This window comes from Mustela putorius, unplaced genomic scaffold (genome assembly GCF_011764305.1).
Source record: "Mustela putorius furo isolate JIRA1106 unplaced genomic scaffold, ASM1176430v1.1 tig00537350_pilon_pilon_pilon, whole genome shotgun sequence".
Classification (NCBI taxonomy): Eukaryota; Metazoa; Chordata; class Mammalia; order Carnivora; family Mustelidae; genus Mustela; species Mustela putorius.
Genome location: NW_025422471.1, coordinates 17266087 through 17338175, shown reverse-complemented (window position 1 = coordinate 17338175; position 72089 = coordinate 17266087). Strand labels below are relative to the sequence as shown.

Genomic DNA, 72089 nt, shown 5'->3' with positions numbered 1-72089 from the left:
ATTTTTAGAGCCTTTAATTTAGAAAACAGCAGTCTAGGAAAGAAATAACAAAGAAACTAGAATCTTCCAATGATAAGTTTTGGAACTTAGAGACATTAAAAAAAAAAACCCCACAATAGGCAATATATTATCCATGAAGTACCCATGATAAGAAAGAAGACAAAACAGAGTCACTACTCATTTATCCTAATAGAACAAGCATTCACCATGGAATCTGTCCCTACAAAGTAAACAACATCTTTCTGGTTCACGTAATTTAGTAGATTATTTTTCTTATACATATATCTCCTTGTTTACTTTAACTTCAGCTGAATGCAAAGATATAAATAGTTACTATTAAAGCATACTGTACAAATAAGAGAACATTTTCATAAACAATCACAATTTTACCATAATCTGACTATATAATAAAACACAATGAAAAATATTTTTTAGGGGCACCTGGGAGGCTCAGTGGGTTAAAGCCTCTTTCTTCGGCTCAGGTCGTGATCCCAGGATCCTGGGATCAAGCCCCACTTCGGGATCTCTGCTCAGCAGGGAGCCTGCTTCCTCCCTTCTCTTTGCCTGCCTCTCTGCCTACTTGTGATCTCTGTCAAATAAATAAATAAATTAAATATATTTTTTTAGAATTTTATTTATATGTTTGAGAGAAAAAGAGATAGTGAGAGAGAGCATGAATGGGAAGGAGGAGAAAAAGCAGATTCCCTGATGTGGGGTTCAATCCCAGGACCCTGGGATCATGATCCAAGCTGAAGGCAGACCTTATCCAACTGAACCACCCACGTGCCTTAAAACATTTTTTTAAAAAGTAAAAACACCCAGGGAAATTTAGAAATAATCAGTAGCTTGTAATTAACTTGAATATTAAATAAGAGTAGAAAATGTGTAATGATGTCCACTAATATATATTTGGCATACTGTGTATTAAGTATAAAGTTAATTGCTTTTTAATACATACTGAATCAAGATATATTTAATGATCCAAGAACAAGGCTTCTCAAGTTAATACTTAATATATAGTTAACCTTAATATATAGTTAACCTTTGGCATGTAATTTGTACATGTCAATGTCAAGAGTTATTGAGGAAGAATGTTGATAGAGTATAAGATTTATTAATAAGGTTAAGAATGACTACTTTCATAAAAATATGAATGTTTTCTGCAGAAAACTCATAAATATATGAACTCATAAATATATGAAAATGATTTTTTCCAAACACACTATTTATGCAGAACTCATGCAATTTTTTTAAAGAAAAAAGGGGAAAACTGTTTAAAATAAAGCTCTTCTCTTCAAACATAATTTCATTTATTTTTATAAGTTTTGTTTTTAGTGTATAGAAATACTAATGATTTCTGTATATACTGACTTTATATCCTACAATTTTTGTGAATTTGTTGATTAGTTCAACAGATCTTTTGTTGTCATTTGTTGATTCTTTAGGATTTTTTATATATAAGGTCATATCATCTGCAAATAATGACAATTTTACTTCCTCCTTTTCAATTTGGATGCTTTTTAGTTTTTGTCTTGACTAATTTCTCTACCGAAGAATTCTACTACTATGTTGAATAGGAATGGTGGGAGTTGGCACTCTATCATGTCTCTGCTCTTAAAGAAAAAACTTGCAGTCTTTCACTGTTGTGTATGAGATTAGCTATGGACATGTCATAAATGGTCTTTGTGAACTGATGGTAGTAATGTAAATTGGTTCAGCCACTATGAAAATCATTATGAAGATTCGCTAAAAAATTAAAAATAGAACTGTCATATAATCCAGCAATAATTCTTTTTTTAAAAAAAAAAAAAAGGAAAAGAAAAAGAAAACAGAATTTCAAAGTGATATTTGCACTCCCATGTTCATTGCAGTATTATTAACAATAACCAAGAAATAAAAACAACCTGTGTTGTTGAATGGGTAAATTAGATGTGCTCTACATATAGAGTGGAATAAAATTCAGCCATAAGAAAGAAGGAAATCTTGTCATTTGCAACGATAGGGAAAGGACCTTAATAAATTATGCTAAATGAGATAAGTCAGACAGAGAAAGACAAATACTGCTGATATCATTTAAATTTGATATCTAAAAAAGCCAAATCTGTAAAAACAAAGAGGAGAACGGTAGTTACCAAGGCTGGGGAATGGAGAAATTGGGGAGTTGCTGTTTAAGGTTCTAGTCCACAAATTGCAGTCAAATAAATCCCTGAGATCTAATGTACAGCACAGTGATTATAGTGATTATAATAATGCTGTATTATAAATTTCAAAGTTGCTAAGAGACAAAATCTTACTTTGTATCAATGAACAAAGAAAATAATAATTATGTGACCTGATATATGTGTTAGCTAACGCTATTGTGGTAATCATATTGCATTGTGTAAATATATCAAATATAATGTACACTTTATTTTTCAAAGATTTTCAAAGATTTATTTATTTGAGAGAGAGAGAGGAGGAGAGAGAGTGCATGTTGGGGGGGGGCAGGGAAGAGGAAGAGAGAGTCCTAAGCAGACTCTCAGCTGAGCATGGAGCCTGACATGGGACATGATCCCACAACCCTGAGATCATGACCTAAGCCAACTCCAAGATTACCATGCTTTGCCAACTTTGCCACCCAGGCACCCCACATGTCATACACTGTAAACTTACACAAAATTGCATGTCAATTCTATCTCAAAAATTATAATTTTAGTTTATCAATAATACTTAACAATAGCAAGTATGTCTTTTGACAAGCACAAAAAATAGCTGTAATAATCAGAGTAAAATATAACCACTGATCTTTTCATTCTTAGTTCAGAAAAATTATTTTAATAATCAGTTTTAATTGGAAGAAAAATACATCTCAGATCCTTATTTTTCAGTATAATTTTTTTTCCATTTTTTTTGTGTCTTCAATTTCTTTCATATGTGTTCTGTAGTTTCTAAAGTATAGATCCTTCACCTCTTTGGGGTTTATTCCAAAGTATCTATGGTTTTTGGTGCTATTGTAAATGGAATCAATTTCTTAATTTCTCTTTCTACAGTTACATTGTTAGTGTATAGGAAAGCAACTGATCTCTGTGCATTGATTTTATATCCTGCCACATTACTGAATTCCTGTATGAGTTCTAGTAATTTAGGGGTGGAGTCTTTTGGGTTTCCCACATACGGTATCATGTCAAATGCAAAGAGAGAGAGTTTGACTTCTTTACCAATTTGGATGCCTTTTATTTCCTTTTGTTGTCTGAATGCTGTTGCTAGGACTTCTAGGACTATGTTGAAAAAAAGTGGTGAGAGTGGGCATCCCTGTCATGTTCCTGACCTTAAGGGAAAAGCTCTCCATTTTTCCCCAATGAGAATGATATTCACTGTGGGCTTTTCATAGATGGCTTTTATGATGTTGAGGTGTGTTTCCTGTATCCCTATATTCTGAAGAGTTTTAATCAGGAAAGGCTGCTGTATTTTGTCAAACTTTTTTTTCTGTATCAATTAAGAGGATCCTATGGTTTCTGTCTCTTCTTTTGTTAATGTGATCTATCATGTTGAATGATTTGAGAATGTTGAACCACCCTTGCATCCCAGGAATAAATCCCACCTGGTCATGATGAATAATCTTTTTAATGTACTGTTGGATCCTGCTGGCTAGGATATTGTTGAGTATTTTGGCATCCATGTTTATCAGGGATATTGGTCTGTAATTCTACTTTTTGATGCAATCCTTATCAAAATACTATCAACATTTTTCACAGAGCTGGTACAAACAAATCCTAAAATTTGTATGGAATCAGAAAAGACCCCAAATAGCCAGGGGACTGTTCAAAAAGAAAAGCAAAGCTGGGACATCAAAATGCCTGCTTTCAAGCTGTATTACAAAGCTGTGATCATAAAGACAGCATCGTATTGGCACAAAAACAGACACATAGATCAATGGAACCAAACAGACCACAGAAATGGACCCTCAACTCCATGGGCAACTAATCTTCGACAAAGCAGGAAAGAATATCCAATGAAAAAAAGACAGTCTCTTCAATAAATGGTGCTGGAAAAATCTGCCACATGCAGAAGAATGAAACTGGACCATTCTCTTACACCATACATAAAAATAAACTCAAAATGGATGAAAGACCTAAATGTGAGATCTAAATCTATCAAAATCTTAGATCAGAACATAGGCAGTAACCTCTTCGACATCGGCCACAGGGACCTCTATCAAGACACGTCTCTAAAGGCAAGGGAAATGAAAGATAAAATGAACTACTGGGCCTTCATGAAGATAAAAAGGTTTTGCACAGGGAAGGTAACAGTCAACAAAAGTAAGAGGCAACCCATGGAATGGGAGAAGATATTTGCAAATGACACTATAGATAAAGGACTGGTATCCAAGATCTATAAAGAACTTCTCAAACTCAATACCCCAAAAAAACAAATAATCCAGTAAATAAATGGGTAGAAGACATGAACAGACACTTCTCCCAAGAAGACAAACAAATGGCTAACAGACAAATGAAAAAATTTTCAACATCACTAACCATCAGGGAAAGAGAAATCAAAACCACAGTGAGGGACGCCTGGGTGGCTCAGTGGGTTAAGCTGCTGCCTTCAGCTCAGGTCATGATCTCAGGGTCCTGGGATCGAGTCCCGCATCGGGCTCTCTGCTCAGCAGGGGGCCTGTTTCCCTTTCTCTCTCTCTGCCTGCCTCTCTGCCTACTTGTGATCTCTCTCTGTCAAATAAATAAATAAAATCTTTAAAAAAAAAAAAAACCACAGTGAGACACCACCTTATACCAGTTAGAATGGCAAAAATTAATAAGGCAGGAAACAATGAATATTGGTGAGTTTTTCTAGAAAGGGGGACCCTCTTACACTGTTGATGGGAATGCAAGCTGGTATAGCCACTCTGGAAAACAGTATGGAGGTCCCTCAAGATGTAAAAAATAGAGCTACCCTATGACCCGGCAATAGCACTACTAGGTATTTACCCCAAAGATACAGATGTAGTGAAAAGAAGGGGCACATGTACCCCAATGTTCATAGCAGCAATGTCCACAACAGCCAAACTGTGGAAGGAGCCAAGATGTCCTTCAACAGGTGAATTGATAAAGAAGATGTGGTTCATATATACAATGGAATATTATTCAGCCATCAGAATGGATGAATACCTACAATTTGTATCAATATGGATGGAACTGGAGGGGATTAAACTAAGTGAAAGAATTCGAAGCAGAGAAAGACAATTATCAAATGGTTTCACTCATAAGTGTAACATAGGAATAGTGTGGAGGACCTCAGGGGAAGGGAAGAAAAAGTGAATGAGAAGAAATCAGAGAGGAAGACAAACCATGAGAGACTCTGGACTCCGGGAATCAAATGGAGGGTTACAGAAGGGAGGGAGGTAGGGGATGGGGTAACCATGATGGGTATTAAAGAGGGTACATGTTGTGATGAGCTCTGGGTGTTATATGCAACTAATGAATCACTGAACATCGCCCTCGGCCCGCAAGAACGGCAATCAGCCTGGTATGGTGTTAATGCTTCATTTGTTTATTTCGTCAACTTCCTTAGCTTATACGCGGCAGGGTGACCAATAAGGGGCCAAGCAATGGGGAGAGCCAATGAGAGTCCTGTTACTATGCTGGTTAAATTTGAAATAGCCAATGACTATGTCCTCCTTTAGGTGAGCTTCACCAGAATGTTCGTTGTTTACTAGCAGCGAGCCAAGCGCCATCTTGTAATGGTGGGGACTTTCCCAGCCGGAGGCAGTCCCCGACAACTGAACACCACATCAAAACTAATGATGTATTATATGCTGGCTAATTGAACATAATACTTTTTTAAAAATAATAAATAAATTGAAAAAAGAAAATAAGAATGGCATTAAAATGTACAGTGCTGAAGAATAAATAAAAAACACTAAAACTTTATTAAGGAGATAAAGAAGAGCTAAATAAATGAAGAGACATACAGTTCCATGAATTGTAAGACTCAATATTGTCATCTTGTCAATTCTCTTCAATTTTTGCTATAGACTAAAAGCATTCTAAGATATATACATATATATTCTCCATCATGGTTAATATCCAAATTTCCATTGTCTCAGGCATCCACAATATTAAATATTGTAAATATTAAATAATTGATAAAATATTTCAACGAATGCCCTGGAGTTGGGACTTTTCCCACTGAGTATGTTCTGAGTGAGAAAATAACTCAGGTAGCCCTGAAAAAGAATATTTCTGGAGACTGTCAGACAAAATAATAATAATACTTAAAATAAAAATGAAAATAAAATAAAAATACTTAAAAAATCAGATGATGAGACTTTTGGAATATGTCAAATCTATTTTGGCCCCTTCAGTGACTATTAAGCCTCTGATTTTCACAGCTGCCTGGTTTCAAGGATGTTTCTCAAGGACATGATTGAGCTCAGAAGAGGAAGGAACAGGGCAAGTTAGAACAGTACTAAGTTGGTTGTTCTTCCCAATATTAAGCTGTTTTCCTCAAATTGTTGCAAGCCTTTGGTTAGTTCCAAGAAAAGTCAAGTTTGACAAAAATTTTTATTTATTTATTTTTTTGCTGATATTTTTGAGAAGTGGATTTTTATGGTTCCTTAGCACACTACCTGAAAACAAAGTGTTTCACCATGAAACACTTATGAGTATGTATATGTTTCCATGCGTGTGTGTGTGTGTATAATGTATATATATAAATATATATATATATATTAAAATTCATGTATATCTATATATGTAAGCCTATGTATATATATGCTAATATATAAAGAGTTGATTTCAAAAGTATATTTCTCATAACTTCATATTGCTATGCATAACTTCATAAGCATATTAAAGTTAACAAAGATTGGCAAGCTTTTCATAATACTATCACTAATTGGTGGGATTACTAATGATCTTTCTTTTCCTCTATCAATTTTCTGTATTATCTTATTTTCTTATTTTTTTCTAAGTAATTATTTCTATAAAATAAGATCAATACAAATTTTTAATCTGAAAGTAAATTTTTTTCTCCTTATTAATTTAATTTTATTTAAATTTAATTAATTAACATATAGTGTATTATTAGTTTCAAAGGTATAGTTCAGTGATTCATCACTTGTATATAACCCAATGCTTATTACATCGTGTCCCCATTAATGTCCATCACCCAGTTATGTCATCCCCCACTCCTTTACAATTTTTCCTTTTTTTTAATTTTAAAAAATTTTCCAGTTTTTCTTCATCTAACAGATAGTTATAACTACTAAATATATAAGGCTAAGAAAAGATTGGTACTATACTTTGGCTGTAATTTTCAAATTAGGAAATGATCATATCATTTAGGTATTAGAGACAAATATATATGTATGTATGAATACATGTCCATTAGAGCATATATATAAACACATTCATATATGTATGTATATGTTCATAATATGACACTTTTGACATTATAAATTTGGTAAGATATGGCCAAAGAAGTCTCTGAATCCAATAATGTTGGCAGCTTAGATATTCTCTCTTTTGCTTAATTGCTAGAGGTTAATTTCCTGACTTCTTCAAGAGAGTATCTCAAAATCCTTAAACAGAATACCTTTCTTCAGTCAAGAAATTTTTAACTGTCCCCAGACTATTGTGTTATATATGGAATATGTAAATTGCAAAGCCTCTGATTTAAGTGTTTAAAATGTAACTGCTTTAAATGCCAACATTTGCTCCCAGAGAAGAAGCAGTTCCATGGAAGGAATGAAATAAAGATCAGTTCTTGGTCCCCCTCTCACCCTTAAAAATCATATACAATGGTCTTTATTATTCACTTCCTGAAACAGAGTTTTACAAGTTTTCACTTTTAAGATACACAGCAAGGTGGGGAGGAGTCAAGATGCTGGAGAAGTAGAGGCTGAGATGATATCAGGTAGGAGGAGATCAGCTTGATAGCTTATCAAACCATTGCAAACACCTACAAATCCAACAGGAGATCGAAGAGAAGAAGAACAGCAATTCTAGAAACAGAAAATCGACCACTTTCTGAAAGGTAGGACCGGTGGAGAAGTGAATCCAAAGCAACGGGAAGATAGACCTCGGGGGAGAGGCCAGCTCCCGGCAAGTGGTGGAGCAACGGAGCACTAAATCAGGACTTTTAAAAGTCTGCTCCACTGAGGGACATTGCTCCAGAAGCTAAACCAGGGGGGAAGCCCATGCAGGGTCAGCATAACCCCAGGTCCTGTGGGGTCACAGAAGGACTGGGGGTATCTGAGTGTCGCAGAGCTCACAGGTATTAGAGTGGGGAAGCTGGCTACAGTGAAAAGCCAAGGAGTGAGTTCTCAGCTCGGGGTTACCTTGAACTTGTCACAGGCTGGGTGAGCTCAGAGTGTGGCAGGAGGCCACGGAGATGGAAGCGACCAGGCGCTTTTCTCCAAGTGCAAGAAGTTGACTGCTTTCCTACAAGTGCAACCAGAGGCCAGGGAGATGGGGGCGGTTGGGCGCTTTTCTCTGAAGGCGCACTGAGGAGCAGGACCCCGAGCTCTCCGCTCCTCCAGGCCGGAGATTGGGAGGCCGCCATTTTCATTCCCGTCCTCTGAACTCTACAGAAAGTGCTCAGGGAACAAAAGCTCCTGAAAGCAAACCGGAGTGGTTACTTAGCCCGGCCCCTGGTAAGGGTGGTGTAATTCCACCTCGGACAAAGCACCTGAGAATCACTACAACAGGCCTCTCTCCCAGAAGATCAACAAGAAACTCAGCCAAGACCGACTTCACTCACCAAGGAGAACAGTGGAATTCCAGCGGAAGAGAAAGCAAATCTTATCTGGCAAAAATGACAAGGATAAAACTCACCACAAAAAAAAAAAAAAAGAACAAGAGGCAGTGCCGAAGGCTGGGGACCTAATCAATACGGACATTGGTAATATGGCAGATCTAGAGTTCAGAATGACGATTCTCAAGGTTCTAGATGGGCTCGAAAAAGGCATAGAAGATATTGGAGACACCCTCTCCAGATATATAAAAGCCCTTTCTGAAGAAATAAAAGAACTAAAATCTAACCAAGTTGATATCAAAAAAAGCTATGAATGAGGTGCAATAAAAATTGGAGCCCTTACTGCTAGGATAAATGAGACAGAGGAAAGAATTAGTGACATAGAAGACCAAATGACAGAGAATAAAGAAGCTGAGCAAAAGAGAGACAAATAAATACTGGATCACAAGGACAGAATTTGAGAGATAAGTGACACCATAAGATGACACAACATTAGAATAATTGGGATTCTAGAAGAAGAAGAAAGAGAGAGAGGAGTAGAAGGTATATCAGAAGGAATTATTGTAGAGAATTTCCCTAATATGGCAAAGGGAACAAACATCAAAATCCAGGAGAGGCTAAGAACGCCCCTCAAAATCAATAAAAATCGGTTCACACCTCGTCACCTGATAGTAAAATTTACAAGTCTTAGCGACAAAGAGAAAATCCTGAAAGCATCCCAGGTAAAGAAGTCTGTAACATAAAAGGGTAAAAACATTAGATTGGCAGCAGATCTATCCACAGAGACCTGGCAGGCCAGAAAGAACTGATATGATATATTCAGAGCACTAAACGAGAAAAACATGCAGACAAGAATGCTATATCCAGCTAGGCTATCATTGAAAATGGAGAGATAAAAGGCTTCCAGGACAAACAAAAACTGAAAGAATTTGCAAACACCAAACCAGCTCTACAGGAAATATTGAAAGGGGTCCTCTAAGCAGAGAGACCCTAAAAGTAGTAGATCATAAAGAAACAGAGACAATATACAGTAACAGTCACCTTACAGGCAATACAATGGCACTAAATTCATATCTCTCAATACTTACCCTGAACGTTAATGGGCTAACGATGCACAGTATCAGAATGGATAAAAATACAAAACCCAACAATATAACAAGAAATTCATTATAGACCCAAAGACACCTCCAGATTTAAAGTGAGGGGATGGAAAACAATTTACAATGCTAATGGACATCAGAAGAAAGCTGGGTGGCAATCCTTATATTAGATCAATTAGATTTTAAGCCAAAGACTATAATAAGATATGAGGAAGGACACTATATCATACTCAAAGGGTCTGTCCAACAAGAAGACCTAACAATTTTAAATATCCCTAATGCCCCTAAGATGGGAGAAGCCAACTATATAAACCAATAAATAACAATCAAAGAAATACATAGACAATAATACAATAATATTAGGGGACATTAACACTCTCCTCACTGAAATGGACAGATTATCTAAGCAAGAGATCAACAAGGAAATAAAGGACTTAAATGACACACTGGACCAGATAGACATCACAGATATATTCAGAACATTCCACCCAAAGCAACAGAATATACATTCTTCTTTAGTTCACATGGAACTTCTCCAGAATAGATCACATCTTGGGTCATAAATCAGGTCTCAATAGGTATCAAAAGATTAGGATCATTCCCTGCATATTTTCAGACCATAGTGCTCTGAAGCTAGAACTCAATCACAAGAGGTAATTTGGAAAGAACCCAAATACATGGAGACTAAACATCGTCCTTCTAAAAAATGAATGGGTCAACCAGGAAATTAAAGAAGAATTGAAAAAATTCATGGAAACAAATGAGATGAAAACACAACGGTTCAAAATCTGTGGGACACAGCAAAGACAGTTCTGAGAGGAAAATATATACTGGTACAAGCCTTTCTGAAGAAACAAGAAAGGTCTCAGGTACACAACCTAACCCTACACCTAAAGGATCTGGAGAAAGAACAACAAAGAAAGCCTAAACCCAGCAGTAGAAGAGAAATCATAAATATCAGAGCAGAAATCAATGAAATAGAAACAAAAAATACAATAGAACAAATCAACAAAACCAGGAGCTGGTTCTTTGAAAGAATTATAAGATTGAAAAACCCTGGCCAGACTTCTCAAAAAAAGAGAAAGGACCCAAATAAATAAAATCATGAATGAAAGAGGAGAGAGCACAACAAACACCAAAGAAATACGAACAATTATAAGAACATAAGCAACTCTACAGCAACAAATTTGATAATCTGGAAGAAATGGATGCATTCCTAGAGACATATAAACTACCACAATTGAACCAGGAGGAAATAGAAAACCTGAACAGATCCAACCAGTAAGGAGATTGAAACAGTCATTAAAAATCTCCAAACAAACAAAAGCCCAGGGCCAGACGGCTTCCCGGGGGAATTCTACCAAATATTTAAAGAAGAATTAATTCCTATTCTCCTGAAACTGTTCCAAAAAATAGAAATGGATGGAAAACTTCCAAACTCATTATATGAGGCCAGCATCACCTTGATCCCAAAACCAGACAAGGATCCCATCAAAAAAAGAGAGCTATAGACCAATATCCTTGATGAACACAGATGTGAAAATTCTCACCAAAATACTAGCCAACAGGATTCAACAGTACATTAAAAGGATTATTCACCATGACCAAGTGGGATTTATTCCAGGGCTGCAAGGTTGGTTCAACATCCCCAAAATCAATCAATGTGATACAACACATCAATAAAAGACAGAACAAGAACCATATGATACTCTCAATAGATGCTGAAAAAGCATTTGACAAAGTACAGCATCCCTTCCAGATCAAAACTCTTCAAAGTGTAGGGATAGAGGGCACATACCTCAATATCATCAAAGCCATCTATGAAAAACCCACCACAAATATCATTCTCAATGGATAAAAACTGAAAACTTTTCTGCTAAGTTCAGGAACATGGCAAGGATGTCCATTATCACCACTGCTATTCAACATAGTACTAGAAGTCCTAGCTTCAGCAATCAGACAACAAAAGGAAATTAAAGGCATCCAAATCGGCAAAGAAGAAGTCAAACCATCACTCTTCATAGATGATATGATACTATATGTGGAAATCCCAAAAGACTCCACTCCAAAACTGCCAGAACTTGTATAGGAATTTAGTAAAGTGTCAGGATATAAAATCAATTCACAGAAATCAGTTGCATTTCTCTACACCAACAACAAGACAGAAGAAAGAGAAATTAAGGAGTCAATCCGATTTACAGTTGCAGCCAAAACTATAAGATACCTAGGAATAAACCTAACCAAAGAGGCTAAGAATCTATACTCAGAAAACTATAAAGTACTCATGAAAGAAATTGAGGAAGACACAGAGAAATGGAAAAATGTTCCGTGCTCCTGGATTGGAAGAATAAATATTGTGAAAATGTGTATGATACCTAAAGCAATCTATACATTTAATGCAATTCCTATCAAAATAACATCCATTTTTTTTTCAAAGAAATGGAACAAATAATCCTAAAATTTATATGGAACCAGAAAAGACCTCAAATAGCCAAAGGGATATTGAAAAAGAAAGCCAAAGTTTGTGGCATCACAATTCCGGACTTCAAGCTCTATTACAAAGCTGTCATCATCAAGACAGCATGGTACTGGCACAAAAACAGACCCATAGATCAATGGAACAGAATAGAGAGCCCAGAAACAGAACCTCAACTCTATGGTCAACTAATCTTCGACAAAGCAGGAAAAAATGTCCAATGGAAAAAAGACAGCCTCTTCAATAAGTGGTGCTGGGAAAATTGGACAGCCACATGCAGAAAAATGAAATTGGACCATTTCCTTACACCACACATGAAAATAGACTCAAAATGGATGAAAGACCTCAATGTGAGAAAGGAATCCATCCAAATCCTTGAGAAGAACACAGGCAGCAACCTTTTCGATCTCAGCCACAGCAACATCTTCCTAGGAACATCGCCAAAGGCAAGGGAAGCAAGGGCAAAAATGAACTATTGGGATTTTATCAAGATCAAAAGCTTTTGCACAGTAAAGGAAACAGTTAACAAAACCAAAAGACAACTGACAGAATGGGAGAAAATATTTGCAAAGGACATATCAGATAAAGGACTAGTGTCCAAAATCTATAAAGAACTTAGCAAACTCAACACCCAAAGAACAAATAATCCAATCAAGAAATGGGCAGAGGACATGAACAGACATTTCTGCAAAGAAGACATCCAGATGGCCAACAGACACATGAAAAAGTGCTCCACATCACTCGACATCAGGGCAGTACAATTCAAAACCACAATGAGATACCTCCTCACGCCAGTCAGAATGGCTAAAATTAACAAGTCAGGAAATGACAGATGCTGGTGAGGATGCAGAGAAAAGGGAATCCTCCTGCACTGTTGGTGGGAATGCAAGCTGGTGCAACCACTCTGGAAAACAGCATGGAGGTTCCTCAAAATGCTGAAAATAGAACTACCTTATGAACTGGCAATTGCACTACTGGTTATTTACCTTAAATATACAAACGTGGTGATCTGAAGGGGAACGTGCACCCGAATGTTTATAGCAGCAATGTCCACAATAGCCAAACTATGGAAAGAACCTGATGTCCATCAACAGATGAATGGATATAGAAGAATTGGTATATATACACAATGGAATACTATGCAGCCATCAAAAGAAACGAAATCTTGCCATTTGCAACGATGTGGATGGAACTAGAGGATATCATGCTTAGCGAAATAAGTCAAGCAGAGAAAGACAACTATCCTATGATCTCCCTGATATGAGGAAATGGAGATGCAACATGAGGGTTAAGGGGATAGTAGAAGAATAACTGAAACAAGATGGGATTGGGAGGGAGACAAACCATAAGTGACTCTTAATCTCACAAAACATACTGAGGGTTGTTGGGGGGGAGGGGGGTTGGTAGAAGGGGAGTGAGGTTATGGACATTGGGGAGGGTATGTGCTACGGTGAGTGCTCTGAAGTGTGTAAACCTGGCAATTCACAGACCTGTACCCCTGGGTATAAAAATATATGTTTATAAAAATAATAACAAAAATTAAAAATTAAAAAATACAGAAAATAAAAAACAAAAAATAACTCCTGTCCTGTCTCTATTCTTTCTTGTTGGAAAAATGAAAAGTCCCTTTGTAGATGTTATCTTACTCAGTAAAAACTATCTTTTGCTTCAGAAATTAGATACATGAAGAATTTAATGACTTTATTATTTTTCCATCTGTTTTCAGTGTTTATCTCAATTTTACATATGTAAAGTTGACCCCAAGTCAACTTTCACTGCAATAGCTCATGTTTTTAAAAAAACTTTGACAAATTACAAATCAAATGTGACAGGAAACAAGTAATTAGATGGGCACCAAAAGAAAATTGAATGATCTGCACCAAATGAAAATGAAAGATCTGCAGTGTTATAACTTGTAAATTTGTTTTTTTAATTAGAAAATTTAAATGTTTGATTTTTAATCAACTTTTAAATAAGCTATCATTAAATCCTTTAGAGATTTTTAACATTTTTTAAAAAATATTTTATTTATTTATTTGAGAGAGAGAGCACAAGTAGGGGAAAAGCTGGGGAAGGAACAGAGGGAGAAGCAGGCTCCTGGCTGAGCAGTGAGCCTAATGTGGGGCTTGATCCCAGGATCCTGAGACCATGACCCGAGCTGAAGACAGATACTTAACTGACTGAGCCATTCAGGCACTTCCAGGGATTTTTAACTAATATTAGTAAATAGGTCATAGTTCTATATAATAGAACTGGGTCATAGAACTGGGTCATAGTTCTATATAACTGAAGTGCTCTACACAGTTGTATGGTTCATAGAACTTTTATAAAATAAAAGTTGGAATTCTCTAATACTGTTTAATAGAAGAAGAGACTACTGTGGTCTGAAATTATCAAGCCTAGAGCCCAAAGAACTATATTAAAAATCCTGACAGCACCAGTTAAAATCAACAAGGTTTAATTTTCTCATTTGTAAAGTACAGATTGTAGTTCTTATTTTTTTAGCACATTGGAGATGAGTATGCCATAATTCATAGGAATGCTATGAATCTCAAATGAGATACAGATGGTGAAGGTGTATTATAAATTATAAAGGTCTATGAAAATGTAAAGCAAGAGTGGCCAAGTTCTTCTGTAAAGGGTCAGATAGTAAATGTTTTTGGCTTTGCCAGTGTTCAAGTCTTTGTCACAATGGTCCAACTCTACTGTTAATAGTCTCCAAGCAGCTACTGACAGTAAGTAAAAGATTAAATGTGCTATGTTCTGTAAACTTTATTTGTGGATGCTGAAATTTAAATTCCACGTAATTTTTATGTTACAAAATATTTTCTTCCTTTTTATGCTTCCCCCATCATTCAAAATTGTAAAAACATTCTTAACTTACAAATTAATGAAAATAAAAATAGCAACTATTTGTTTTTAGCCCACAGGCTATAGTTTTGCTGATCCCTGATGTAAAGCACTATAAATGATGATCTACTAACTTTCCATTATCTCTTCATACCTTTAGAATACACAAAAATGAAATATTCCAATTAAATTATTTGGTCCCCAATATGTACCACACACTCCTTTATAACAATGGAGGGCACAAAAACAAATAAAATGACTCCAACTCTCCAACTTTAAAAAAGGTTATATCAAGGTAGTTGAGAAAACAGCAGTGCAAGAAAGGACATTAAGACTATATATATATATATATATATATATATATATATATGCACAGAATGTGCAAGGGAAGAGACAGAAAACTTCAAAAATTTAATTAAAGATATGAGAGCTTATGGCATAAAAACCAGCCTTTTTAGTTTCATGCTTTCAAATGTTTGCTTTATTTAGTGATTAAAGTAGTATTCATAGTCATATTTTTTTTTCCTCAGTAAATTGTTCTTTTCAATCTGATATTTGAAAACATCTATTAGTTCTTAGTTCTACAAGATTTCTAATCTTCAATAATTTGATTGGCTTCTGCTATGACAATGTGGTGACTAACTATATAATTTGTCTCCAGCATGGCATTAAAATTCAATTAATGTGAGATGATGAGTTAATTTAGCCACAATAGCAGTAAACACCAACTTTTCATTAGAATGGGAATGACAAATAATGGCATAATATATGTATTCAAAGTAATTGAAAATTATATTGATTGCAAAAAATATATTAAGATGAAAATATAACAAAATTAATCTCCATTTACTGCTATCTTATTTAAAAAACATTAAAAATGCATAGGCCTACCTATGAATATTTATATATAGTTAAAAGTATAATGTTTGACATAGTTAGAAGTTATATTATTATTCATAATAGGAACTTTTTTCCTGAAAACTTTGAAATGTCTTCAATTTCATATTTTAAAATAATAATGGTAAATAAGATGTTGATAGTAATAGAAAATAAATGAATAATAAATAAGTAAAAAGGTAAATAAAAACTGCTATTATGTCTTATACAGAAAAAAATAGGTATTTGTTTTTCATCATAAGAATTTGAGAATGAGCCTTAAGTGTGCAGTCACACCGTTTTCTTGCTTCTCAATTAGTTAAATAAAATAGCAAAGAATTGAATAATATGGCTAATTAAGTTCATTTAAAAAATACTAGTGAAGCCTGAAACTTAACTGGACTAGCTATCATGATAGTGATAATAATTAATCTAATAAAATTGAAGTAATTTCATGTGTAGTTTCATTCAATCTTCTTACATTAAACAGTCTGAGATATAAATTGCCTATTCCTAATTTAGAGATGTTAGGTTATTTCCGCAAGTTCATAAGAACGGTAACTGAAAACTTTAGATATATGTATCAGTTAAACAGGTGCCAAAGCCCATGTCTGTAGGGACTTTTTCTGTCCCAGTATCACTATACTCTATGGCTACACATTGGAATCTTAGAATATGTTTTCCATTCAATAACGAAACAAATGACATGAATTAATCTAGATAAGTATCTTCCACAATGGGGAAAAGTAAGCCAAAATATGTAGTTATCATTATTCATTTATACTGGAGTGTCTCAAAGGCGCCCCCCCCCAGAATAGCCCACACTTTAATCACCTGAAATAATAGTTAATTTAATAGTCTTATCTTAGACTGAGCCCTCATCTTAGGCTATACAGAATATTCTGTGGTCAGAAACAGTATTTTAAAAGACTTCATAACTAATTCTAACACTGTTTCCTAAGAACAGAAACAACATTACTGATATCATTTGATTACGTGTACATGGAGCAGACCTTTTAACAATAATTTAGCATTGCTTTAGGATTATCTAGGCAAGGGTAATGCTGATAATCAATAGGCATTTCAATTCTAGAATCACTTGATTCTAGAATTGAATCTAGAATATAGAATCCAGATTCTAGAATCACGAATGAGTTTCATTTGCCCCCCCCCAATAAAAGAGTTTAAGATTTGATAATGTAGATGAAAGTAGTAAGCTACTGAAAACTGGGATTTTTCTTTTATTCTCCAAATTACTAAAGATAAATTTGTATAGCTTTCTGCTAAATGAAAATATACCTGTGAAAGTAAAATTAGATAAGTAAAAAACAGAACATAAGGTATGTTTATGGAATGTTAAGTGTTAAAAGAATAGCTTGCACACAATTTTGAGAGGCAACAAAAATAGTATTTTAATAGATTAAATAGTTCTTAAAAGCTGTCTCACTTATTAAGCCACTAACTGTCCATGGGCTTTAAATTTTTTAACCTTAAAATCAGACCAGTTTTGCTCTAGGAAGTATCTATAATTCCCATCAGGTTTTTCTTTGGTTGTTTGTTTTGTTTTTAATCAATGATTCTATGAATGAACCAATGCTTAGTGGATTTTGTTTGTTTGTTTTTCCTTCTTCCTCTTCCTAAAGCCTCCTAAGTTAACTGAATATTTCTCTGGTTCCAGTAGCTAACTTGTTAACCTTTCATACACGCATATTTCTCTTCCCTATTTTCATATCAATGTGTGCTGGAAATGCTTGATGATCTTGACCCTTTTGATGACTGTAGAGTACTGAAATAATCAGCACTGTTGTTATATTTATGATAATACAAACAAAAAGGTGTCAATTATTAGGTATGGATAAAAAATACTAATTTAAGCCAGGTTGTTAGTGATCCTTTCTCCACACTAGAGTGTCAGGTGTATCTATTGTCTACTTTAGTGCCCTAGGTTTCTGATAAAATTTTTTGTAACTGAAGAAGTGCCCTAGGCTTAAATTTTTTTTTTTTAAGGAATAAAAGAAAGCTTTACTTTCTAAAATGTCTATGTTTTTCTGCTTGAGGCTATCTTCATTTTTTTTCAGAGGTCAAATGTGTACTTTGTGCATTTTGTTGAGGGCATCTTCTAAAATTGTTTCACAGGAGGAATCCCCACTGATAAGAATGGGCATATGGCAAAAGAAGCATCAAAGGGCATGCCCCAGGAAAAGCCATGGAGCCTGACAGGCCTAAAGGAGGTTTGAGGAAGAAAATAAGCTAGCCATCAATCCAATCAAATGCAGCTGTAACACTTGTTGTTTTTTTAAAAATATGTCTTTGATTAGGATCTCTTCCACTTATGCTTAAATATTTTTCATTTTGCTCACCAAGAGCCTCATGTTCTCATAACAAAATACTAAACTCTTGTAATATTATTAACTAATTTTTTAAGGCTAGTCCTTGGCATTGTCATTTTGAAAAGTTCATGGTAAATATGTGATTTATAATACTACATGAAATCTAATCTGATGTGTGAAATTACAGGAACATGGAAAGTCTGAATATGAATAGATTTTGAATGTTATTCTTCCCAGTAGCCTTCATCTAAGGCTATCAGCCTCTATAACTGTACTGAAAGCTATTTTAAAAGTCTGTGTATGCATGCTACATAACATGCAAATGTACACATGATATGTCACTGTCCCATGCATTAAAAATTGATAATATTTTTTACCAATTGTAGCCAAAATCCTTTTTAGACAGAAAAAAATGGGAATTCCATTTTAAAGTAAGTGGATATGAATCCTACTGGTACCTACCCTCCTGACCTTTTAGATGAAAATATTCTGAGATGCTGCATTCCAATGTGGTCTTCTAGGTAATCACATCTAGTAAGTAACCATTATGAATTGATAAAAATAGTGCCAAGATATTGTGATTCATTGGTAGCTTCCAGTTTTGTATTACCTGTATACATTTGCTAAGCCATAAAACAGATTTGAGCAAATGGCTCCAAAAGGTGGACCAATAAATAGTATAAAAAATTAATAGGTCATCTCTAGTTTTTATTTTATATTAGTATATGCTAGCCTGACATTCTTTTTTCTTTTCTTTTTTTTTTTTTTTTCCGCAGTTATCTGGCTGGTCTCAGCAATTTTAAAAATTGGACTGGCTAATAAAAGTGTGAAACAGCATTTAAAAAAAAGGAATTGAGGATTATTTTTCCTTAAAAGTCAAGTGACTATGTGTCTATAATGCCAGTTAATTGTTACTTTAAAAGTAAGACGTGTTTTAAACCAGAGGAAAAATGTCAAGAAAACCTGAATTCTGAGAGTACCTGCAGAATGGATAGTTAGTAGTTGAGTTTTAGAAAAGCAGTGAGTCATGCTTTAAAAGTCACTCTTAAAGCCCTCCTACACCTATCATCATGGTAACAATTAAAGTTATAAAATATTAAAATTTTAGGAGTTTCCTAAAGGCATTTGAGCAATTTTTAAATGCATCATCAAATATACAAAATAAATCAATTTTGCCCAAAATTCCAAAAATAAAACAAAAAATGCATAAAACTACAAGTTCTGTTTATCCCTCTGATTCAAGTCTTTTCTTCTCCTTTACTCCTCCTTTCTCCTTTCTCCTCAAGTCTTTCTCCTCCTTTACAGAAGTGGCCTCTACTCACTATGTAGCAGAGATTCATCATTTGTATAATATATTCACATTTGTATAATACACATGTTTATGTATTTACACTCTGTAAATGACATGTAAAACGAACATTAGGTGTGAATTATAATCAAAACATAGCTTTACTTTCTCTTCTCTCCCTGTTTCCTTAAACTTTATTCTCTTGGGGGGTAAATATCCCCTGCAGCTAGATGAACATTTATACTGGCCCAAGACTGACTTGGTCATTCTCTGGTAATATCCTTTTTTCACTTCTAATCTTTAAGAAAAAAACAAACAAAACAAAACCAATTTTGAAAATCAAGTAGGCCTATGTGATAGTCAACATTTTGCACCAGTTTAACTTGAAATCTTCTCGTTTTAACCTTTTGGGATTGACTCAGGCTAAAGCTACATGGCAAAGAAATCTGGATGCTTCTATTTTCTTATGGTAAGTTTATGATCTCTAAACTCATCTTTGTCCCCACTGGCCAGCTGCAAATTCAGCCAGAGACATTGGTCAAATAGGGGAAAGGATACTTGGTTTTGTAGTTTGAGCTGTCTGGTGACTGACAGATAATTAAATGTGACTTGTCTTCTGAGGGTGTTTTCCTGGGCACACTGGACCCAGTCTCTTTTAGTTCTTTTGACTAATGTGAGGCATCTTCTCTGAGTTATGTGTTTTCATCTTCTTTTCATTCCTGGGCTTTAATTTGTTTACCTGTCTGTTGAGATCTCCCCTCAGGCAGCCCGCTTGGACTGGATAAGATGATCCCACATTTGCCTTCTCTCACATGTGCCAAAGGTAGGTGCTCTATAAGCAGAGCTTGGTGCTCCCTTTTAACTACAAATGCTGGGAATGGGAGTGTAGCAGGAAAACCCCTCTATCCTTCATAGTTTAAGGCCCATCCTCCAAGCTTCAGATAAACACTTCTAAAGTTCTCCCAGTGGTTCTTTTTATTTTTTTAATTAAATTTTTTTTTTCTTTCCCCCAGTGATTCTTTTTAAAGTCACTTTAAAAAAGTGTGGAGATAAAAAGTGGCATCATTCTCCCTGAATGCATCTGTCTCTAGACCAACTATAAACAGATGAAATTGTTGGGTCTTGGGATGCATACATTTTGAATTTTCATAGGATGTAGTAATTTTTTCACTAAATGCTTTTGTTAATTTATACTAGCGAAATTTGAGAGTCTCAATTTTCTCATATTCTTAATTTATTTACAGTTTATGGTATCTTTTTCATTTTTACTAGCATAGCAATTCCTATGTCGTCCATTATGGTTTAAAAATCAAATTTCAACAGCAAATTTGAGAAAATGACATTAATAGTTTACTCTGGAATTTGTGTGTGTGTGTATGTGTGTGTGTGTGAAGTGAGAATTTACTCTCTACATTTGGTGTATTATATTATTCACTCTAAAATTCACTCTATTATATTATTCACACTTTATTCATCATAAAGTGTTGCTGTTTGGAACAACATGGATGGATCTAGAGAGTATAATGCTAAGATAAGTCAGTCAGAGAAAGACAAATACCATATGATTTCACTCCTTCGTGGAATTTAAGAAACAAAGCAAATGAGTCAAAGAGTTAGAGAGAGAGAAAGAAACCAAGAAATAAATTATTGGGACGCCTGGGTGGCTCAGTTGGTTAAGCAGCTGCCTTCGGCTCAGGTCATGATCCCAGGGTCCTGGGATCGAGTCCCACATCGGGCTCCTTGCTCGGCAGGGAGCCTGCTTCTCCCTCTGCCTCTGCCTGCCTCTTTGTCTGCCTGTGCTCACTCGCTCTCTCTCCCTCTGTCTCTGGCAAATAAATAAATAAAATCTTAAAAAAAAATTTAAAAAAAAAGAAATAAATTCTTAACTACAGAGAACAGATGGTGGTCACCAAAGGGAGGTGTGTGGGGGTATGGGTGAAATAGGTGATGTGGATTAAAGAGGACACTTACCAAGATGAGCACTAAATAATGTATAGAACTGTTGAATCACTAGATTATACACCTGAAACTAACGTAACACTGTATAATAACTATACTGGAATCAAAACAAAAACAACTTAATAAATAAAATAAAATGTTATTCATAAATATATTAAAAATAGCGTTCAGATAACAAGTTCTATCATTTACCATGACCAATTTTTAATTCATCCTTCCTTTCTTCCTTCTCTCTCTCCTTGCCTCCCTCCCTCTTCCTTCCTTCCTTCCCCTTTCTCTCTTTCTTTCTTTCTTTCTTTCTTTTTCTTTCTTTCTTTCTTTCTTTCTTCTTTCTTGTGGTGTACTTTGGTAAAGCTAAATAAAATTTAGGAGAATCACTTTACATCCACCTCTGATTTATCAGTGAATTAGAAATACTTAAGTTCTACTGTACACATGAGAGCAGGAATGAGAACAAGAGGGCTTGCACATGAGAGGGAAAATGGAGAGATTCAAAAAGTAGAAAGAAAGTGAATGTGTTGGGAAGATGACTGATTTATGCCGGCTATAAAATGTGTGTTTTGATAAAAGAAAATATAACTGAGTTCTCTTCATTAGAGAAATTCTGTAACTAGAAATGACATACTTTTATCATATTATGTGAGTTTTTTGGTATAATTTAGTTCTTTCTAAATGAAGTATAAACATTCTAAACTAGATCATTCCTTTATTGCTTAACCCTCTAGCTTGTACCAATGGCTTCAGAGATTTTCCTAAGAATCCCTCTGAACATGCTATAAGAAGAGGGCATCCGAGGGCCTTGAATTTCTTATACCATTAAATTAAACATAATATATTAAACATACACAGAGAAGAATAATGTAAATGGTTAGCACAATAGATATCAATTTCTAATTCTTTTTCTACTCTTTGTCAAGCTTCAAGAACATTCTTTTCTGTTGGTGATGATTTTTTACCTAGGGACTTCCAAATTAGTTCTTTTCCTCTTATCATTTCTTCACTAATAAAAAATAAATTCTGTAATAGTCAAACAAGAAAGCAGTAGCATGCATGATGCTCTCTATTCTGCACTGCAATTTTGTCTTTGGCCATTTGTTTATTTGAAGTACTGTGGCTTAAACGTGTAGCTACAAAGAAGTGTATCCTAGAATGTGACCAATGTGTCTATAGGACAACACAGAAACAATGCAATAACCACACAAAAAAGAAGTGGGCAGAGTGCACATTGCAAATACGTGGAATAACAAGAACATCATCATTTCTTCATGTATGGAAAACTATTTTTTTAAGATTTTATTTATTTATTTGAAAGAGATCACAAGTAGTCACAGAGGCAGGCAGAGAGAGAGGAGGAAGCAGGCTCCCTGCTGAGCAGAGAGCCCGATGTGGGACTTGATCCCAGGACCCTGGGATCATGACCTGAGCCGAAGGCAGAGGCTTTAACCCACTGAGCCACCCAGGCGCCCCTGGAAAACTACTTTTTATCTAGAAATCAGATTTGATTGGTAAAACAATTTTTGACCATGCCAGTGATTTTCCATAATTTCTTTCCCATACGTGGATAAGAATACTCAGAATATTTATTTAATAAGGAGGAAGTTTCAAAAAAAAAATGAGGAAGTTTCTCATTGAGTTGATATTTAAAAAATATATCTCCCTTCAGGGTTCCTGGGTGGCTTAGTCAGTTAAGTGCCTGACTCTTGTTTTCTTCTCAGGTCATGATCTCAGTGTCATGAGACAGAGCCCCACCTAGGAATCTGTGCTCAGCATGGAATCTCCTTAATATTCTCTTTCCCTCCCTACACCCCTTACAACACTGGAGCACTCTTTCTCTTTAAATAAGTAATACAATCAATCTCTCTCTCTCTCTCTCTCTCTCTCTATATATATATATATATATTTCCCAAAATTTTTACCTTGACTTAATACAAAAGTAGAAGATATATTATTTCCTTGTATGTAATCCGAATAAAAAAAAAACAATATAAACATACTTTATAACTAAAATATAAAGAGAATTACAGGTATAGATAAGTTTTTTCCTATAATACATTCTAAAAGAAGGACTGATACATTATTCATTAGTTTCTTAAAATGCATTTTAGTTACCAATTAGTACTAAATGCCTCTACTTTGTGTATACACAAACACATGCATGCATTATAGGCATTTAAAATTAATAAGAAATCCCCTGATTTATTCAGGAAATGTAATATTATTTTGATATTATTAAAGGCTTCCAAAGATGATAAAATTATATTACAACATCCATTTAATTCCAGCCAAACTAACTGGATAAGCTCTTATAATGGTTTGAAAATATGAAAGTCATTCATTAATCTTTTTTTTAAGATTTTATTTATTTATTTGAGAGACAGAGATCACAAGTAGGCAGAGAGGCAGACAGAGAGAGGAGGAAAACAGGCTCTTGCTGAGCAGAGATCCACATGGCAGGGCTCAATCCCAGGACCCTGGGATCACGACCAAAGCCGAAGGCAGAGGCTTTAACCCACTGAGCCACCCAAGCGCCCCATTTTTTTTTTAAGATTTTATTTCATTAATCTTTTTTTTTTTAAAGAACTATTTATATTCCCTTTACATTGCAAGGCTATTGCCATTAAATAGAAGTGCTATTTTATTTTCTTTGCACAATAGTTGAGATCTGTTTTAACAGTGAAAAAATCCATTAGATTATTCTTCAAAGTAGAGTTTTGATAAGGAAAAAAGATGTTCAGCTTTTAAAAGTTGCCCAGGTATTTATGTGCTCAGATAACCACAAAAGTACTTTTGTTTAAGATTGCCTACTTGGCATGCAAATGGTCTTTATAAAGCAATGCTTGATTTGCCCTATTTTAAATTAAATTCCTGTGACTCTTTGTCAGCCTACTGGATAGGAACATGGAATCTGACATATTGAATCAGTCCATTGCTCCATCAAGTAGACTATTTTGTTTCCAATAATAGTTTATAAAATGAGACTTCAGAGAAAAATAAAGTATATTGCATGCTGTGAATTTTGAAAGATCTTACCCAATGTTCCTGATTCAGCCCCATGTATTCATTTCACTGTGAACTTTAAGGTGAGAGCAATGCAAAATTTTCACATTCCTTTACCATAGACGTACTTCAAGTGCATTTCTTACTTCCAACTAACAGCAATTTATGTGGTAAACTTATGTTATTTTGATTAGAGTGCTTATTTATAGTAAGTTATAAAAGTGGTAACAGTTTAATATTGAATTTAATTCTATATATTCTGTAAAAGTCTGCAGTAGTTGTTTTGATGGTGATTATGTTTTGGAAATGTTTATGTGGCTCTAAATAGCTCAGGCTATTATAAATGCAGCAGTATTCTTTTCAGCTTGTCTTTTTCATGGCTAACATGTTGGTTGCTACTTCAACATAATCTAAGAGTGTCTTGCTCACCTTGGTTATAAGAAAGCCTTAAAATTCAATTGGAAATTTTAGGTATATGTGTTTGGGAATATGTTGTTAATATACATGTCCCCTATTTGTCTCCTAGATATATCCCATACATGTTTATTTCAATAGCAAGAAACTACATTAACCAAAAGTTGAAAACAATGTCTAAAGTTTATACTAACATTGACATAGACCAATCACACTCCACTCAGCTCAAGGAACACTGAATTATAGATCCTGGAAGCTAAAGTGACTTCATTTATCACATTATAGTCACAAAAATAAATTTTCATAGTATCTCATTTTGAGAGCTACTTCAAAGAATAACACATACTTATACAACATACTTACATGAAAGAGGTAATACCCAATCAGTATAGGTTTTTGGAAAGTATACATATTTTCCTAATAATTTCTATTGATTGAGACATAGTACATGTTACTTTGTCTCCTTAATTCAGGTACAAAAATTAACTATTATGAATACATAGTTAATTTTTTCCCACAGAATTATTAAAATAAAAAAAATCAAAAGATTTTCCCCCCAGAAATTACACTATACTATCATGTTCTGCACTACCATGCATAAAGTCAGGGAATCTAAGAACATATGATTGTTTTAATCATATTACCTTGAGTGATGTATGGTAAGGCCAGCCAGGTACAGATTAAGAGACAGACTTAGCTCAGTTAAAGATTTTACTATACTCACAGCTCCTGGGGAGATCATAGTACACCAGGCAGGGCCATTCAGGTGAAGCACTAGAATCTGTAAGGAGGCAGCCAAGTAGAAGGGGAATTGCAGGTAAGCACCTTTATTGTGGTTTCTGTGGGAAGGAAAAGTGTGAAGTAGGGCAAACAGGCTCAGAATTGGTTTGCTGTGTTTGAAGGTAGCTCCCTCCCCATAATACTGATATTCACTGTGACTGTTCCAACATATAGTTTAAAACTACATAAGGACTCCAGATGTCTACAGATGAGTCACAGTTTGGTTAAAAATAGCTAGTAGTCCATTAGGTGGATGTTAAAGCACCCATTATAGAAATTAAAAGTATGGTTAATACAATGATATATGTATCCTTAAATATCACTATTATTCTAATCAATGTGAATATAATTCACATATAAATTGAAATGAAATATATTCATGCATTTTATTTTTTATTTAAATTCAATTAGCCAACATATAGTACATCACTAGTTTCAGATGTAGTGTTCAATAATTCATCAGTTGTGTATAACTCCCAGTTATTCATGCATTTCAAAATTAGCTTTCATTTGTTCCATGCATTGTTAGAAATAAATGTCCTGTTCTGTGTTTACTATTCACTTTTCAACTTGCTTTACAAAAATGTACATGCAATTTATGACTTACACTAAAGAAAATATAGAGGCCATATTGATAATTTGTGTGAAAATGTTGCAATATTTTTAGAAAATCTCCTATCTGAATTTTGAGCTTTATTAGCAGATTTTTGGGGGGTTCTGGATGAACTGTGACATTTTTTTCAACTCAAAAATAGATAATTTCTTATATTATTTTGCAAAACTTTCACTTAGTTTGGTTCTTGATATAATAAGCCTTACTTTAAAAAGTCACATTCAAAAGAGACTTCACTTGCATTAGAATAAGAAACATTGAATAAAAATCTCCATTAAATTTAAAAAGAATTAATTGTTAATTAACCTTTTCAAAATAGAAAACTGAAGTTAAGTAGGGACCAAAAGGGCATCCAGAGTTTTGTTTCAGTTCCCCCTATCAATTTTTAAATATCATTTGGTAATTGGTTTCGATTAAGATATTCAGCAGAGAAGCAAATAAGGATGCATTCAATACCTAAAGTGCTTAAGAAGGCAACTTATATTACCATCATTAATTGATTCCAAACTATTTTCCTCTCTTATGAATTTCATCTGGACTAGTCACCATTATGCTGAGTTAAAGACTATAGCATTTTATCACTATGTATGCTTTGAGTCCAATGCAAATTTTAAGGAGATTGAGTCTGATCAGAACAAAATACTTGCTATGATCTGCTCCATGCCTGTCTTTCCCACCTGATCAATTGCCTCCTCTTTAATCATCAAATTCATACTAACTCTCTTTCCTTAATTTCAGATACGCCCCTTGGTCTCAGACTATGTCCTACTCGCTATCCCATACCCTCTCCCTACCAAGGATGGCAAAGTTTCATCATTCTTAGCTAAAAATGTAAGCTCTTCAGAATCAGCCTCCCAAACTACCTTTTCTACAGAAGTCCCCTTCTCCTTCTAACAGAAGCCATTAGTTTTCATTAATATCTTAGATAATGTCCTTACATTTTTTTGTTTATTGATATTAATAGTCTTCCTCACAAATGATAAATTACAAGGAAGATTTGGCAACACTGATTAAATGCAAGGCCTGGCAAAGTGCTTGACATTCATTTCATTTATTCTGATTCAGTGAATGAAAGTTATGAAAATGTTGGTATGGGAAAAAGGAGAGAAATAACCTGAAAATTTTTTGAGAGATGCAGCTATTAGTCTATGTTTACAGTGATTTAGGTGGAACAAATCTACTAAAATTTTCTACTAAAAGATACTCATTTCTTTCCATAGACAAGTACAGGGCAGCAGCTCTATATGAGTGAATTTCTTCCAGTGACAGAAGCTTTCTCTTGAGTTGGTCTTCCCACAGTGCAGACGGGCATGCTGATAGTCACAGTGGTGGAGTAAAGAAAGCCAGAGCATCAGTAAGTGTACTTGGTCATAGATTATTACAGCCATGTTCTCCAACAGCTTTTATACATAAACAGCACATTTTGTTCTCCATTTCTCTGACTCATCTATCCAATTATTAAATGGTTCTGTACTCAAATAAAAAAGGGAGAGCTGATATTTTTCTATAATGCTCCATTCTCCATAGAGTTATTCTGAAGACTCATCATACCATGTCAATAAGCTAAATAGTAAGATGATATTCTTGAATACTATTATAATTAAAGCTGAAGATATTCATAAAATGTCTATTTGGAAATTTTTGTTTCTCTATTTGAAAATTTTATTTTCAAGTGAGAAATTATTGTTGAAAGGAAATAAATATCAAAAAGGAGGTTTTGAAATTCATGTGTAAAATAATGTGTAAAGTTGGTCTGAAATAAGACATTAAAGAATTCACAGTAATATAGAGGAAAAGTATATGCACATTTAAGTGTTACTATATATAGAAAGAAGAAAGTTAAAATAAGTGGTATTGACCATGTGATCCATGAGTAAAAATCTTCAAATTTGATAAAATTCAGAAGATTCCAAAAAACTCCCAAAAAGCTTCTCAAAAACTTCTTCTACATATCCTGTGACCATCCATCTGTGAAACTCTTTTTATGGTAACTAGAAACTCTTTTTGAAGACTTCAAAAATTTATGATTGATGTTCAGTTAGTTGAGGTATATAAGATCTTGAATGTTGTACAGTACCACCCAGACTAACTATACTAAGTAAAATTAATTCTTAAATTATAACATAGAAATCTCTTTTTTTACATACTACTACTAGCATAGAAAGTTAGAATGCCTTCTAAGAATGCTCTAGGTATTAAAGTGTTTACTGCAGAAGCTGTATATCAGAACAGGTAAATCTAGAACAAAAAACAAATACATGAATTTCCTTAGATACTTAAAACAAAGAACAGCCATAACTGGGCAATCATAATTGGCTTTGTTATTATTACTCACCAATGAGAGAGTATGATCATATGGTCATCTCAAAAGATGTAGAAAAAGGGTCTGACAAAATTCAAAACTCACTCTGTTGCTGTGACTAAGACTAGTACTAGTACTAGTAACTAGTAACTAGTATTCACTACTATTACGAGTAATAGTAATATAACTTCTCAGAAAAATAGGAATAGGAAGAAAAAAACACTTTACCAATCTTATACAGTACATTTGTCCACACCCCCCAAATATACCTAAAAATACATTTAAATAGAAATACTGAAACCTTTTCATCAATGGTTGGAGACAAGACAAAGCTGTATGTTACCACTAGCATTCAGTTAGCCAGTGCATTTATAAAATTTACAAATATGACTAAAGATGCAAAAGTAAATGTCCACAATTCATACACGTCATGTGTACACTGAAAAATCAATGGATTTTAAACAAACAAACAAAAATAAATAAACCTCATAAGGAAATGTAATGAATCACAGGATGTAAATTCAATATAAAAATAAATATTATTTCTATGAACTAGCAACAAACACTTTGGAAACAGAATTTTAAAATGTATTCACAGTAGTGTTAAAAATATTAAATAGCTGGGAATAAATATAATGAAATATGTGTAAGACCTCTACAATGAAAAATTTGAAGTAGTACTAAAAGAAACTTAAAATTTTTAAATGTCTAAATCAATGGAAAATACAATATTGGAAGACTCAATACTGTGAACATGTGTATTAATTCCAATGATCTTGTATACTAAATATAATCCAGTGAAAATTACAGAAGTCTTTTTCATAAAATTAACAAAATTAATTTATAATTATAAGAATTCAAAGAGCTAGAATTGAGCAAAAATGGTCTTCAATAAGAACAAATATGGAGGAAAAACTCTCTCACATAAAAATCATCACAAAGCTACAATGATAAAACTTAGTGATACTGATGTATAAATAGACAATTAGACCGATGGAGTGAAAGAGTCTAAATACACTGATGTGCATATAGAGAAATAAATTACCATAAAAGTACCAAGTTAACTTAATGAAGAAAGGAAACTCTTTTAAGCAAATAAGGATAGAAGAACTTGATATATATACCAAAACAAACAAAACTAAAAAATCAAAACTAAAAGAAAGCCTCAAACACTAGCTGATACAACATAAACATGAATTTACTATGAATCATAGGCTTAAACATGTTTGATGAAATCATGATTCTAGAAGAAAATACAAGGTAATATATTCACATCTTTGAGTAGTCGAAGGTAGTCGAAGATTCAAACAGAATCACTCAGTATAAAATAAAGAAAAAGGTATGTTGAATTTCATCAAATTTAATATCAACTCATCAGAAAAAATTAATAGGCAAATAACAAACTAGCTGTATATTGCTGTAGTTATATCTGTCCATGTATTCGTATCTATTCTATAAAAAGCATTACAAATTAACAAAAAGACACAAGTCAATAAAGGAGGCAAAGTACAGAAGAGACACTTCACGAAGGAAACTATACAAATGGCCAATAAACACATCAAAAGGTACTCCACATAATCAGTCACTTGAAAAATGTAAATTAAAGAAGAATGAGTTACACTAATACTACTCATAAGAATTGTTATAATCAAAAAAGACTGACAAGACCAACTACTGAAGGGAATATGGACTAACTGGAATTCCAGATTTCTGCTGGGAGCATAAAATGATGAAGTTGTTTTGGAACTGATGGTGTGTTGTAAACTTAAATATTTATGTATTTTTAAACCAAAACACATGTATCTTAGATAAGTAAAAACGCATATTAAAAAAATTGTAAAACTGTTCAGAACACCTTTAAAAGACAAAACTGAAAACAACACAAATGTCCATCAGTGAGAGGTTGAACTGTGGTTTGCCCATAGAATAGAATATTACTCAATTTACCAGTGAAAAGAATCTATTTCATTAAAAAACAAGCCAGACCAAAAAGAATGTACATCATATGATACCATTTATATTAAGTCAAAGAACAAGTAAAACTTACATACCAAGATTGAAATTTGAAAGCAGTTACCAACGTAGGGAGGGAATTCACTGAAATAATAAAAATGTTTTTTATATGTTCTTTTGTGTAGTATTAGGTGGCAGTTTATAATGATCAAACTCACCAAATTTAGAGAGGTTGGTGGCGGGTGTAGTGGGCGAGGGGAGTGGGACTTACAGGCTCCCAGTTATGGAAGGAATAAGTCATAGCATAGGGAATATAGTCAACAATATTACAAAGGTGTAATCATGTACCCAACAATATTGTTTGGTGACTGATGGCAGCTACATTTGCGGTGAGCATAGCATAGGATATAGAGAAGCTGAATCATCATGAGGTACACCAGGAACTAATACAACATTGTGTATCAACCATACTCAAATAAAAAAAATGAAAAGCTCATCAAACTTAACAATATCTGTGCATTTTGAGGCTAAATTGTACTTAAAATATTAAAAATGATAAACTTTTCCATAGATTAATATGGAAATATTTATAATAATAGAATGTGTAGACAAATGAATAGAAAATGCTACCTACTCTGTTTTATCCAATGAAGTTGGAAGAATAGTTCTTCATGTTATCTTACATTTGATAAACAAAGAGAAAATTATAAAGAAACCAATGAAAAGTGATTATCTCTTACCAGGCAGCTAATAAAGTAGGTAATAAAGTGGCCTGGGAAGAGGTACTAAAATTATACTTATTTAAAATTTTTACTATAAGTGGAGCTCCTGGGTAATTCAGTCAGTTGAGAAGCTGCCTCTTGATTTCAGCTGGAGTCATGATCTCAGGGTCATGGGACTGAGCCCCAATTGGGATTCTGTGCTCAGTGTAGAGTCTGCTTGTTCCATTCCCTGCCCTTTACCATGCTTGCACTCTCTCTCTCAAATACATAAATAAATAAATAAATAAATAAACAATTAAATTAATTAAATTAAATTAAATTTTTATATACAAATTTGGGGCCATTTTAATATATCAATCTATTGGAAAAAATAAAGAGAGGGAATCACATGTAAAGTAACACTTTATGAAATGTATCTTAGTATTAACTGTTATGATTATTATTGTTATCATTATTTTGTAATCAAATTGTTCCATCAGACTGGTGTTGCTCAAGGAAATATCTTTGACAGAAGAAGGCATCATCAGAAAAATCACAATGCACCCTTAAGAAAACGTAAACCCTCTTATTGGTCTTGGATAAGATATGTGATGGAAAAGGTCAAAATTGAGGTCCAGGATTAAGATTATAAACTATAGATAAGTGTTAATAAAACATGATCATTTTTAGCCTTTGTTTTCCTAATATTTATTTTAATCAATAGTTTATGAACCATGGTCATTTAAGTTAGTCTAAGTTTGTTGAATGTTGTAGAAAAAATTACCCAGTGCTAATAGTGTAAGAACTAATTTCCAGGTGCACCCGGGTTGGCTGAGTGGGTTAAAGCCTCTGCCTTCGGCTCAGGTCATGATTCCAGGGTCCTGGGATCGAGTCCCACATCGGGCTCTCTGCTCAGCAGGGAGCCTGCTTCCTCCCCTCTCTCTCTCTCTCTGTCTCTCTCTCTGCCTGCCTCTCTGCCTACTTGTGATCGCTGTCAAATAAATAAATAAATCTTTAAAAAATAAAAAAAGAACTAATTTCCACTGATTATAGCTACAGAAATGCATCCTAGAAGAAAAATAATTCTTAAAAAGCATTTGAAATCACTCCCACTGTTTCCCTTTTGCCATCATTGAGCAATACAGTATACACAATGGGGAAAAGGGCAAGTTTAATTTGGCAGGAGCAATTCAATTAAATCATGACTATTTGTCACTCAAAAGTGACAACACATTTATTTTTTCACCATTCCTATGTATCTTTATGTTTACACTATAACTTTTTCATTAAATATGCTTAATATTTAATTAGTATTGTACATTTAGGAAAATATATATAGGATTGAATTAGAAATCCATTTCCAGCATATACTAAAAAATATGATAAATTATATGATTTCAATACACAGTAGCAAAAGAACATTGATATACATTGTTTCATATCCTCCTTATATAGCATGTTCCTCCATTCCTCACTTCGGTAAAATGTTTTGGTAAACAAATATTTTTTCTTTCTCTTTCTTTCTTTCCTTTTTAGAAAATGTATTAAATGCATTTATTTCATGTACTACAACCATTAACTCAGGTGAGGAAGGAATTATTTTCTGTTATCAGTAATTTATCACTCAGTACACTAATTAAAGCATTCTCTAGTCCCTGTGAGTCAAGTATAATTTCAATAGGAATCATGTTCTTGCTCCTTTCATATTTTTCTCTTATAGTAATATTCAGTCACCCAAAAGTTCTTACCTCTCTAAATACTTGCCAAATTTTGAATGTTTTAAAGCCCTTTAGTCTTAGTAGACAGTGTATTTTCCATTTTAAACTTCTCATCCTCCATCTTTTGCATTCTCTCACCTTTTGATCTTTTTGGTCTTTTAACTGTCTGCTACATTATCCAATATTTTTCATCTCATCAAATTTCATAAGGAGAGTAGTGTTTGTGTTCAAATCCCAAGTTTAGAAAGGTCTAGTAACGAATAGTGAGTGTATCTAGTGTGGACAAGTCTTTTCCTATACAATCTTTGCTACCACTGACTTTGTTACCTTAAAACAAAATATAATGCTATTAAGTTTCTCTTTTTTCTCCATTACACATGATGATCTTAATTTTTGTTTAGGAAAACACGTTTTTCTCATTATTGATACATTTTCCCCAGTGTGTCTCCTTTACTTCTCTATCTCCTCCTTACCTTCTCCATAATAAGAAACTATCCCCAGCAGGACAAAGAATGCAGGTTTGACTGAAATGGGCCTAAAACTACTAAAGGAACTGACTGCTTCCACTGATACTTTTTCCTTGATAATCTAAGCCAAGAGATGCTAGTGCTCATGAGATAGAGAGTGCCTACATGAGAATGAAATTATGAAATTTAGTTCAGTCTCACACAAAAATACCCACAGATTTACTTTCATTATTTTATTCAGAATTTAATGGAAGAGAATGTTCGCTGAGTCCTGATGATATTCTCATTTCTCCTTCCAAAAGAACTTATGGAATGTTAATCAGTATGGTGATGAGAGGAAATTTCTATATTAATCTGGACTTTCTTCAGGGAATTATTGTTTTAATTTCACCTAATCTTGTCAGACTGAGAAATTCTCAGATCCAGCCAATGATTATCTTAGTTATGACAGGATTTAATTTTTGCTTATGCATGTGTTTAGATGACCGTCTTGAGCATTGATACTGGTTAACCTCAACAATGGTTGTGTAAAGTTGGGATATTGTTTTTATAAACTAAGTTCATTTAGATGTGTCCTCACTTTTGGAGTTCAAGTTTTTCAGCTTTGTTTCCTGAATTATTTATAAGCTTCTGGGTTGTCTATATTCCATGAGGGAGACAGTAAAGCTCTGTGTCATAGAAATAGACTATACAAATTTTATACAAAATACAAAATATGACCCTGTGTCATAGAATAGACATAGAAATCTCTTCTTGAAGTAACACTCCCAATGACTCCTCCTTAAAAGAGTAGTACTAGGAAACTTTTTAAATAATATAATTCAACACTCCCCTTGAAAATTTTATCTCTGGATTTGCTTTGGGCCAACTTTGCTAATCTGTTTGTGCCAAACACCATATGTATCAAATGCTATTATGTAGAATATTAAATGATCTGGTTTCTTTAGACTACTCTTCTCTTGGGTCCTTCAGGTTATTATCTGAGCCAAGGTCTCATTTTAGCATACAAGAATTTGTCCATGTATGAAGATATGATTAATTATCCAAGAAGGAATAAGTCCCTACTGAATATTGGTTTACAATATGTTCTTGATGGGAAGAGTCAGTCCTTGTTTATTTGACTTAGTCTGACCCTTTAAAAGTGGTAACAAATTTGAGGGGTAGGGTAATGGTCAAAATTCTGGAGTTTCAGCAAGGAGCTACAGCAATCCCAAGGCATTAATTTCTACTGGAGTCTCATTCAGATATGGTTGAAACTACAACCAAAAGGACTGGGTACTATTTTATAATGCTGAATATAGAGATAAAGATCAATTTGAAAATAACAGATCATGAAGCCATATATAATATGCAGGGATATTGCTGAGAGGGAGGGAAGATGGTGAGCCATGCTCAGAACAGTTAGGTAGACTAAGACTCTAAATCAATATACATCTGACCTTTGAACAATGTGGAAGTTAGGAGTGCTAACTCTCTTTGTTGTGAAAAATCTGTATTTAACTTTTGACTACCCAGAAACTTGACTACTAATAGTCTACTTTTAACTAGAAGCCTTACTGATAACAGAAACTATTAATATATTTCCTATATGTATTATATACTGTACTGGTAAAACAAAGTAAGCTAGAGAAAATAAAATAACAAGAAAGACAAAATACATTTACAATAGTGTACTGTATTTATTAAAAAAAAAATCCATGTACGAGTGGACCCATTTGTTCAAACCCATGTTGTTCAAGGGTCACCTGTATTGGGTACTTTCTGTCCTTAGGTCAGAGGTTTTCCAGCTTCTAGTAGGTCTCTGCTTTGTCATTCCCTAAGTCATAGGGAGTATCAATGCAGAATGATAAGTCCCACTCTGATACCCATCAGAGCTGACTTATCTGAATACACTATAACATTTATACTTTTCTTCTCCATTCATGAATATTCATTTTTAATAAACCTTTGTAGTATGTCTGTATTTCATCCTTCTTTCAAACTTCTCTTTGGTATTAGGTATGTTCCGTTCAAGTATTATTATAAGATAGGGGCGCCTGAGTGGCTCAGTGGGTTAAACCCCTGCCTTCACCTCATGTCATGATCCCAGGGTCTTGGGATCAAGCCCAGCATCAGGCTCTCTGCTCAGCGGGGAGCCGGCTTCCCCCTTTTTCTCTCTGCCTGTCTCTCTGCATACTTGTGATCTATCAAGTAAAAATAAAATCTTAAAAAATATTATTATAGAATTTATGTTTTCATCACATCAAAAAAGTAAAATATTGGACCAAAGGGATCTTAATCATATGATTAACTGATTTCTCTCTTTTTTATTGAGCTACCTTCCACATATCATAAAATCCACTATTTTTAAGGGTACAATTCAGTGTTTTTTAGTGTATTCACATGGGTATGTTCCCATCACCACACTCTAATTCCAGAATATTTTCCTCATTACAAAAATATAGCCCATAACCATTAGCACAACACAGGTTTTGATTTGAGGGAAATACTGACTTATAGAACAGATTAGAAAAATATCCTTCTCCTCCTCTTCCTCCCCACCACTTTTTATTCCCTCTCCTCACCACCACAGTTTGTTTGTGGAAGAGTTTGTGAAGAATTGTTGTTAATTCTTACTTTATGGTTTGGAAAAATTCTACTGAAGCCACCTTATTCTAAGTTTTCCTCTGAGGGAAAATTTATCATCACTATATCTTTTTTAAAAAATATTTTTATTTGAGGTGCCTGGGTGGCTCAGTGGGTTAAAGCCTCTGCCTTTGGCTCAGGTCATGATCCCAGGATTTTGGGATTGAGCCCTGCATCAGGCTCTCTGCTCAGCAGGTAGCCTGCTTCCCCCCCTCTCACTTTGCCTGCCTCTCTGCCTGCTTGTAATCTCTGTCTGTCAAATAAATAAGTAAAATATTTTTAAAAATGTTTTTATTTATTTATTTGAGAGAGAGAACATGTACACACAAGAGCAAAGAAGGGCAGTGAGAGAGGGAGAGGGGGAGAGAATCTGAAGCAGACTCACATTGAGCACAGAGCCCAACGTAAGGCTCAATGCCATGATTGTGAGATCCTGACCTGAGCTGAAACCAAGAGTTGGTGCTTAAGCAACTGAGCCACTGAAGTGCCTATATTAAATCAATCTGTTTTTACTTGTTATAGGTCTATTTAAATTTTCTGTTTCTTCTTGAGTCAGTTTGGTTGTTTTTGTCCTTCTCACAGTATCTTAATTTCATTTAGGTTATCCAATTTGCTGGTAAATCATTGCTATATTATTCCTATGTAACCCATTTTGTTCCTGTAGTATCAGTAGGAATACCTTCTCTTTAATTCCTGATTTTATTAATTTGAATCTTAAGTCCAGCTAAAGATTTACAATTTTTTAATCTTTTAAAAGAAATAATTCAGTTCCAATGACTTTTTCACTATTGTTTTAATAAAATCCATTAATTTTCACTGTAATCTTTATTATTTGTTTCCTTGTGCTTATGTTAGGTTTCATTTGTTCTTCTTTTGCCACTGTCTTAAAGGTGAAAACTTATGTTATTGATCTGATATCTTTCTTAGGTTGTTGGGTTTTGTTTATTTGTTTTTAATATAGATATTGTAGTTAATTGTTTAGTGAGTTTTCTGTCCAAATCTGTAAGCTCTGTATCTTTGTCATATATGTCTACTGAGTTTCTGCTTGGTTAGGATAGTGGTCAGCTAATTTTTGGACAGAATTTGCTTAAATGTCTGGAAGCAATAAGTCTCCCTTTTGGTGAGGGATTTTGTGCATGTATGGGCATGCTTTCAACATTCAACCAGAGAACTTAAAAATCTCCTTTACTTTAACTTGTTGCTTTTACAGAACATCATGTTCAGTCAGAGTTGAAAGATCAGTATCTTTGTAGGTCTTTCTTAAAGATGTGCATGACTATAATTATGAACAAGGCCTCCTGATTTCCAGATATATATCAGAGGTTTTCAAAGCCCCTATAGCCATTCTATTCCTCAGCTTATTTTTTCAGCTTATTCCTTCACCTATGATGTGAAAATATTTGCTAAATGTATTGCAACTCTTCTCTTCACAGGTTTTTATCACTAGGTCAAATAAAGATAGACCTTTACATTGGTGTCTTCAGGGAACCATGAAATTTCTTTTAGAATGAAGCTTGAAAGATCTCCTGCTCCATTTCTCTCCCCCTAATATTAGGAATATAAACTGTTATTTTCCAAGGCTGATTGAGGAGTAGGGCTGGGGCTAAATATGATGCCACACATTTGCTGTTCTTATTGAGATTCAGTCTCTTTTCTTACCTAAATGTGTCTTTTTTTGCTGCAAGCCCTTGGCTAATTTCCAGAGTCCTAAAAATTTTGTTTCTAATAATCACTGTTCTTTTTTTATTATTTTATGGTGGGGTAAATTTCCAAAGGTACTCTCTCTATAATTTTCATAGATATTACCCAGTTAAATTCAGTTTTGAATTGGAGTCCCAGGGGCATGGACTTATGTAAGTTTTCCAAAAAGCAGATCAGTAGTATTATCCACACAAAACCTATCTACAAAATCTGTGCACTTCTAAAATTATGCACAACTACTGCCATTCTGGACCAACTGTTCATGTTTACTAAGAGACTTTCTATACATATAAGCATATTATATGTCAGATTTAAATTCTATAGCCTTGCTATAACATGGAATAAAACCTGCAATTTTAAACCATACCAACTTGATTACAGTTTTTGAGAAGTTCAGTAAATTTGATGAATTGGGGCTATGTGGAATTAAATTGTAGTTGTTTGTTCTGCATTCACTTGAGAAGATATAGTCTTATAGAAAAAAAAGGGTAATATCTTTCTTTTCGTTTTCTTACTTCCTTCAAGTGATATATAGACTCTTCTGAATTGCTAGGCCTTTCTATTAAGTGTGACATCTCACAAAGTTGCCTAGTTTCCATTTTTTGAAAGAGGGAGTTGGAGTATGAATAGATGCTGACCTAATTCATTTCCTCTTTGATTGTACTGGAGTGTCAAGCATTCTTTATTGCACAATGGAGAGAACATATGAGATGATTGAGATTGTATTGACAGAGAGGAAAGATTCAAGTTGTGATTTCTCTATTAAGCAAAGACCTTTCCAAAAGGGAGAAAAGATTAACAAATAGTGATATTAGATGTTTTCTCCAAGGCTTTAGTCAATTCTAGATAGGTAATTTCTTTTCTATAATTTCTTAATATGAATAAGAGGTCATGAAATGTTCTTCATGGCTAGTTAATCTATCAGTGGAGGTAACAACTGCCTAGTTAATATATTTAAAAAGCAAAGTAATTAAAAAATAAATAGTCATAGTCATAGCATTTTGCTGAGTGTAAAATATTCTTCCCGTATTCACTTATTTAAAAAATATTTATTGGAATTTGTATATTTAAGTACATACATTTAATATTGTGCTAGTGCTATTAGGCCACATAATCTCTTATCCTCTCTTCTTAATTCTCCACAGAGTTTTGAACTCTTTTTAGTTGTTCCAAATATATGGCAGATAAAAAAATGATAAGCTATGTACTTTGGATGCAGAAACCTTACACTGTAGCTTGGTAGATCAATAATAAAATTATCAATTGTGAATCCTCCATTTACCTTTCAGGACTCTCTTTCTCAGATTTCCCTAATGACAGAACTCTCGTGTTCATTAAATACCATAAATACATGAATTCATTCAGTAAATACCCTGCCCTTTATGAAGTCCATTGTTTTTTAAATCCATTTCTTTTAAACATTTATAGAGATCTAATGACATGTCACACATGAGTTAATATATTTAAATGCCTTATTTTTTTTTTTTAATCTTCAGAAATCCTTGTGAAGGTGCATGCATTAAAACCATTTTCTTGATGAAACAATTATCCTTAAAAAATTTTAGTAATGAAGAAGTTAAGAGTATTTTTACCTTCAAGCAGCAGATTGAGATATATTTTCCCAAGGAGAACAAGTCTGGAGGCAAAGTGTTGCTGGAATTGGCTTACCAGTTCAATCATGTTAGGGTTAGAGTCTATGCAATCATCCTGACTCTTTCTTCAGTGTCAGTATGAATGTCCTAGCCCAATTTATCAATTCTCATTCAGGCTGAGGTGCAAAGGAGGTCAAAGTATCACTGCTATCCATTTTTTTAGGAAAATAAGTTAGAAAGCCCACAACAAATTCTTACTTACTACACTTTACTGGAATTGTGTCACATTTGCTTGTCTTTGAAACTCTTAATTTCGTAAGAATTTGGAAAAACACATGTATTTATCCAAGAGAAGTTTGGAAAAGGAAGAGTGATTTGGAAATGGAGATAGAGAAATTTATAAGCCAAATAGGTCAGCTTCACTTATTTTGTTATCACTCACAAAGCCTACCCACTTAGTCAGAGATCTATACCTACTTATTCCTACTTAGATGGGATCATGATCTTAATATTGGTGTTTATTCTACTCAGGAACATTTTAAAATCTTTATTATAAAAATAAGTGTCAAAAATAACAACTGATGTTATTTTAAATGTTTTTAATCTTTATAACATAATTATACTTTTGCTAATCTTCTGTAACTTATTTTTGTTTCTCCTTAATGTATTATTTTTCTCTAGTTATTTTTTTAATTAACATATAATGTATTATTTGTTTCAGGGATACAGGTCTGTGATTCATCAGTCTTACACAATTCACAGTACTCACCATAGCACATACCCTCAAGAGTGTCCATCTCCCAGTCACCCCATCCCTCCCACCCCCCCTTGATGGATTCTTAAAAGTCTTCCATAAGGATACCTGTAACTCCAGTTATAATTTTATAGATAAATTCAACTTTATTGTGTCCACATACACTGTGACCCATATAAGGTTGTTCTTTTTGTGGATCAAAAAAGATTGTATATCATCAAATGACTCAATTTGGTAAGTATCCATTCTCCTTTTTAAGGACATTAAGATTGCTTCCAAACAGTTTAGCTATGAATATACGTGTATATACAACAACAATATAACAACAATAACAATGTAACAACAATAACAATATACCAACAACAAAATATAAGCTTAACTTTAGGAAGTGCTTCTCAAAGATTATTTCTGGTCATTGTGCACATAGAAAATTATATTATTTAACACTGCATTGGGGTAAACTAGAGGATGCTAACTGGTGTTGCTTACTGGCCTTGGAACTTCAACCACCACAGAAATACCTGGTCCCTTACTGACCATACCATTTGCATCATAACTGTTGAGAAATTCTGCCATACATATATTACCATAGAATATACCATACATATACCATACCTATATTACATACCTACATATATTACAGTATCATTTTATAATATATCTATTGGTCTTTGAACAAAACTAAACTTCACCTTTTTTGGTTTTCATTTCATTTCTTTCCTTGTAATAACAATAGAAAGGATTTATATACTGCTGATTATGAACTGGGCACTTACTAAGCACTTTCCAGGTATTTATGTATGTCATCTTCATAAAACTACCATGAGATTATCTCCCCTTGAGATAAGGAGGAAACTAAAGTATTCTGAGGTTAAGAAACTTGCCCAGGTCACTCGCCTAGCAGAGCATGGAGCCTGGATTTGAAACAAGGCAGTATGGCTTCTCATTCTCAGTTCTTAACCACTGCATCATAACCCTTTATTATTTTATTTTCTTCTACTCTGGTTGTGTACAATTTAAGTTATGTAACATGTCCACTTTACACCCAAGAAAGATGTATCTTCTCCACTTTAATTTTATAAGAAGAATATGTAACTTATTGATATTGGTCTTTTTTCCTTCCTATGTAAGGTATTGAGAAAGAGAAAAACAGTCTCATGGGTGGAAACTAGCCTGACCCTCAGGTTAGAATAGGATGATCTCCTGTTAATCATAACCAGTTTCACAAAACATCCCCAGACAAGGCCACTCCATGAAAGAAGGGTTCAGGACACACCAAGATCACTCTATAACCGTGTCTAAACACAGACAAAACATTATTAACGAAGCCAGGAAATTAAAAAAGCAGAAACAAAAACAACAAGCATCTCTCTATCCTTGCTAATATCAGTGACTGCAGCTTTTTTAACAGACACAGTTTTCTGTCTTCTAGATAAAATTAACAAGTCAGAGAATTTTCCTTACTCCCTGACAGCATCCAATTCATAGCAATGACCTACATCCTTGAACTCTCCAGAAAAGTATCTAGTACAAGTTCAAATCCTATAATGAGCCATTTCCACATCCTCCCATTGACATCTTCAGAGATTCCTTGTTGTATCAAGTTTCCCTCTTTGCAACAAGTAAATCAAACCAACTAAACCTGAGTTTCTAAACACATAATAGTCTTTGGTTTCCATATTTTGTGGTTTACTAGAGTGGTATCAAAACCCCCATGTTTTTTGTATTTCTTTTTTAAAAAATTTTTATTTTTTAAATTACTTTTCAGTGTACTAGAATTCATTGTTTATGCACCACACCCAGTGCTCCATGCAATACATGCCCTCTACAATACCCACCATCAGGCTGGCCCAACTTCTCACCCCCCGCCCCTTCATAACCCTCAGATTGTTTTTCAGAGTCCATAGTCTCTCATGGTTCATCTCCCCCTACAGTTTCCCTCATATTATACATTTGCACACTAAATATCTGGATTCAAACATAGAATAGGACATACTTAGATATACAAAAAAACAAAACCCCCATGTTTTTTATATTTCTAAATATGTCCTATTCTATGTTTGAATCCTCCAGGTATTTAGTGTACAAATGTACAATATGTAAATATTTATATTTATAATTTAAAGAAGTTTTAGGTTTACAGCAAAATTGAGAGGAAGGTACAGAGATTTCCTATATACTCCCAACCTCCACATATGCATATCTTAACCCATTATTAACATCCCCCACCAGAGTCATTCCTTTGTAAACTGGCGAACCTACATTAACACACCATAATCAAACTCCATGGTTTACATTAGGGTTCACCCTTGCTGTTGCACTTTTTATGGGCTTTGTCAAATGTATAATAACATGTATCCACCATTACAGTATCAGGTACAGTATTTTCACTGCCCTAAGAATCTTCCATATTCTGGCTATTCATCATTCCATCTCCCCTAATTTCTAGTAACTACTGATCATTTTACAGTCTTCATAGTTTGTCTTTTCTCCAAAATATCTTTTAGTTTGTATCATACAACATGTAGTCTGAAAAAGAATTTCAGTTCAATTTATTTCATTTAATAATATTGATTTTACGTCTTTTTATGGCTTGACATCTCACTTATTTTTTAGCTCTGAGTAATATTCTATTGTATACTATAGTTTATTAGCCATTCAACTACAGAAGGGCATCTCCTCAAAAATTTCCCATGCACAATCAATTATGAACCCCCACTGCCATCCCAGACAACCACTAATATAATCAATTCTTCTCTCTCACCATATACATAAACATACACACACATAGACACACATACAATCACACTCACACACACACACACACACACACACTATATCAACACATATATATGTTGATATATAGTTTAAAAGCTCTGAAACAGGCCAAACTAATCTTCAATCACAGAATTACATATATATATATATATATATATATATATATATATATGGTGTCTATATATACATTTGGTGTCATTATATATAGGTTAGTTTTCCTGTTCTAGAGTTTTAAATACATCAAATAACAACATGTACTTTTATAGCACTCTGATTTTTAAAAGTATATAAAATACATATATAAGTCAATTAAAACAAGTCTGGTTCTGTCAGTCAGAAAGTCATGTCTGATCTTATACATCAATGAACCAAGTAGAGACAACCAATTAGGAAAGGATGTATAAACAAAAAGATCAAAAATTAAGTCTAAAGTTAAAAAAATAATCTGGTTGAATGTCACGCACACAAAAAATCAATGAGGTAAAATATTTTAGGATTTTCTATGACCTAAATTTAGTCTGGAGGAAAAAAAATAAAAACAAAAAACTAGCACAGTTTGGGGAGTCTTAGAAGTGAGGTAAAAACAAATCAGGTATTTAATTGATTTCAAGTTTAAATTGATTTAAAGTTTAAATAGTTTATATAGATCAAGTAAATGAATAAACTAATTAATATATAACTAAAATAAATGCATAATTAAAGGTAATTTAGTATCTTGAATTTATAAAGCATGAAATTCTCTCAATCAAAAGTAATCTTGCTGATGAGATTATATGTCAAAGATTATGATGAGTTTCAAACACATTTCCAAGAAGAATTCTAATTAATGAATGTTTTACAGAAAACTAGCTTCCAATTTAAGTACCTGGAAATCTTGTACCATAAGGAATGTTTGAACAATGCAGTGATAGAGAACATAAAAACAAAAAATAAAAGTTTAATAAAGATAGTAAAAGTTTAATAAAGTACTCTAAATATCTGGAGTACTTTCATGGGGAAGCAGAAGGTGATTCACTTTATTTTGTCTTCAAAGATGGAATTAAGCTAAGAGGAAATTAGAAATGTTTCATCTCAGAGTGAGAATCAGTGGCAGCTGATGAAATGCGGCTGGTAAAGGAGAGAGAACAATAAACACACTCTCCACTGGCAGCACATTTCAAATAATTTTAGGGTAGTATTTTTAAATGATGAGATATCCAAATATGTATGGTGAAAACATAACTATAAGATGAATTGTTCTTTCATTAGATGTTAACTCCTTAATTAATGTCAAACAGGCCCTCACCTATCAGTCTTCCTACCACCTACCAATTACACCTAATTTTGCTTTTGAGAAGAATATTTATATTTCAAAAGTTAGAAAATACTAAAATTGAAACAAAGAGACACATGATGCAATAAAACTATCTATAATCATTTCTCCCATTTTACTCTGATGAAATTCTATTCTTTTTGGCTTGAGTAAACTGAAATACCAAAATTATAAAATAAGGACCAGTGAATTTCCAAGTAACTGCTTATAAAGTGAAAAAGGTGGTTCTAAAGGAGAAACTGAGGTGTCCAATTTGTTGATTCAGCCATTTTGTATATTTTGTTGTTGTATTATTAGTCTTTAGACTCAGAGAATTACTCAAAGACATTATTTAAATAGTTAAAATCTTACTTATGGATAAATGGACTCTACACATTTCATTTAACTTCTGCCTGCTCAATCTATTTAAACGTTTGGCTAGTTAATCTATTTAAAATATCATAAACTATTCAAATGATTGCCTATTTTATGTATTAAAGAATGTCTTAATTTTGATTTGAATAAAAATATCTGAATTTAAAAAGTAATGCCATGTTAATTCAAGTCATTTTTAGTAAAAATTGTATCTAGGAAAACCCAAAGCTAAATATGCAGATTTCTGAAGATTTCTGAAGTGTCCTTCATTAGCATCTCTAGGGTTAGGGTCTGGTCAATACTTCTTAAATAATCTCCTGAGATGATTCTGATGTGCATCGAAGTTTGAAATCACTAAGGTAGGAAGTAGAACCAGTTTGGTATTTGAAATGGGAAAATAAGAAAGCATTTAAAGCTGATGACTCAAGGAGTAAAATGTAAGTGCATAAAGAGCACAAAAACAAACACTAAGAAATCTAATCTTATAGATCAAAATTAGAGAAAGAAGAGAAAAGGTTTAAACAGGGAAATGAGAGGTGTGATGTTAAGGAGGAGGATAAGATTATGTAAAGGTTATTTAAAAAGATAAGCAGTAAAACAAAAATGTAAGGTTTTTGAACATTAGAATTACAGTTTTAAAATAACAAAGAAATCTTTCATTCGAGAAATTTTAAAATATTCTAATCCCATAATATTAAATACTAAAACTAAGTCTGTAATAGGCTGAATAAAGTTCATTTGTCAATAATTTTCTTTCTTTTTGTGTGTGTGATTTGGGGGGACTTTTGCAACATAGTTTATCCTCCCCAAAGCACATGTAATTATTCTCCTGTATTTTTCAATATGCTTCATATTTTTGATCTTATGAACTCTGTAATGCTACCTGATAATATTTTCCTCTACTACTAAGATTTAAGTCAAATCTACGACCTATCTCTACAAGTTGCACAGATCTAATGACATATACTTTGTATACTGACTTTATTTCCAATTTTATATTTATAATGTTTTTCTTGATCTAATTTTCGTTGAACTTTTTCTAAATCCTTCTCAATTAAAATGTTGTTATTTTAATCTTACTGGATATTTTAAAATATTTTTTTAATTTTTAAGACACAAAAAATCTTTTAAGATGGATATATAGTTATAAATGATCAAGTAAGCAAAGGTCAAAGAGACATTTAGTATTTTTCTAGAAAATTGATTCAAAAATTATAGCTATACTTTTAAGTTGGAAAACATTATATAATAATATATGTATTTAGAGATGTAAAGTAGACTCATGCTGTATGTGAGTATATACTAGCACAGACTACTGAAGAAGATAAACAAGGATATAATTGCAGTAACTTACTCTGTGGACAGATACTGGGTGGTTTTTAAACAATGGGCAGAGAAAGATATGTTTATCATCATATAACCCTTTTACATAATTCATTATAGAGTGTACATATATGACTTATTTAAAATATAATTTAAGTTTACAATTATAAGCATAAAATATATCAGAAAAATTGTTTTTTTTTTTAAATATCCTTAACCTTGAAGAAAATGGACTCTATTGAATTTTCTGCCTTGAGAGTTTATTCAGGTCTTCTTGAATGAGACTACCATTTTTTTACCTAGATGTGGTCCAGGACTAATTAATACTTGAAGAGAAAGCTAAGGGTCCCTGGGTGGCTCTGTCAGTTGAGAGTCCAACTCTTGATTTGGGCCCAGTTCATGATCTCAGGGTCATGAGATTTAGCATAAGTCTTCATGCTCAGCAGGGAGTCTGCTTGAGATTCTCTCTCTCCCTCGCCACCACTGTGCACATGCTCATGTGTGATCTCTCTCTCAAATAAATAAATAAATCTTAAAAAGAAAAAAAAAGGAAAGAAAGCTAACATGGAAAAAAAATTTTAAACTGAGCACCTACTACTGGGTGCCTGGTATTGATCAAGAAACACTGTAGAGGGTATAATTTCAATAAAGAATTTTCATCTGGGGTGCCTGGGTGGCTCAGTGGGTTAAGCCTCTGCCTTCGGCCCAGGTCATGATCTCAGGTTCCTCGGATCAAGCCCCGCATTGGGCTCTCTGCTAGGTGGGGAGTCTGCTCCCCCTTCTCTCTTTGCCTACTTGTGATCTCTCTCTCCCTGCTCTCTGTCAAATAAGTAAAATCTTAAAAAAAAAATTTTTTTTTCATCAAGGATCTAACTCTTAATTAGGAGAGATGCAAAAATAAGAGTAACAAAAAGTGCCAAGAATCAATTAATAAATTCTGGCTTGGTTTAGGACAAATTTCATAAAAAAGGCAACATTACTATCTATATCACAGAATATAATTAACATTTCTTGAGTTGCAGAGATGAAGGAAAGGAAAATGTAACTGAAATAAAATCAAGGAAAAAATACCATGGGATAGGAAAGGAAAAATTATATTGAGAGAAAATATTCCTAGTTTGTAGCTGTGGTAGGTGATAACAAAGAAGGAAGACTCTAAAATATTAAAGTAAAACACAATACAGCAAAATAAAAAGAAACAATATTATTTGAAAAATTCAAATCATTTGCACATATTAAGTCTTCTGTTGTAAAAAGAATGAATATCCTGTCAGAATAATATTAGTGGTCATCCATCAAGTTCATAAAATGTCAGCTATAATTTTATGAGAATTTTTCACACTCATCAGCATTTTCAGTTGAGGAAGGATACCTCAAGTAACTGGCTCAAATTCAAGTGGCTAAGAAATGACAAAGCCAGGACTCAAATCACAAAATATGTCCACATTTTGAGTTCCTGACTATTATGTTATACAACCTGCAGATGTGGAAGAGGGTGGATTTTAGGATGCTATAAGAGCAAACAAGAGGCTTCGAGGTCAGTTAAGAAGCTAGTTTCAGAATTCAGTTAAGAGACAGTGATATTTGAAGCAGCATAGATGTATTGAGACCTTAAATGAAGAAAGTTACCCAACATAGAAACAGGAACTGAAGGACTTTGTTCCTGGAAGGAATGTGGACTAAGAGGACGATACCTCCTCATTTTTTTTTTTTTTTTTTTTCATTTTTCCCAGAATTTTAATACCATGTCATATATTAAGCCCTTGAACAGAACATGGTACAACCCAATAAATGGTTACAATTGTTACAAATTATATATAGTAAACAACATAGAAACTAATGAAGAAATGAACCAAATTAGAGAGTTTGAGATAGCTCCTAGGAAAAGGACTATTTGAATGAGAGACTTGAGGTCCGGTTGCTGTTTAGGAGTGTACAAGCCCTGGGTGGGACTGGTACAGCTGAAACCTACATCTGTTATTGAGGAAAATGTCACCTCCTCATTTTTATCAGACAATACACAATGCTATAAAGAATCTGAGTATATACCCGCATTCGAAAGTGATCATGATCTGTCTGTGTCCTGGTCATTGATAGTGCAGGGAGAGGAGTTGCTGAAAGCACTTCCCCATGTTTGGAGGGTCCCTTCCTGTCCCTTCCAAACTCTGGAGCTTTCCCACACTTCCTCCTCCTCCCCACCTTTTAGGTGCCTCTGGGCACCTGCTGTCTTATGGCGTGCTCTCTGTGCCTGGCTCAGGATGGTTTCTGTATCTGTGAGGCTATGTAAAGGGAGCATGAGCGTGGGTCTTGCCTCAGTGCATGTCTGAGTTGGTTGTGGGAACCACCGCTGTGGCCTTTTGACTCTGGTCTCTAACTTCCACAGCCATGTGTTGCAGTCTGCCCATGTTTGAAGGGATTACAGGCTGCCTGTATCCTGGTCACTGGTAATGCAGGCACAGGAAAAGTTGCAAGGCTTTCTTTATGTTCAGAGGTTCCAGATTAGGACAGCCCTAGGTGACAGAGCACAAGGAAGATGCAGGGAGGGAGACTTTCAGTGCATTTACCTCCTAAGACCCAGACTCCCTCAATGTTTTCTTGTTCGTGAGCAAAGAGGTTTCCCAGACAGGTAAAGCAGGGCCAAGTGCTTCTTGTCTCTTGCAGGGAAAAAAAAAAAGAATCTGAGTATAACGGTGAGTAATAAGGCCATTTGAATTTGTGATAATGTTGTTATTTACTACCCTGAGAGTATTTATCAGTAGACAAAGTTAAAACTCAATTGCATAAGACTGAAAAAGGTAAAGAAATAACAACAAACTGGTTTATCTTTCAATTTACTGGTTAGTACTGGAAAGAAAGATAGCAAACCTTAAGGTTACCGTAAAAAAAGTGATAATTACAGGTTAGAAGACGGGTGTGTGTGTGTTTAGTGGTTACCAAGTTCTCATCTAATGAAAAAGTATATACTACAAGAGGGAGCATATTCCAATATTTAAAACTGCTAACAGCATTAGTATCAAAATTTTATCACTAAGTAAGTCATTGGTTCTGATCGCCACTGACACTAATTTTAATTGTTTTTAAAATATTTCTTAAATATTTGGCACATGCTATCACTTCCCTGCAAGGATGTTTTAGCAGTTTAGAACAATAAAATCCAAGAGTAAATGGTCATGTTTAATTGATAGCTTATTTTAAAGACTTTTTTTTTTAATTTAAGATTTTATTTATTTATTTGTCAGAGAGAAAGAGAGAGCACAAGCCAGGGAGCAGCAACCAGAGCAGGCAGAGGGAGAAGTAGGCTCCCTTCTGAGCAGGGAGCCCAATGCAGGACTTGATCCCCAGACTCTGGCTCATGACCAGAGCCAAAGGCAAATGCTTAACCAACTGAGCCACCCAGGCATCCCTAAAGACTTCTTTTGCTTTTTAATTGCTTACATATAGAGTGAGTCAAACTTTGAGTAAAATTGTTAAAATTTGAAAGATGATATTAAGATGACAATAAATATATTGCAGTAATTTATAAAACTTGTGTCTTTTAGAGGTTTGTCAGTTGAACAAGGATAAGCACCATGGAGGTGGAGAACAAGCAGTAAGTCAAGAAAATACAGAAACAAGAGTATCTATGGCAGAGTGAGATCCAAGAGACGTCTGGAGAGAAAGGGAACCAAACCATAGGTGAGAGACTTTAGTCCTGGAAAAATGGTGCTGTGTTCCCTTCACTTAGTATAGGAGAGGAGGAAGAGAAAACATATCTACTGACATTGTGATTTTCCATTTCTAAATGACTCTACTGTTATTATTAGACTATCATTAATTATCTTTTTTTTTTTTGGTTCAGTCTTTTAATTATCTTTTCACTACAACAAGCTAGAGCTCTTTATCATTGCCTATGGCCAGGCCCTTTCTATAGCCTAAGTAGTTTGTATAGTCTAAATAGTTGTTGACTTAATATGGAGAATTACATGATACCAGGTCATGCGATTGTGATCTCATTGTATTTGGGATTTCTGATACCTATATTGCTATTAGATAGCTTCCAAAATAGAATCTGTAGCATTTAACCTCTTTGTGTATCATTATGTGTCAAATGGATATAATTATTACTTATCCTTCCCACAAGGGTGTATTAAAGATTAATTCGCAAATGTTCAGAAGATAGAAAGGCTATATACATGCTAAATATTCATAGCCACTAAAAATCTTCCTTAAAATTATAAAATCAAAGTTATTTCAAAGTAATTCACAATTAAAATGGAAAACATTGCAAGGTCTTTACTCTTTATCATTCAAGATGTCTTTGAACTGATAACCTTTACATTTTCTTTTTCCTCAATCCTCTTTCTCTCTCACTCTATAGCACTCAGGTCCTTTCTGTATGAAGACAAGAGTTAATACTTGAACTACTATTCATAACCTAAATTTCGTCTAAGTGTCTTTGCTCTGCTGGTTTAAATCAGATAATTAATGTTACCTTAAGGTACTTAATTTAGCTGAATGATGCCATATTAAACACTTCAAGAATTCCACAATATAGAATTTTACCACATTAAAAAATAATTAAAAGTGATTAAGTTACCTGTAATTAATGGCATGGTATGGCAGCAATATGTGAAACTCTTTCAAGGACAGTGAGAACAAATAAGGGAGGAAATATTTTGCAATGTACTGGGGCAATAAAAAAATGACAATGTCTCCTCAAAATCTAATAATAAATAATAAGGACCACAAAAAAATAGATTTGATACAAAGTGGATTTTACAGAATGCTGATAAAACATAATCTGGCAATGTTAAGTAATTACTAGGATTTTTTGTATGGTGGCATTTTAGTAATTGACATGAAAATAATGATATTTAAATTTTATTTCTGAAATTGAGGAGACACTAATATCTTGTCTATGTTGATTAGCGTTTTTACTTTGTTTTGGTTTTGATGCTGTGTAAGTGAAAAGCAAAATTTTGAATGAGAAAAACAATGTGTACAGAGTTGTTAGCAAGGAGATTGATGCCTCAAATTACAACTGAAAGTTAACTTACACATTAACAATGTTATCTGTTTCTCAAAATTGCCTTATGTGAAATACTTCAGTCTTTGTAGTTGTTATTTTCATTGTGCATTTTTCTAAATTTGTTTTGTTACTTGTGTTTTAATAAGGCATAAAAGAAAAAAAATGCTCAAAAACAGACTACCAAAAGAGCATATTGCACATCTACTTAAGGTATATGCCACTTGTTTTCATTTTTTTTAATGGAGCAAGGTAAAAATACATATGTCTCTAAGGTTTGGAGAATCAGTTTTATGTGTGTTTAGCATTAGGGTTTTCTATAACCTGCTTTTAGTTAAGCTATATATATAAATATATTTGGCCAAGATCAGATCTAGAAAATCCATGATTCCAGAAGACTGTTAAGTTTAAATAAAACATAATGTTAATTCTCCTGTTAACAATAGAACATCATGCATTTACGTTATGAGTTATGTTACTTGACTATAATGATTTGTCAAGCACTTACATCTTGGGAATTTTTCTAATATTTTGTCATATATTGTTTTCTCTGTCAGAAATTTTACCCAGTCCCTTGATAGGATTCCCCAGTCCAAATCTCCATTCAAAGCATTTTCTTTGGGACCTGACCTAAATTTGTACCTCTGTATTTCATATTTCCACCAATATACACAAGTGACACCTTGCAACAATTCTAATTATTTGTCTATAAGAAACAAAAACTGCATCTGACAAAAGGATAAAAAACAAAAGGATACTACTTAATTCAAAGAATTGGAACAAAATCTGAAGAAGACTTTTTGAAAGAATAAAAATTAATTGTTTTAAAGCCCAGATTATGTACTATTTTGGTGCATGTTCTATGGGCACCTGCAAAGAATGGGTATTCTACCATTATTGGGTGGGCTGCTATTTAAATGTCAAATGGGTTAACTGTGTTAATAGTTTTGTTTAGTATTTACTTATATTTGTTTTTCTTTTTTAAAGATTTTATTTATTTATTTGACAGACAGATTTTAATTTACTTGCTTTATTAGTTGTGGAATAAAGGATTTTCGAACTTCTAACTATAATTATGTATTTGTCTAGTTCTTCTTGCAATTTTATCTTTTTTTTCTTCATATATATACTCAGGAGCTCTGTTATTAGGTGCATAAAGAGTTATAATGCCTAAGAGTTATGATTGTAAGGATACCTGCTTGATTCACTTGATTGAGCACACAAATCTTGATATTGGCGTTGTGAGTTTGAGTCCCTACCTAGTAGGGCGTAGAGATTACTTAAAAAAAATAGTTATGATTGCAATGATATATTAATACATTTCTTTTTTAAAATATCATATTTATTTATTTCAGAGAGAGAGGAGAGAGAGAAAGCTAGCAGAATGGTAGGAGAGGGAGAAGCAGACTCCCCACTGAGCAGGGAGCCCAACGTGGGGCTCAATCCCAGAACCTCGGGATCATGACATGAGCTAAAGGCAGATGTTTAACCATCTGAGCCACCCAGATGCCCCTATTAATTTATTTTTTTTATTAAAAAATGGACTTTTTTGTCTGATAACATTCATTTTTTTCTGAAATCTACTTTCATATTAACTCTAACTTTTTTGGAACAATGTTTTAATGATATATCATTTTACATCTCTTTATTTTAAACTAGTTGTATTTTTATGTTAAAGTTGACTTCTTCTGGACATCATATAGTAATTGTTTTGTTTCTCTAATATAACTTTCTACTTTCTAAGAGGGACTATTACCATTTATATTTAATTATTAGTATCATTGAAATTAAATAAACTATCTTTAAATAAACTTGATTGTTTTCTTATGCCTAACTAGTTTTTCTGAATTTTTTAATTAAGCTAATAATTTTATATTCTATTTTATCTTTTTTCCTGACTTATTATAAATCTATAAATTTACTAAAAAACTAAGATTTACTATAAATCTTAGTTGTGTGGGTATAACTAGTTTATTTAAAAATTTTCACTATATCACACTATATCACACTATACTTTCAGTGCTGCTTTTTGCTCAGTATTTCTTTAGATGGGATTTTTTTTTTTTCAGTTACATTCTTATTTCACCTTGAAATTTTTGAAGTGTTTTCTACTTACATCATTTATTGTGCAAAAATTGGAGAAATTCTTATTTTTTTTGAGAGAAGTATTTCCATATATATATATATATATATATATATATATATATAATTTGTCATGTTATGATCTTTATGCTCTCTTCTTGTTTCTGTGCTGAAGTATTTTTAAATTTTTATATCATTTACTTCCATATTATCCAATTCTCCCTACTGATGGCCAATAGACTGAATAATGACTCACTCCTACCTTCCCAAAAAGGTCCACATCCTAGTCCTCCAAACTTGAAATACTTTACCTTGTATGACAAAAGAGATGTTCAAAATGTGATTCAGTCAAGGATCTTGACATGGAAAAGATTATCCTGGATTAACTGGGTGAATACATATCATCTCAAAGGTCCTTAGAAGATTGATACAGAAGGATCGGAGAAGGCAAAGAAGCTGATGTGACTACAGATACAGAGGGAAGGGAGGGAATATGATAATGGAGCAGCTGTTAAACAATGCTGCCAGGAACCAAGAAATGAAAGTGGCATCTCAAATATGGAAAGGGCAAGGAACAATTCTCCCTACAAACTCCATAAAAAATGTAACATTTGATTTTAGTACCCTAAGAGCCATTTCAGACTTCTGACCTCCAGAACTGTAAAATAGCAAATTTATTTTGTATTAAGTCACTAAGTTTGTGGTAATTTGTTACAGTGCCAATAGCAACCTTATTCTTCCCCCTATGAATAAGACCCCACCACTTTCTAAGAGTGTGGTGGGTAGAGCATGTTTGAAAATATATAATTATACATCTGACTTTTACAACCTAACATCAGACTCAGTTGCTCCCATTTATATCTTTAATGTCAGTAGTTTGTCTGTGTTTAGGAATGGGATGTGAAAAGGTAGGAGGTGGAAAGTGTGATTGAGTCAAAATTATGCATAGTATACCTTGATGATTGGTCTTCTCTTCCTTCCATAGGTGATTTACAAGTCTGGTAAATGATTCACTCCACAAAGGTATGAACAAATCTGACTATTCTGAGAATAGTGCTTTTGTATATTGAAAAACTAATGAATCAAGAATTTACTTACAAGAGTTACCTGTCCTCATCCTACTCCCTCATTACCCTATTTCCACAAAAAACATATTTCATCCTTTTTTTTTTCCTTTAATGCTTATCAATTCTGATTTTGGGTTGAAATAAATTAGGTTTGAGTCATGTGGACGATCTTCATTTTCTTCCACAGACTTCCTTTCAGCATCAAGAATCTGGTGTGTTTAGCACTGGGTGGTGAGGGATAGCCTTGAACGAAAGCCTTGGATGAAATTAACAGCAAGCTTTGTCTCATGGCATTTGCCCTAATGATGAGGGAGCAGGAGGCTGGCTGAGGACAAAGCAAAAGCTGACGCCTTGCACCCCCTCTTCACCTGCTCCCCTCCATATGTGTAGCATTCCTCAGGCACCCCTGACTGCCATAAATAGTTAACTTGCAGAGATCACAGTCCTGCAAGGCAGGAGTCTCCCTTGGTTTGCAAATGTCCTTGAAATTTACAACAAAGAAGTTACCTTATCAATAGCCCAATTTCCAAAAACACAGAACTCAGTTCCTCAAGCCCTAATGTCACCCTCCCCTCCATAAAAAACCAAAGGAGGCGGAGGTAGAAGGAAAAGTAAATAAAGTTAAATTTCTTCTAAACCTAAATCTCACTCACGAGGACACTTGATAGCAGGAATGTAACATTCCACCAGGAGACTCCCAATTGTCTTTATGTTAATGCCTCATTAGAGGGAAAGTGGCCTTGGCTTGATAGTAACCAGGCCTTCAATATCTTGATAGTATTCTTTGCCCCAATAGCCCTTCTGAACACCCTTTTGTCCTCACCTACCCAACTCCTGTGTATATAACCAGCCACTCCTCACAACCTGGGGCAGCAGCTCTTCCTGCCCATGGGTCCTGTCCCCGTGCTTTAATAAACCACCATTTTGCACCAAAGATGTCTTAAGAATTCTTTCTTTAGTCCTCAGCTCCGAACCTCACCCCACTGAACCTGACTTAGGTTCTGGAACTTCATCACTATCATTTGTTTTCATTTGTTTTGATGTTATTAGCCAAATAAATATATATTTTTAAAGGTAAGCTTCCACTTATTTTGTTTTGTTTACTTTCTTAGGTTTTGTTGAATTTGTTAGTTCACCGCACTTGTTAAAATACATTCCCTTTTTTCATTACCATTTTACTCATTTGTTAGTTCCTTGCATGTGTATAAATGAATAAGGGACATAATATAGGGCAAAATTTTATATAGTTTTTCAAATAAAAATATTGTAGAGAAATGAATATGGCCCTCACATAACTAAACTGCTGGGTTATAAAGAAAATGTGCATAGATTCTTTCTTTGTTATTTTACCAGCAAAATTCCAAACTTGGCATGCTGTAGGTGAAATAAGTAGCCAACACAGTGATGAATCCACTAGTTATTGTAAAGTTACACGAAAAAATGAGGCTCATTTTTCATAGAGATAACCTACTTGAAGCTTTTAGTGATTGTCCTTTTTTTGTTTGCTTTGTCTTGCTTTTTTTTTGTTTGTTTTCTCTGTCCAATGTTGTTATTTTCTTTTTAGTGATATAAGCACAAATCTAAATATGCTCTGAGACTGAATAATTAGATGGAAATTATTTCTATTTTTCATGGATTACACATATTAAAATTATAAGTTCAAGTTATTATACACAACTCCCAATTTTATTCCCTGTCATAAGCAAAGATAACTCCTTTGTTCCAATTCCTGGAATTCTACAACCCTGAACTTCTATTAAAAAAAAAAAAAAAGGCAGGGGTGGAAATACTATGAAATATTTCCCTAGTTCTTATTTCTGTCCTACCAGAGTATCTTAATTTGTGGTATAAACCTCTACCAATGTTAGTATGATATTTGCACAGCCTCTCTCCTCCCTCCCCTCAGCCACTCCCTATCCTAATCTCACTTTCTTCTTAGCGGTTATTGTGATTTGAAGTCTCAGCACGGTGACAGCAAGACAGAAATGCAGAAAAGATACAAGAAAGCATATTCTGCTCCTGTCACAGTACAGTATAGTCCCTGAGGGAGAATGAGAGTTATTTCTTTTTCTGGTTGGCACTGGCCTAAGGACTGTAATTCAGAAAACAGTAGGACAACAACATATTTACCTTTCAATTAGTGTTTATTTCTTCCTGAAAAGTTGAAGCATTCATAAGGTGAAGCTCAGGTTAATTTTTACTTCATGTCATTGCACAGTCATTTAATATAGTGATAAGCCTCACCTCACAGGTATTACTTACTTTTTAAAACCATTTAAGTACCATCTCTGAGTAAATAGACCCTATTTGTGGAAATTATTAGTAGTAGAAGGATTTTTTTTTTTTTTAATAAATCGGTCTATGCCCAATGTGGGGCTCAAACTCAAAATCAAGATTTTCATTCTTTACTGACTGAGCAAGTCAGGTGCCCCAGTATTAGAAGAATTTCTGATGAAACTATGAAATCCTAAAATGTATACAAAAACCAAACTTTGCCTAACTAAGGGAGCTGCTATTCACTTTGACTTTATTTTTTATTTGCTTTAAAACTATAATGTCTCTCAAGGTACAATATGATCCTATTATAATTTTTTGCATTTTTTTTCCTATAGCACATCAATAAAATAAACTATACATTTTCTCTAGGTTGCAGATTCCTAGTTTGCATAATGAAAGGCTTTTAAAAGAAGCCTTCTAGGGACATTTCCAGGTCTAAAATAGTGTGATGTGAATTATGGAAGTGTTTTCACCATAGACCATCTTTAAAAAGAAACCAAATCTGACCCATTCTTTAAATGCATTAAGATCAATAATATTTTAGTAATAAATAATATATTTGCATTCTTATATTAGTTTCAACCACATTTAAAGCACGTTTTAAAATTTAATATATAATTTAAAAACAGCTCTCTGCATAAATTAGAGTCTTCTCAGGAACCTCAGGAAAAAAAAAAACTGGATCAATTAAAAATCAATATTTTATAACAATATTAATACACATGCATCATTTAAGGCAGACTGCCAAAGTAGGTTTTTAATTACAAAATAACATAGTAATAGATAAACATAAAAATGTAGCTTATAAAGTTATTTGTGTACTGAAACCTTAACCCATAGGCAGAAAAAAAGCAAATGTGTTATCCTATCACCACTCTTAATTTCATTTCATTTATTATAATACATTTCATTTATTATTTCATGGATAATGAACCACTCGTGCCTCTTTGCAAATAAATATGTGTCATATATAACAAGGATATCAGATCAGGAAACTCTTAAGCACACTGCTGTAAACTGCTCAGAAGGTAAACTGTTTTCAGATCTTAACAGTAAGAAAATGTTAGAGAAGATCACAATAAAGTATGGAAGGAATTAACTAAAAGTATGAAGTTTAAAAACATGAACAACAAAAATTTAATTTGGAGGTTTCCATCTAGTGGTTTAATAAGAAGCGGTGTGAAAAAAAAAAGTTACAATAAAATGTTAGCAGTTCTTAGTTGCAGAGAAAGGTGGTCCATGCATAGGATCACATTTTAATAAAACTGGTGTGGCTCATTCTGAAATATGACAGGGAGAGAGGTTAGAGAAACACAATGGTAGAGAAATCAGAGCAGGACTGCACCTGTCTTAGATTTATTCACTTTAAATAAACCATTTAGATGGGTGGTAAGTGACTGTAATATTTACAAACATAAGATCTCTGAATACACATGGAAGGATAAATGTGGGTCTTTTCCACTAGACTTCTCAGAGAGAGCTTTCTTTTCCTGACTACTTTATCAAAATCTCCAACTTCATTTCTCAACATTTTAAATTCTCATATTCTAATTAATTTTTTCACATTTTTGCAAGAATCACTATATAACATTCAACCTATTTAACTTATTTAACTTATTTATTACCGTCTTCCACAATCCCATATTAGCTCCCCAAGGTCTTTATTACTATTCAAATTATTCAATACCTGCAGTATTCCCACTGCCAGGAACAGTGCCCCCCAACAGTAGAATTATATCAATTTTTTAAAAGATTTTATTTATTTATTTGAGAATGAAAGAGAGGCAGAGGAAGAGAAAGAGTGAGTGAGCCAGGAGTAAAGCAGGGGGAAAAGGATAAGTGGACTCTATGCTGAGTGTGCAGCCTGATGTAGGGTTTGAATTCAGGACCTGAGATTATGACCTGAACCAAAATCAAGAGTTGGAGGTGGGGCGCCTGGGTTGCTCAGTCCTTAAGCGTCTGCCTTCGGCTCAGGTCATGCTTCCAGGGTTCTGGGATCGAGCCCCACATCGGGCTCTCTGCTCAGCAGGAAGCTTGCTTCTCCCTTTCCCACTCCCTCTGCTTGTGTTCCCTCTCTCGCTGTGTCTCTTTCTATTAAATAAATTAAAAAAATCTTTAAAAAAAAAAAGAGTTGGAGGTGAAACTGACTGAGCCACCCAAGAGCCCCAGAACTATATCGATATTTTAATGAACAACTTAGGCATTTAATTAATACTTATGTTGCAATGAAGCAACTATTTTCTAATTAATTGTTGAAATGTGTGTTTTATAGAGCATTTGTATAAACTATTTCCCAGATAGGCTCTTAAAATCCAATGAACTTCATGCTGTGAAAAAAAGCAAGTTAAGTACGACACCTATAATAGATTATGTAATATTACTCTATTTTAAACATGCCCAGATGAAAACTAAATGCATATGAAGTACACAACACAAAAAACTTGCAAACCTAAGTTTAAACAATAGAGAATTAACAATGGATGTAAGTGGGGGCGCCTGGGTGACTCAGTCGGTTAAGTGCCTCCTTTGGCTCAGGTCATGATCCTGGGGTGTTGGGATAGAGTCCCAAATAGGGCTCCCTGATCAGCAAGGAGGATGCTTGTCCCTCCCCCATGCCCCTCCCTCTAACCCATGCTCGCACTCTCTCTCTCTCTAATAAATCAATAAAATCTTTTTAAAAACACATGTAAGTGTTATTTCTATTTAAGAAAGTTTCTTCCTATCTTGGGAAACTTATAAACCTATAAGACATGAAACTGACAATGTTTTTTCTTATTTTTGAACCTCAATAACTTGTACAGTGCATATCATGTAATAGATGTTAATATATATTTGTAAAAATATTTTGAAATAGCTTTATTGATACGTATCTTAATGGAATCATCTTTTCAAATTTTATTTTCAGATTTTCCATTGCAAGAGTATGGAATGTAAAAGTATGATTGATTTTATATATTAATCTTGTATCTTGCAAATTTTGAAAGAGGGTTTTAGGGCTAGGATTTTCAAGCTATAAGATCACATCATCTGAAAACAGTTTTGTTTCTTCCTTCTTAACATGGATACTTTTTTATTTCTTTTATCTAGCACAAATGTCCCACTTAAAATCTCACTAAATGTTAAATAGAAGAGATGCAATGGACAACCATCCTTTGTTCCTAATTTTACAGTTAAAGCATTCAATCAGTAACCATCAAATATGATTTTAGCTCTGGGTTTTTCATGGATACATTTTCACTCTGTTGATGGTCTTTGATGAAGAGAAGTTCTAAATTTTGTAATGCACAGCATGGTGACTACAGTTAACAATTTGTCTATTTATTTTTGTTGACCAACTCAATGTCATGAAGTTTTGCTCCTATTTTCTTCTAAGAGTTTAATAGTTTTAGGTCTTCTATATAGGATTTTGATCAGTTTGGGCTTAAATTTTGCATTTTGTATGAGTAAAATTTTTATTTCATTCACTGCCCAAAAGAAAACTGAGGTAAGGACCAGTGGGCTGATAAAGTTCTTCGTGTTCCATGCCTGAGGTAAAGCCAGGTAAAGTTCCATGCCTGAGGTAAAGGTCCATGTATCACTGGGGACTTGGGGAAATAATGGAATTCCTAATCTTTTGTCTATACTCTCTAGGAGTTTAGGCTCTGAAACTGAGCTGGAGAGCATCATATGTATGTGTGAGAATCATCCAGCCTACACTTCTTAGGTAATAATGTGACTCTCAACTTTAATCTGAAGGAATAAAATGTCTGACATTCTTGGTAGCACTTACTTGGATTGGATTTTCTAGCATGCTGAACTGTAAATGAAAGAGAGGGAGTGGACTGTATTTCAAATGATACAGACTCTTGCCCCTTTGGTTTTAGTAGATTTTCTTGAATAAATGTTTATTCATCTGTTGCATACACTTATGGTAATTTCTGGAGACTGTTCATTTTTAAGTAATTTTAACTAACTGTACTTCATTGACTAGAGAGCAGAGCTCTTCATGCTACCATTCAAATGTCTACATATGCATTAAGCTGCTTGAATGCAAGTATCATTTAAATAATGTTTTTATAAAAATAATTATCATTTAAATAATGATATCATTTAAAAGATGTTTTTATAAAAATAATTATCAAAAAATAATTATCAATTTTATTTCATAAAATATTAGATTCTTTCATTGTTATCTTATCTTAAAAAAACATATTGAACTTGCTCTGCTTTCTCATTTTGGGGATGAGAAAACATTAAATTTAATTTCATGGGTTTTGGTGCCCAAATACAGAGAGTTAATGATATCTTGACAAATTGGCATTTATGTTGTAAAGATTACATAGTAATAACATATAAAGCAGTAATAAACAATGAATAATCAGGATATTAATTTCATAAGTATATATGGCAAAATTTTAATGTATGTCACATCTTCCTTATAGACCTGAAATTAACCATCCATACTTGTAGAACCAATGTTAGACAGTGAAGAAAAGTGTAGGCTCTGAAGGAGGACCAACTTTATTTTAGTCTGGCTTATTTGAATTAATTTAATTATGTTTTTATTTAGTTTAATTTTGATTTAGATAACTTCTCAGTGATTCATTCTTAATATCTATAAAATGGTAGTAATAGCAGCAACTAACTGCATTTTTTGATGATTAAATTATATAAGTATACAGTATATCACACTTAGAATGCACCTTATATTTTTAAGAGCTTAATAGATGCAAGTCATTTTGTTGTTGTTATTGTTAGTTATTTTAAGATAATCGTCTGCCAAAGGTGTGTTTTAGCCTACCATTAGAGTTTTCCCATTGGAGTACTGAGCTGTGATGAGCAGGTCTAGCAAAGAATTAATAAAAAACTGATTTTATGTCCAGCTTATCATTTGTCAGCTATTCAATTGTAGGAAATTTACCTAACAACTGTGATTCTTGATTTTATTACCTTTAAAAAAAAAAGGATTAAAGTATGGTTAAGTAAGGTAGTAAATAATAAGAATTTTAATTAATAGTAAATAAATGTTGCTTTCTGGAGACTGGTTTTCATTTCCTGCTTAGTAATTAATTATATAAGTCATTCTTATTTCAATTATTATTACTGGCTTTCATTTTTACATGTTCTTCATATTTTCTTCTGTACCTGAATTCTCATTTCTCCTTTTCTTTACTATATTTGCATTACATTTCCTAAAAAATTAACAAAGAAAATAATCCTTTTAGGCTATAAAAGAACTAATATTGAAGTGAAACAACTTTTATTTTTTGTATTTACCCTTTTCCAAATAAACTGTAGCATCTTAAGGTTTTAATGATAACAAAGCAAAATTTCCTGTAGAGTCAGAGGACTGAAATAGACACCAGACATTAGTCTGAAAGATAAAAATTCTCACTAAATGCATCTGATACTGTTTTTTAAGAAAAGGCTTAAATCACTGAGAAAAGGAATTTCTGATTTTTCTCACATAATTATATTTTTAATATTCTAGCACTTTTTGTAGCTTCAAATAGGATAGGACTTATTATATGGACATGCTGTTCAAGAAAATGTAGTTTTGTGAAAAATAAGAATTTTACTACAATATATATTATTAAAATCAACCACTGTCTTGTTGAAACAATGTTAAAACATGAATATTAAAATATTGTATGTAATATTCAGGAAATAAGAAGTTCACTAGACCTAAGGTTTCAAGACTCAGATTATTTCTGTTTATAATAATGTGTATTTTCCAAAATTCCTGAATAAATATATTTATACAAAAGATTACATTATAGTTTTTCAAACTTCCTCGTTAACACTGTTAACAGGAACTTTTTAAAGTTCTTGCGTATTTTCTTTTTAAAACAGTAATACAATTCCTAGTGAGAGTATTATATGATTTATCTAAAATTCTAATATAACATACCACACATTTAAGATGCACATTGTAATAAACACAAATCTTCATATATTCACCTTCATTTTAGTTACATAAGTTCTAGAAAAAGAAGTGCAATATCAAATACTGTGAAAAGATTTTGAAGAATATAGTACCATAATAATCACCTAAGATTATGGTAGTGAATAGTATTAAACACATGAAACTTATGAAAGAACACTTACATTTAAAATTCAAAAGATCAAGTGGGACCTTAGTCTGCCTACCAATCCTTCCACACCTCTATAATCCAGTGCTATGTAAAGGTAAGTACCGAAACCAATAGTCAGCTTTTATAAAATTTTATAGCAATTTGACAGAATAATAATGTCATCCAAGACAATAATGAACATGGATATGTATATTGGATGTCTTTTATTTTATTTTCCAAATAGTTCATTTTTATTGGATTTTAGATATTCATGAGAAACTGGAAATTGAAGCAAAATGAACAAAAGCAAAAAATTGCACTTCACCATAGATAATGCAAGAACCACTTCATTAATCCATTAAATCTTTCAACCCCATTAGAGACTGTTCACATCTTCCCTTCTCTTCTCCATACTTTAGAACATCTTCGACATTGCTCACCAGCAGCTAATAACTGTATTTAATATTTTGTTGGGAAAATGGGTAAATTCACATACATCCTAACCCTCCTCCCACTGTCCTCCCACACACCTCACACCTCATCCACTCACTTGTAGCAGCTGTATCCCTCCACACTGCATTACATTTCATTATGATGAGTAACATCATCTATGTGTGTAAGGACAGCCCCTTCATGAGCCTCCTTGTCAATAATTAAACTACTTTCCATCAATTTTATCACTACCACTTTGGAACAAATCAATATAGTTTCTCCATAAACTATTATAATTTCCTCCTGAATGTTCTTTCTAACCCACTACAGAACCAGCCAGAATGTTCCTTTTTAAATGTAAGCATGCTTCTGTTAGTGCTGTGCTTCAACTTCCAAAATCTCCCTGATTCCTTTTTCTCCTGCACCCATTTTCCTCGCCTTTATTCCAATCATATCCTTCTGCATACCATTCTTAGAACTCTGCAAACATTGGTCAGTTTTATGTATCTTCTGCCTAGGGCCATTTTTTCTCAGATATCTTCATGGCTCATTCCTTCCTCTTCATTATGTCTCTGCTCAAACAAAAGTCACTACTGAAAGAAACACTTAACTGACCTCCCATTTTAAAACTGAGAATCCTGAGGCACCTGGGTGGCTCAGTCATTAAGGGGCTGCTTTCGGCTCAGGTCATGATCCCTGGGTCCTGGATCTAGCCCTGCATCAGGCTCCCTGCTCAGCAGGAAGCCTGCGTCTCCCTCTCCCACTTCCCCTGTTGTGTTCCTTCTCTTGCTGTTGCTCTATTAAATAAATAAAAAATAAAGAATAAAATTAAAAATCCCTGCATTCCCATTTCACCTTCTTCTTTTTTCCACATCACCATCAGGGTGGAGGGAATATATATATTTTACTTTTTTATTCTTTTTATAAAAGCTTTCTCCAGAAACAAGTTCTTATTCTGTCCTGGTACACAGCAGAATAGAGCGCAGTGCTCACATGACAACTGATGACAGTTGTATAAATATTCATTCCACTTGTTTTACAGGTGAGATATTTCTGGGATCTCTGCTCAAGGTTTTATACTGACTCCTAGACTTCCCTAAAGGAAGAAATTCTCATTTAATCGCAGTGATAACTTCTTTGATAATGCATCATTTATTTGTGGCCTTCCCTTCCCTGTCTAAATTCTTCATGTCCCTACTAGGATTTCTTTTTATTTTTTAATCTTTTTTTTTTTCTTTTTTCTTTTTCAAGTGCTTGTTTAAATTCCAGTTGGTTAACATTCAATGTCATTTAGTGTCAGGTGTAGAATTTAGTGTTTCATTATTTACATACAAAACCCAGTGCGCATCACAAGTGTCCTCCTTAATACCCATCATCTATTTAACCCATGACCCTGCCGAATTCCCTTCCAGAAACTCTCAGTTTGTTCTCTATAGTTATGAGTCCATTTCCTGGTTTGCCTCTCTCTCTCTTTCTCTTTTTTTTCCCCCCTAGGTTCATCTGATTTGTTTCCTAAATTCCATATATAAGTGAAATCATATGATATTTGTCTTTCTCTGACTGATTTCTAAGGATCACATTTCCAATAAAGCATATGTACTCAAATCCTCCTCTTGATATCTGTATCTGGGGGAAACTAAAAAACACAATGTGTGAAACAGTTGTTAATATATATGAAGGACTGGTCTTACAAGATATACAAATGCTCAGGGATATGAGATAATTCTGAAATGTTGTCTGAGGTAATAGTACCAATTTATATTTCCACTGCCAAAACATAAGAGATCCTGTGAACTCATATCCTCACTATTTGCAATATTTAATTTGATATTTAATTAACTAATTAATTAATTACTATTTTGCCTCAAAAAATGTGATGATGGTTTCATGTTGTGGTTGATTTATATCTAACTTATCACCAAAACTGTTGAATATTATGTTTTCTCTTTGTTGGTCATATGCCTTTCCTCTTCTGTGAAATATATTCATATATTTGAATATATGAATATATTTGGCTGTTTTATGTTCATGTATGTTCATATATTTGGCTGTTTTTCTACTGGAAGTTCTTTACATATTCTTAGGAACTGTGTACCTCAAAGTTTAGAAATAACATATATTTTTTTAAAGATTTTATTTATTTATTTATTTGATAGAGAGAGATCACAAGTAGGCAGAGAGGCAGGTAGAGAGAGAGGAAGGGAAGCAGGCTCCCCGCTGAGCAGAGAGCCCAATGTGGGCTTGATCATGGGATCGTGACCTGAGCTGAAGACAGCGGCTTTAACCCACTGAACCACCCAGGTGCCCCAGAAATAACATATTTTTAAGGGTCAAATATATCTGTCAACAAAAGGCAAATGACCAGACAAACCACACACCAGAGCTGCTGAAGCATGAAGAGAAAAACAGTGCTGGTATAGATTTTCTTCTATCATCCATCCCATTATGGAGCAGAGCCTAAACGTCCAGCCAAGCTAGGGGGCACATGGGTTGCATTATTGAGGAAGGATGACCTCCTCACCTGACAATGTCAGAAACTGAACTATAATGACAATAATTTGGATTCAGCAGTATTACTTCAGCTAAGAATATACGACGGTGGAATGACCAGTTTGTACCTTAGCATAATACGATGGATGGTATCCAATCTTCATTGCAGATGTCTGACATGGTAAGCCTGTAGCATCACACGTGACTGAAAATCATAGCTTAGGAACCAATTGCTGATCTTTGAGCATGGTTAGGAACTGAGGTCAGCATATGTAAATAGTCACACCACTTCAACATGCTACCCAGACTGAAGGTCTCCACAGAGCTACTTTTATTCTCTTTGTTTATTCTCACACTAATAACATAATCACATTAGTTGCTCTAGCTTTATAATATCTTTTGTAAAAAAAGATGTATTTTTTTAGTTGAGAGAGACAGAAAGAGCAGGAGTGGGAGGGTTACAGGGAGATGGAAAGAGAAAGTCAAGCAGACTCCATGCTCAGTGTAGAGCCCCATGCAGGGCTCCATCTCAAGACCCTAAGACAAAGACCTGAGCCGAAACCTAGTGTCAGATGCTCAACCAACTGCGCCACCCAGGCACCCCAGTTTTGGAATATCTTAATATTATAAGCCTACCAACATTTTAATCTTCATCAAAATAATATTGACTTTTCTCAGCCTTTGCATTTTTATTTACAAAACAATAACAAATAGAAATGTTATCTACATAAAATAGATAATTGATGGAAAAATTAGTATTTTCCTTTTAAAAATCTGATACCTTACATAGAACATTTTATATGGATTAATACTTTTTATATAAGTGTTTATACCACATGATTCATTCTTAGCATTATCAAATTAAGTCAAATATAAATTATACACAAATTTTTAAAAACATATCTATTACATAAAATACATGCAACTGTTAGAAAGTCACATATTATGTTTGGAGGAACAGGAGGAAGGCAAGCAGTTACTAAAATATTTTCAAAAGGAGAGATTTTGAAAATAATATTGGGATTTTAGTTTTCTTTATAAAAGGATGCTTCACAGATAGACTATCAGCAAATCTGAACCACTGAGCATTTTAAAGCAATATTCCTAAAGAATGGCCAACAAGAGCTGGTGTAAAATGCTAAAGGATCCAAAAATAGTTGTTCTACCTTTGAGTCTTCAGCTGTAGATCAAAACCTTACCAAAAAAAAAAAAAAAAAAAAAAAAAAATCCAAGATTTCAGTCCAAGTTTTAATCAGAATAGGAGATGAAACATATAATGAAATGATAAAGAATTTCTCATCAGTGCATCTATCATATATATTACTGGAATTTTTAAACCTCTATTAGAATATGAAGTATCAGTTCCTATTATAAGGAATAATACAGCCCAAAATTCCTTTTCTTGGGAATAGAAATCACATTTTTTTTCTCCATAAAAGCAGAGGATTATCTTTTGCTATTCTATCATCTCTTCTGCCCAATCACCAGCCATAATGTGGTGATAATTTTTTCAATCTAGGAAATATTTTTTTGAACAATTTCTACAGACTTCTGTGCTATAGTAGTGACCTATTAAGAAGCTATCTATTCTCTGCACTAACAAAAAATGAGAACATGAGTAATTGTGTGTGTGTTAACTCAAGGTTTACTTGAAAACTTGTAAAAATTTATGTTTATTTTAATGAATTTATAATTTTATTGAAGTGACAAAATTAATCAAGATATTATCTGTCAACTGAATGCCATTATTCCTCAATTTTATTTGTGCAACAAAATAAAACTTATTCCACAGGGATAACTAAAGTTACCACAATAGAAAATAACATTCTAACTCTGGTATCTCTAGAGAGACCACATCATCACAGAATGTTAGAGACTTTCTTCTCTAAGGAAGTTTTTTATTTGTTTTGTTTCTGCCTTACTCTTTTGTCCCTCAAGATCCATAGCTATAGCAAAATAATAGCGCACCTAGTGAGCAGAAATACCAGACAATATAGGCATTTAAGGTTCTGTGTCTCCCCTCTAATTCATTTTATGATAAAATACAAAGGCTACACACTAATGATAAAACCAAACCCAGGACAAATTTAAAGTATGACTTGTTTCTGGTCAAAATCAGTAAAATTTCTTCTTCTACTGACCATTTAAATATGAAAAACTTACGGCATATGATATTTCCCTATAATATACTATGTATATGTCATTATATAATGTATATTATATGTAATTTATATATAATATTTAAAACGTATTTGTTAAAAACTGTAAGCAAAAGAATACAAATATTTATCTTAACTCTATTCTCACATAATTATAATATGTTTATTATATATATTTATAAATTTATATGTTTATTATATATAATTTATATGTTTATTATATATAATTTATAAAATTATAACAATTTATTTATTTTAAATATGAGTACATAAACTAATATATTTGTTATGAATTACCTTCTGCATCAGATACTACCACAAACTGTTAATATCTCTCTTTCAGGTATATTAAAATTACACAAATTTTGATATTAAATTACTATTTACAGAAATAATATCTAGATTATAATGTTCAGAACAATGTGTAAAATTATTTATTTCCCTATAGATTTAATTACATTGACTATGATCTGCCTATTCTTGCATATTTATTTTATAATTGAGTTCTCAGTAAGGAGGAAGGGGAATAAAAAAGAGAAATGGGCAGGAAACAGAAAACTTTATTAAATTTTAAAAGCAAAAATGTTAAGTTTCCTGTAGGATTTATAACAAGTGTTGAAAAAAATACTGGAAATCTATATTAAGACATTGTGTTGCTGGTGCAAGGACAGAAAGGTAGATCAATGGAAAATAGTAGAGACCTTTATCAAGACAATTGAGATAATAAATATTAGATTGGATTGAAAAGCCATTCACTAAGTAGAAGTAACAAACATAGACAAATCAAAATGAAAGTTTACAATGAACAATACTTTTCCCAAGGACATGTTGCAGTTGTAAGCTATTATGATAACCTCCTTCTTTGAATGACAAATGTGTTCTTAATCATGGAGGGAGTATGTTCTTTAAAATCACAGACTATTAGAAAGTTTGATTTTTGAAATTATATTCACAAGAATAAAATGTTCCACTTCTGCTTTGGAGATCTAAGTCACTCTGGCATAGAGAAGCAGTCTTAACTTAAAACCTCAGTTCAGGATTTTGGATAAAAAATCTCTGGACACATTTCACATCAGCATTCATTTTTATAGTTTGCAATGAAACAGCTTCCTGGGTCTATTTTGCATTTCATAATTGATATTAACTCTTTTACCCAGAGCACTGCTTATGCCTGAACCTTCAAATCTTACTTTATTTAAATACCCTAAATTCCATCATTTCTTTGCTCCGGTAATTATTCATCCCTTATTCTTATTATCTATTGTTACACAACAAACCACCTAACAGCCTAAGAACTTAAAACAACATTTTATAATAGCTAACAACTTTGTGCCTCAAGAATAGGGGCAGGGCTCAGCTGGATGATTAATCCATTCCAAATAATGAGGACCATTGTCACTTAATGATACTAAGCTGGTAGCAGACATGCTCTGGAGAGTACAAGTTGTTTTCACTGAGATGTCCAGTGTATTGACATAGATGATGAAGTCTGGGCTCAACTGGACCTTCTCTTTTTCTATGAGCACTTCAACATGGTTATGTAATAGGATAGTCGCATTTCTTTCATGATGGTTTAGGGCTCTCAGAAAGTAACAGCTGCTAGTCTTTTAAAGGAATCCCCATACACCGTTGGTGAGAATATAAACTGACACAATGGCTATGGAAAACAGTATGGAAGTTTCTCAAAAAATAAAAATAGGAGTACCATATGATCCAATAATTCCATTATGGAGTATTTATCAAAAGAAAAGAAAAACGGTAATCTGAGGGGAGGCACGCACCCTTATATTTACTGCAGCATTATTTACAACAGGCAAGATATGCAAGCAACCTGAGTCCAAACATACCATGAAATGGTAAGCAGCCATAAAAAAGTAGGACATTGTGTCATTTGAAACAACATGGATAGACCTAGAGGGTATTATGCAGAATGAAATAAAGTAGACTGAGAAATACAAGCACCATATGATTTCACTCATATGTGGAATCTGAAAAGAAACAAATGAATAAATAAGCAAGCAACAAGCATAATCAGACTTGTAAACACAGAGAACAAATTGGTAGTTGCCAGAGCGGAGGAGAGTGGGGATGAGCAAAACAGGTGAAGGAAAGTGGGAGATATAGGCTTCCAGTTATGGAATGAATAAGTCATGGAATAAATGGCAAAGCACAAAAAATATGTCAGTGATAATGTAATAGTGTTGATGACAGCAGATGGTAGTTACACTTGTAGTGAGCGCAGCACGTTTAAACTTCTCCAATCACTATGTTGTACAGCTAAAACTAATGTAACAGTGCATGTCAACTATACTAAAAAAAAAATTAATATCTTTTAAAAGACCAAAAAATAAAAAAAATAAATAAAGGCATAGTCTCACTTTCACCATACTCTAGTGGTCAAAACACTCATAGGCTAGCTTAAAATTAAGTTGAAGAGAAACAAACCCCACATTGTAAAGGGAGAATGCCAAAGAATCTGCAAACATGTTAATCCATCAGAAATGTTATCTCTTCACAAGTCATTCATATTTTTTCCCCCTTGATAAATATACTCTCTGCTCAATACCTCATAATCTTAGTCTATCATGGCACTAGTTTCCAGGATCCTATTATCCTAATGAGGCCCATGTGGGAATGAAGCTCCATATGGAAGTGCAGTGCAGATTCTTTAGTACATTGTCTCTCAATCTGAAGATAAAAGAACTAAAGTGAGAGGGTATCTGTTCCTGTACACCAAAGTAAGGCAAAAAATAATGAAAAAGGCAAAACATAACTATATGAGATTGAGTAAAAAAGAAGTCATGTGACCATTACTGTCCCATAGCAATTTTGGAATCTAGCTAAACATACTGTCATCAGTTCCTTTATTAGGAAACAGTTCAGATTCTGAAATTGCTTCCCTATGATTCTTTCCTCAGCAATATGGGTTTCTGATTCCTCCTTCAGATTGCTCCTTTCCTTTCCATAAGTAATTGTTAGGGCCGATTTAATGTTAAAACCTGTTTAACTATTAGGGCCTGCTTAGCCAGAGTGACTCCATATTGCCTAGGTAGCCATATTGTTGTTTACATCCACGGACTTCATTCCGGTAATAAACGCCCCAGTAGTTCCTGGTATGGTTCCGGGTATCGATTCTGGGAGTAAATGCCTTAACAATAGAAGCCATATATCTTGGGTCTGTTGTTATACCCTATAAAACCAGCCCGTGAGATCGGGACAGGGTCGCTCTCTTCGGAGGCAGCCCTGGGCAGTCAGTCTGACTTCTAATGCTTGGTATAGAATAAAGCTCTACATAACTTTCACTTTGTCTCAGTCTCATTCCCCTGGCTGGTCAGTCTGACTTCTAATGCTTTGCATAGAATAAGGCTTTGCATAACTTTGTCTCAGTCTCGTTCCTTTGATAATGGACCCCAACAGTAATAGCTGATTTGCAACACAGAGGCCTATAATCTTTTTTGTCTTAAAAATGAAAAGATGTTTCTCACAGATTATTTTGTTTGAAAAAAACTGGGGGTGCATAAAAGCTTAATTTTTGAACATACAAAGTCCTGACATTTGTATTTTCTCTAAATTTGTGACCTACCTCCTGCCCATAAAAGTTTTGAAATTCAAAAACTTATTTTTCTTTTTAATTATTTTTATTAAACTAGAGGCAGTCATAAAAATAAAATTATTTAAAAATCATTGTGCGTTTCCTGTGAATTGCATTGGTGTTTATTACATTAGATCAAAGCCATTTTTAAAAATCTCTTTCAGGGTGCATGGGTGGCTCAGTCAGTCAAGCATCTGCCTTTAGTTCAGGTCATGATCTCAGGGTTCTGGGATCAAGTCCTGTATTGTGTTCCCTGCTCAATGGGGAGTCTGCTTCTCTCTCTCCTTTCACCCCTCCCCACTGCTTGTGCTCACTCTCAAATAAACAAATAAAATCTATAAAAAATTTAAAAAATAATCTCTTTCATACCAGCCTCTTCTATGCTAGATCTTGGGTAAGACTCCAATTCAAGTGCACCTTTAACATTCTTAGGAACTCTATTGCTTAACAGAAAGAATATGAGACATACTTTGGAAATGCAAAAGGTTTATTTTCTAGCTTAAAAGTAGGCAAACTTTTTCATAAAGGGCCAGGGAGTAAATATGTTAAGCTTCTAGGCCACAGAGTCTCCATCACAATTCCTCAATAAAACAACAGCCACAGATACTATGTAAATAAGTAGGCACAGATACTATGTTAAGTTAAAAATTACCTACAAAAATACATGTCCAACCTAAGGCCACAGTTTGCCATTTCCTAACCAGAGACCTGTGTGTGTGTGTGTGTGTGTGTATACACATACATTTGATGTCTTAAAAGGATGTTTCCCTCAGAGATTATTTTGCTGGGAAAGACTAGCAATTTGTGAGTTTTATTTTTAAACCTATTAAGCCTTGGCTCATTTTTTTCTAAAGTGTTTTAAAAAGCAGTTATATTCATTAATTCAAGTTTTCCTTTTCGTATTTTATCATGAGCAACTAGAAGAAGCCAGTTGAC

The 72089-nt window shown here is 33.6% G+C and overlaps 1 non-coding gene across 1 annotated transcript; it reads left to right on the top strand.

Moving 5' to 3' along the window:
- Positions 1-48043: 48043 nt before the first annotated feature.
- Positions 48044-48177, top strand: LOC123390478. The gene has a single exon (XR_006605064.1). It is a non-coding gene; the product is annotated as a small nucleolar RNA SNORA71 (small nucleolar RNA).
- Positions 48178-72089: the final 23912 nt, after the last annotated feature.